This window comes from Dipodomys merriami, unplaced genomic scaffold, assembly GCF_024711535.1.
Source record: "Dipodomys merriami isolate MVZ:Mamm:240054 unplaced genomic scaffold, mDipMer1.0.p SCAF_26, whole genome shotgun sequence".
NCBI classification, from domain to species: domain Eukaryota; kingdom Metazoa; phylum Chordata; class Mammalia; order Rodentia; family Heteromyidae; genus Dipodomys; species Dipodomys merriami.
Window position 1 is genome coordinate 7257870 of NW_027204048.1, and position 71473 is coordinate 7329342.

At 42.3% G+C, this 71473-nt stretch overlaps 2 protein-coding genes, 1 long non-coding RNA gene and 1 pseudogene across 4 annotated transcripts; 2 read left to right on the forward strand and 2 right to left on the reverse strand.

Moving 5' to 3' along the window:
• Window positions 1-7222: 7222 nt before the first annotated feature.
• Window positions 7223-8292, reverse strand: Znf713 (zinc finger protein 713). Its single transcript, XM_070035430.1, is given in 7 exon segments — window positions 7223-7311; window positions 7314-7472; window positions 7475-7612; window positions 7615-7651; window positions 7653-7840; window positions 7843-7944; window positions 7947-8292. Coding segments are annotated over 7 exon segments (1059 nt in total).
• A 1889-nt stretch (window positions 8293-10181) lies between these two features.
• LOC138836940 (V-type proton ATPase subunit G 1 pseudogene) lies at window positions 10182-10618 on the reverse strand (annotated as a pseudogene).
• A 10931-nt stretch (window positions 10619-21549) lies between these two features.
• Window positions 21550-41115, forward strand: Septin14 (septin 14). Of its 2 annotated transcripts, XM_070035642.1 has the most exons (11): window positions 21550-21612; window positions 22229-22297; window positions 25542-25659; window positions 26709-26904; window positions 27820-28006; window positions 30755-30916; window positions 33298-33394; window positions 36199-36367; window positions 37346-37478; window positions 38541-38678; window positions 39364-41115. In XM_070035642.1, exons 2-11 carry the CDS (start codon window positions 22244-22246, stop codon window positions 39388-39390), a joined length of 1281 nt encoding a protein of 426 aa, XP_069891743.1. In that variant the 5' UTR covers window positions 21550-21612; window positions 22229-22243; the 3' UTR covers window positions 39391-41115. The 2 variants fall into 2 exon arrangements, with proteins under 2 accessions (XP_069891743.1, XP_069891742.1); XM_070035641.1 differs by lacking the exon at window positions 39364-41115 and having other exon boundaries at window positions 38541-38779.
• Window positions 41116-64745: 23630 nt separating this feature from the next.
• On the forward strand, window positions 64746-66911 carry LOC138836946 (uncharacterized). The gene is made up of 3 exons (XR_011375125.1): window positions 64746-64895; window positions 66446-66526; window positions 66765-66911. It is a non-coding gene; the product is annotated as an uncharacterized lncRNA (long non-coding RNA).
• The last annotated feature ends 4562 nt before the right edge of the window (window positions 66912-71473 follow it).

The following is a 71473-nucleotide window of genomic DNA, read 5'->3' on the forward strand; positions in this document are numbered from 1 at the left end:
TGATTCTCAGATCTCTGTCTCCTGAGTTGCAAGGATTACAGGTGTGAGCTACCAGAATGCAGCAAAATTTTTATTTTTCTAAATGCCCATATATATATATATATATTTTTTTTTTTTTGGGGGGTGTTAGCTTATTTTACTTAATGATTTCAAGGTTAGTGCATGGTGTAGAATGTATCAGAACTTTGTATGCTTGAACTGTGAATAACAAGGCACTGAATATGTAGCACTATGTTTACCGAAGAACAAGTATGTGGATTGTCTTACCTTTTAGCTGTTGTGACTAAAACCGCTATGAGATTTCTTTATGAATATCTGTTCAAGTCCCTGTTTTTAGTTCTGTAGGGAACACATCCAAGACTAGGATTTCTGAGTCATATGGTTGATTCTGTCTTTAACTTCTCTATAAACGAATTAAACTCTTTACCATAATGCCAACATTCTTAATATGGCTGAATCTTAGAAGTTTTACCCACAAGTATGCTGATTATTTCCCTTGGGAGTTAATAAAATCACAGAGAATACTTTATATAGGATATATACTATACAAAATACTTAGTGTGGCCTTATGAATAACAGATTTTCTGCTCTGAGGTAAATTAAAAGTTCTTTTGGCCAGACACCAGTGGCTCACACCTGCAATCCTAGCTACTCAGGAGGCTGAGATCTGAGGATTGCGGTTCAAAGCCAGCCTGGGCAGGAAAGTCCGTGAAATTCTTATTTCCAATAAACTACCAGAAAACTGGAAGTGATGCTGTGACTCAAGTGGTAGGGTGCTAGCCTTGAGCTGCAGAGCTGAGGGTCAGCGCCCAGCCCCAGAGTTCAAGCCCCATGACTGACCAAAAAAAAAAAAAAAATTCTTTTGAAAAGACAAAATTAAACAATGTATCTTCTAACATAGAACTTAAAAATATACAGCAGATTTCTAGGCATACTTGTATAACATGAAAGTATGTTTACTGGAAAGAAAAATCCTGAAAATTCGTAAACTCAGAATAAACCCTTTACTTCATTTGCTTTCCTACTTCCAAAATGCTGTAAGAGAACTTGGCATAGTTCTTAATGTAAGTTAGAAAAAATATTTTTCATACAGCAAATATAATGTTTCTCTTTGGCTCCTTCTTCCAAACTGTTCACTGTGTTGAAGAGATGCTGGGTTCTTCCAGGGTTTTGTTTAGGTGAGTGGTTTCTGAAATGAGTGGGCTCTCCAGGTAGGCAGTTCCTGCACAGGGTTTTCCTGACACTGGATCTATGACTTGGCCAACTTTGAAAACAATCTCGGCCAGTTCATGTTTCACATGCTTTGTTCTTGGAACAGGTAGAGCTCTGAGAAGCACAATGTCCCCAACAGTGCACTGCTGAAGGGCGTCATGAGCAAAGTAGGTTTTCCGCTTATTAAAATACTGTTGAGAAAAGGAGAGGAACAAATCAGTAGTTCCTACTGGTGACCTGGCAGTATAAAATAGAATGTAACAAGGTAATGCTCAGAAAAGAAGCCAGGTCTTGGGGAGAAGGGAAAAAACACCCTGAGCTCTTCAGGCCACTCCTCTGCTCTATTAGTTACCATCTCTCCACACACCAAACATTTTCCACTGAGTATGCAAATCTCTCAATTATCTATGTGAATCACATAATAACTCTAAGCTCATTTTTTTCCCTACCTAAAAGGAAGCTGTAATTATCAGGAGACTTAAACATTATAACATTTAACACATGTAGTTCTAAGCCTGCCCCAAAGTGTCACAAATAAAATAATTAGAATCAGTTGCTTTTCCTAACGTTGCTGCATGAAGCCATTTCCATTTCACAGATGAGAAACGCAGCTTAAGAAGGTTAGCACACACAGCATCAACAGGGTCAGTATTCAAGACCAGAACTCCCAAGGCCAATCACCAGGCCTTGTTTGGCTTGCTCCTATGCTTTTGCTCCTAGATCACGATCAGCATTCCTATTGCCCACAAGCCTAAACTCAGATACAGACACCACCCTCCCTCCCCTGTATATTTAACAAGCCAATGACCATGTGCTTTCTTCCTGAAATCTTTTTCTACTCCAGCTCCAGTGCTCCAACTTTATCGAGTTTCCTCATCCATTCTCTTTCCTCTAGCCCCCATCCTGTTTTCAAATGTTTTCCTTTAATTAAAGAATCAGGTCTAAAACATAAAAGACCATTCACAGTTAAGCCTGATTTATCTTTGCATTCGTTTGATAGGAGTGCTCGGTAAATGTCAACCTCCTGGGCTCAACATTGCCCAACTACTCCCAAGAATGTAGAATACGCCTGCACCTTCATAGCTAAATGAACTTCTTGCCACAAGCCACTCACAACAGTCGGAATGACTTCCATCTATGGTCCTCTGGATAACATCATACTTGAGGCTCGGCTTAAATATTTCTCTGAGAAACTCTTTATGGCAACCAAGGAGCAAATAAGTTAGCATACTGTTGTTCTCTGCTCTCACATTCTGTATGCCTGTCGACAGTACCTATCAGAATAAATTGAAATTAACTGTGTGAACCACATTATACACACAGATCAGCACGCTGGCTGCAGAGAGCAAACGCTCAACACCTCTCCTACTAATTGTGTTCTGCTCAAATCCAGAGAGTTCAATGTCTGGTGAAAATGGGGATGTTCCTCACCTTTAGTAAGTAGGGATCCAGGACAAGCCTAGTCACTCTCACTTTAGCAGTTCTTTGCATTGCTGTCCCAATTACCTTCCCCACGATCCATCTAGCGTGGACAGATGAACGAATCACTGACATTATGTGGCTCTGGTCACCTGAAAAACAAATTTCAAAGCTCAACATTCCAAGCTGGGGCTGAAGTTCAGGGTGGAATACCTGCCTAGCACAATGAGGCCCTGGGTTCATCTTCAGCTCTACAAACAAAAGATATCTCAAAACAAACCGAAGCCCTGAGGGTGACTATGACTGGTTCAATGAATTCAGTCCTGAGGACCGCCCAAGTTCAGAAACGGCTGTTATCTTTCTGGGGCCACCATTTCGCAGACGCGTAGGCCAGCCACCTCTTCACAGCCCAACCTCGAGTGCTCACCGGGCGGCAGGGATCGTTTGCCTAGCTTCAGGGCCTCCTCCCGCGCAGCGAGGGTCCCGACGCTCCCCGTCCGCCCTCCTGGCTGCTGATCTCAGGCCCGAGGCCTGCCACTCGGGGTTCGCGGGACTCGGAGGGATTTCTCCAGGGGACGGAGCCTCGCCGGGCAGTGCCTCTGGGGTCAGTCGCTCCCGAGGCCTCCCGCCAGGCCCGCGGGCGTCCGGGATGATCTCAGTCTCCGCCCCGATCCCCGTGAGGGTAGGCGACGCCTGGCCGCCGGTCTCGGAGCCGCGGCCCGCGCCCGTGCTCACCTCAGCGTCCAACGCCGCAAGCACCGGGCGGAAGCGTGATGGCGTCAAGACGCACGCAGGCCCCGCCCCTGCCGCTCCTTTCCCCTGGGTCTAGGGCGGTCGCGGGTGTCCGGGCTGTTTTCCTGTGGCGCCCTGCGCGCGGCGGCAGCGCTGGCAGTTCCGGCCGCAGTTGCGCCCCCTTCCCGTCTCCCTGTGGTGTGCCTGTGCCAAAGGGACGTTCATCACCAAGCAGTGCAACTTTGGGCTGCAAGCGGGAGGAATAGCTCCTAACGTTCTGTCCCGCGGCATGACAGCTGCGGTTGACGTTTAGTTGCATTATGGCAAACAGCAGTGGGATTTTGAACGTTAAGACAGTGAAATAATAAACGTTTAAGGTAATGGATGTACCAGTGACTCTGATCTAGTCCTTCGACGTTACAGACATGTATTGGAATGTCATTCCGTACCTCATACATATGTGCATTATATGTCAATTAAAAAAAGACTGCATAAAACCAACGAAGCATCTGATGTTTTTAAATCCAGAGACAGAGATGCCCAGTTATTCCCACTCACTCTCCCTGCTTCTGTGTTCAGTGCAGGAATTGAACCCATGGCCTTGTGCATGTTAGGGAAGGGCTCGATCAAGCTTCTCCATCCAGCCTGTGCTGCTCTTTAAGTTTTGTAGATTTTTATATCCATTATAATTCGTGTTACTTCTCAATGTCTGTTAAAGAGAGTCTGGATGAAGACCTACATTTCTGTGCCATTTATTAAGGAATTAAGACTGAGTAGGCCACCTGATTGTACCTTTTCAGACAGAGGAAAGACTAGGAATATATTAGGTTTTTGTTCAGAAGTTGCTGAGAGAAACAACAAGGGACTACTGAACAGTTTTTTGTTTTGTAGGTCATGGGGCTTGAACTCTGGGCCTGGGCGCTGTCCCTCAGCTCTTTAGCTCAAGGTGAGAGCTCTACCACGTGAGCCACCGCGCCACTTCCTGTGTTCTGGTGGTTTATTGATAATGAGTCCCACGGACTTTCCTGCTGGAGCTGGTTTTGAACCATGTTTCTCAGATCTCAGCCTCCTGAGTAGCTAGACGTGAGCCACCAGCGCCTGGCTATTAGAACAGTCTCAAGGGCGGGTGCTGGTGGCTCGCACCTGTAATCCTAGCTACTCAGGAGGCTGAGATCTGAGGATCCTGTTCAGCCCAGGCAGGAAAGTCCCTGAAACTCTTATCTCCAATAAACCACCAGAGAACTGGAAGTGGCGCTGTGGCTCAAGTGGTAGAGCGCTAGCCTTGAGCTGAAGAGCTGAGGGACAGCGCTCGGGCCCAGAGTTCAAACTCCACGACCTACAAAAAAAGAAAAAAAAAGAAAAAAAAAAGAACAGTTTGAAGGGCAAAATATAGACATGGTCAGTCTCAGAGAAAGACTTGGGAAATAAGTATCTGAATAAACACTAACTTGTCTTACTTATTATTATTATCATTTTTTAGCAAACTCTTATTGAACACTGAACTATGTACTAGGGCAAAAAGATAAAAAGAGACTCACCCTAAAAGGCCCACAGACTAATGGGCCCAATGAGAAACAATCAATCATGTTATATGCCTGTAAAGTATTTCCCACGTTAACCAACAACAGAATAAAATGATAATCTACATTTGCTATAGGTTAACTTAAAACTAGACTAACAAGACGGAAAAGCACTTCTATAAATAAGTTTCAAGGTTTGTCAGTGTGATCACCAGTGTCCTCCAATACTTTTTTTTTTTTGTCGGTCATGGGGCTCGAACTCTGGGCCTGGGCACTGCCCCTCAGCTCAAGGCTAACACACTACCACTTGAGCCACAGCACCACTTCTGGTTTTCTGAGTGGTTTTTGGAGAGTCTCACGACCTTCCCTGCCTGGGCTGGCTTTGAACCTCATTCCTCGGATCTCAGCCTCCTGAGTAGCTAGGATTACAGGTTTGAGCCACTGGTGCTTGGCCCTCCAATTCTTTTCTCAAAGTGATCCTAGTATTTTTTTGAAGAAAATGAAAGAATTGCTAAAAAGAATAGTATGTCCTATCACAGTTTCTCAACTGATGGCACACAGTATTTTTTTGTGGTATAACAATGAATATTTTAATTCCGAAAGCTGCATATTTATTTTGATGGGAGTAGAACAAAGATAATTAGTATAGGAAACCCATAATTTTTAGAGATATTTCCTAGGTCAAGCTACAATCTTATGCTCTTTAAAAATACTAAAACTAAAGAGAGGTGCTGGTGGCTCATGTGTGTAATATTAGCTACTCTGGTCGCTGAGATCTGAGGATCCCAGTTCAAAGCCAGGCCAGGCAGGAAAGTCCATGAGACTCATCTCCAATTAACCACCAAAAAAAGAGTGGAGCTGTGGCTCAAGTGCTAGAGCACTAGCCTTGAGCAAAAAGGCTCAAGGCCCCAAGTTCAAGCCTCATAATTATCGCGCGCGCGTGCACGCACGCACACACACACACACACAAATAAATAAAAATATGAAAACTATATATAGTAAAAATTGTAAATGAAATTCCAGAAATACTGTTATTTTGATTTGTGTAACTGGTTTTACTGTAGCATTGTATTGCTTAACCAATGTTTATGTAAAAACTTAAAAACTTTATGGCATAGGGGCTGGGAAGGTGGCTCAGTGGTAGAGCGCTTGCCTTGCATGCCTGAGGCCCTGGGTTCGATTCCTCAGCACCACATAAGCAAAAAGAAAAAAGCCGGAAGTGGCGCTGTGGCTCAAGTGGTAGAGTGCTAGCCTTGAGCTGAAGCGCTGAGGGACAGCGCCCAGGCCCCACAACCGGACCCCCCCCCAAAAAAAAAACCCCAACAAAAACAACAAGAAAACTTCATGGCATAAAATTTACAGATAAATAATTATATTATTGATTACACAACTCTCTTTCCTCTCTCTCTCTTTCTCTGTCTGTCTGTCTCTTTCTCTCCAGGGTTGAGCTGCATGGCCCAGCACTTGGTGTGGTCAGGCACACATTCTTTTTTTTTTGTTGGTCATAGGGCTTGAACTCTGAGCCTGGGCGCTGTGCCTGAGCTCTTCAGCTCAAGGCTGGTGCTCTACCACTTAGAGCCACAGTGTCACTTCTGGTTTTCTGGTGGTTAATAGTAAAGAGTCTCACAGGACTCGCTTGCCCAGGTTGGCTTATAACCATGATCCTCAGATATCAGCCTTCTGAGTACTTAGGGTTACAGACATGAGCCACCAGCACCCAGTGGAAGGTGTATTCTTTCTTTTCTTTGTCTCCTACCCTATCTTTCCTCTTGAGACAGAGTCAAACTATGCAGCCCAGGCTGCCTTTAAACTTGTTGTCATCCTTTTGCCTCAGCCTCCTGAATGCTGGGGTTACAGGTATGTACCCACACCTAGCAGTTTATTTTGGAAGTTTTATATCAGATTAAGAATACAGCTAAATATATTTTTGTTTATAAAACAATATTGACTATTTGTAATCTTCCTGGGAATGTGAAATGCTGCTAGTTTAAGGTATAAATTTATTTGGTTTCTACACATTAAAATTTACTTATAAGCTTTCTTTTCACTATAATTTGCTACTAGAAGGAACAAGAGTCTGATAAAAAAATTCCCACTTATTTTTTTTGGGTCCGGTCTTGGGGCCTGAACTCTGGGCCTGGGCACTGTCCCTCAGCTCTTCAGCTCAAGGCCAGTGCTCTACCACTTGAGCCACAGTGCCACTTCCGGCTTTATTCTTTTTGCTCATTGGTGCTGAGGAATCAAACCCAGAGCCTCATGCATGCAAGGCAAGCACTCTACCACTGAGCCACCTTTCCAGCCCCATATTCCCACATTTTTAAGTGCGTGATTTCCCTATCTTATGTGCCACTGAATGAAAGACTATGGCTTAGAACTGTCTCACATTTGTACTTATGCAATTTCTCATGCACATGGATTTTCCTGTGTTAAGGTGAGTAATCTGGCAAAAGGCTTTCCCACACTCCTGACACTTATAGGACTTCTCTCCTGTATGTGTTCTTTCATGTTGATTAAGATGTGTTCTCTGGCTGAAGGCTTTTCTGCAAAAATTACATTCATACTGTTTCTCTTCAGTATGACGTCTATTTGCTCAGTAAGAGATGTGATACAGCTGAAGGCTTTGCCACATTGATTACACTTATAGGACTTCTCTCCAGTATGGATTCTCAGAGGTTGCGTGAAGGAGGAATGTTGGCAAAAGGCTTTCCCACATTCATTACAAATAAAAGTTTTTTCCCTGTGTGAATTCTCTGATGTTGAATAAGATTGTATTCTCTGGCTGAATCTTTTCCCACACTCATCACACTTACAAGGTTTCTCCCTTGTAAGGACTATCTGTGGTTGGGTAAGAGACGGGTTGTGGGTTCCATGTTCAATGGGTTTCTCTCTGGTGTGAATATGATTAGAAAGAAGAGTATGTTCATTGAAGATTTTGCCACATTCATGGTATTTATAGGAACTTCTCTTGCATAGTTTCCCTGATAAATAAAATTTGAATTATGTTTGATGCTATTTGTTTGTGTGTCTTAGTCAAGAGGTATTTTAATTAAAGGAATTTTCTTGAGTTCAGATGGTATTTTTCCTCAAATTTATTTCCTTTAATGTTTCTCTCCTGTTCAGTTTTTTGGTGAGTAAAAGGTGTTTGTCTCTCCTGTTTTTCCTGGTTAAATTCTAGGTGATAATCAAAATCCCAGAGTACCAGAAATGGACCTCTTCTTAGTCTTTCCATTATTGCGTCCTGGGTTTGATTTTCATCAGACATATTTTGGTTTACAGTTGATTTTTTTATTTCAAGTGTTTTCTTTCCATCTAAAAGAAAGTCAGAACATACGAATTCTTTCCAACATTCTGTAGCTTTGAAAAGGAAATCAATGCATAATGAATTGTAAGTGAATCTGACTGTGTCCATGGGCTATATGACCTTGAGAGCTTTCATAGATGGCATGTAACGAGGTGAAAGACTACCAGAAGAGGAGAAAAAGTAGACAGTAAGGGGGAAAATGGAAGCAAGTGGCAGTCACAGAGGGAGTGGTCATTCAGAAGTATTCATGTTGGACAGGAGAATAGCAGCTATCAAAGGCCCATGCTCAGGGATGGGGTATTAGAGGAATGGCTTGGCTGAGTGCCAGGTCCGAGTCTGGGCCTTATGACCATTATCTACCAGCTACTTGCTTATTTAAAAATATTAAAGGGCTGGGAATGTGGTTTAGTGGTAGTGTGCTTGCCTAGCATGCATGAAGCCCTGGGTTCTATTCCTCAGTACCACGTAAACAGAAAAAGCCAAAAGTGGTGATGTGGCTCAAGTGGTAGAGCTCTAACCTTGAGCAAAAGAAGCTCAAGGACAATGCCCAGGCCCTGAGTTCAAGCTCCAGGACTGGCAAAATAAAAGATTAAAACTTTCTTGGGTTGGGGTAGAATGGTTACCTAACACACTCAAGGCCCTGGGCCAGAAAAAGTATTCTTATTTTCATCTTCTGTTGAGAATGCTAAAAGTAATACTTGCTTACAGTAACACATTCAAATAATAGGTGCATAAGGAAAGACTCTCCCTTAGAAATAATCATAATAACTTCTGCGGAGCCTAGTTTATCTAAAAGGCTCCCTACACTCACACAAGAAACCATGTTTTGAACAAGCATGACTTATGGAATACAATAAAATCAAAATTTCATTTTGGATTTTGATTTCTTAATTCAAATGATTGTATATCCCTCCTGTTTTTATATGAACATTTGAGCAGGGCTTCCTCGTAATTCTAGGTTAGAAGGAACTCCTACATACACAACAGTATAAACTTAGTAATTAAAATGTTTGGTCATATATAAAAGCCAAAACTTTAAAGCAGGGTTGGGAATGTGGCCGAGTGGTAGAGTGCTTGCCTAGCATGCATAAAGCCCTGGGTTCGATTCTTCAGTACCACATAAGCAGAAAAAGCCGGAAGTGTTGCTGTGGCTCAAGTGGTAGAGTGCTACCCTTAAGCAAAAGAAGCTCAAGGACAGGGTCCAGGCCCTGAGTTCAAGTCCCAGGACTGGTAACAAACAAACAAACTTTAAAGCAAATTAATCTCCTTTGGCTTGTTACTGAGAAGTTCTTCCCCCTGTTCCCTGGCTGCCTCTTTCTCTATTCTACTTTCTCTGTATCCCCTTCTTTTTTGCTATTTTTGTGCCTTTCTCTACTTAACTTTTTCCATGCTGACATCTTCTTTCATTCATTTTTTAGTTAGTTCTTGTCTAACAAGAGGGAAGGGAGGAGAGGTTACAGCCAGTTTTTGAGTGGCATGATAGCTTTGGGTTAAGCTTCATAGATGGTTAAAACGAACTCATTTTTTTTCACCCGACAAAGATTTTACTCTTAAATGATTATCAGTACACCAAGTAACGTGTAGTAAGTTCTTAAGTCCTATCATCTAGTCATTTTGATTAAAATAAACTAACAGCAGCCCCCAAAAAGTACATTAGTATTCAATGTTCTAACATTTAGCCAGAATGGACTGTTTTAAGGCTGGCTGCTGCTTTGTACAAGTTACAAATAACTACATACTACTTTTTCATAGATAAAGCCCCTGACCTTTAAGAAAGTATAAGGGAAAAAAATTACTTAATCCCTGTCTTTCTTCAAAGAATTATAATTTTTTTGATCCTGTTAAGATCTAAGGGAAAAAAGTGACACTAACACATTGCTTGAGCTGAAAGGCATAGGCAAACAGACAACATAGACTCATTAAATCCCTAAGAAATAAGAGGTATAAATATGAACCTTTGGATAAACACTAAATTTAGACACAGAAGCTAGACTGGCTACTCTGAATACAGAAATAATTTAATGTCTCTCACAGCACAGAACTGGAGCTTTGCTAAGCCTCACAGTCCACACCAACCCTTGTCCTAGCCATTTATGCGGTAGTTCTCGTGGGTTTCTGGCTGGATGTCACACACAAAGGCCAAGAGATTTTCTAGAACTGTCTCCTTGTTCTGCAGGAAGTAGTTCTGGAGGATGGTCATCTTCTCCTTAGTCTCCTTCTCCACCTCATTGCTGCAACTGCCGTGGGATCCCAGGGCTGCGGCTTCCTTGGCCTTGAACTCTTTCTCCCTCTGCAGGCGGTACTGTTCGATTTCAGCCTGCGCTTCTTCTTTGGCCTGCTTCAGCCTTCGGTTCTTGCGGCCTCGGCACGCTTCTCGGCCTGCAGCAGCTGCTGAATCCCCTGCGACTGACTAGCCATGGCGGCGGAGACGCAGAGGCCGAGCAGGCCGAGCCCGAGTCCCCGCGCCACAGCCGCTCTGGTCAACTGACCCGCCGCCCGCGCCATCTGCGCTTGCGCCTCAAAATGAACTCACTTTGGGGGAGCATTAGTAACTCTTGGGAGGTTCTTGGTAGACCCTCTTCTTTCCTGTTGCTTCTATGATCTAGATAGACACATTTCTATTTTGGGTATACATCTTATTTGATAAGATACAGGACCACAGGAGCCGGGCATGGTGGTATATACCTGTAATCCCAGCACTTGGAAGGCTGAGGCAGGAAGACCTCAAGTTCTAGGAGAATCTGGGATATGTAGTAAGACCTAGAATTTGAAAACAACTACAGCAGCAAAAACAAAGATCTAAGACGATGCTGGTTGAACCAATAGAAACACTCAGGATGTCTTGATTCAAATTCACTTGGACTTTCTGAGTGCATCTGACTTAGTTCACATGGGAGTCAGGCAACTACAGAGAACCTATATCAGAAACTGGGAGGTGGGAAGGGTAGCCATGTCACTGAGCCAGGATAGCCACGTTGTTACTGTACTAGTTGGGAGAGTTCACAATAAAAAGCAGGTGCCCGCTGGCACTGGTGGCTCACATGTGTCATCTTACCTACTTGGGAGGCTGAGATCTGAGGACCTGTTTGAAAGAAGTTGGGCAGGAAAGTCTGTGAGACTTTTACCTCTAGTTAACCACCAAAAAGCTAGAATTGGAGCTGTGGTTCAAGTGATAGAATGCCAGCCTGAGCATAAAAGCTCAGAGACAGTTCTCAGGCCCTGCGTTTGAGCTCTAGGACTGGCATGTGTGTGCATACACAGACACAGACACAGACACAGACACAGACACAGACACAGACACAGACACACACACACACACACACACACACACACACACACACACACACACACACACACACACACACACACACACACACACACACACAAAGCAGGTACTATTAATAATTAAGCCAGGGCCAGTCATGGGGAAAGTGGTGAGGGATGTCTGATTATTCTAAGCTGACTCTACACTTATGTCCTCCCTTCCCTTTTCCCCCAAAAGAAGGTTAGCAGCCTCCAGAATAGTTTTCTCCTAAGAGACCTCTTTACCAGTCCTCTTGCAAATGTCTCTTAGATCTCTCTTTCTCTGCAGTACTGTAGACTTAACCCATGGGCTCACTCATGCTTGGCAAGTGTTCTGCCGCTTGAGTCACATCATTAGCTCTCACTTAGATCTCTTTCTGTTTATTTGTTTTTGTTAGTCTTGGGGCTTAAACTCTGGGCCTGGGCACTGTCCCTCAGTTCTTCAACTTAAGGGAAGCACTTTACCACTTGAGCCACAGAGCCACTTCATGTTTTCTGGTGGTTTATTAGAGATAAGAGTTTCACGTACTTTCCTGTCCAGACTGGCTTTTTTTTTTTTTTTGTCTGGTCATGGGGCCTGAAATCTGGGCCTGAGCGCTGTCGCTCAGCTCTTCAGCTCAAGGCCAGCGCTCTACCACTTGAGCCACAGCACCACTTCTGGCTTTTTTCTTTTTGCTTATGTGGTGCTGAGGAATCGAACCCAGGGCCTCATGCATGCAAGGCAAGCACTCTACCACTGAGCCACCTTCCCAGCCCCCAGACTGGCTTTGAACCATTATCTGTAGATCTCAGCCTCCTGAGTAGCTAGGATTACAGGTATGAGCCACCTGTGCACAGCAAATCTTTTTTGTTGTTGTTGTTTGTGGGGCCTGAACTTTGGGCCTGGATGCTGTCTTAGATCTTTATAAAACCCCTGATTTGGCTGGCCAAAGAGGAACAGATTTATGAGGCCATTTTTTGTTCTCATGAAGGGTTAGAAAGATTACTGAAGTGTCTATTTTGGTATGCAGATACTTCTGTTGACGCCAAAAGGAGGAAGACTACTCTCTAACACACACAGATGCACACACACAAACAGGAACACTGCCCTCTAACACAGATGCACACGCAGATTACACACATGGATAAATATTTGGATGTAACTGCACATTAAACATTTTTTATTTTGCCAGGCACTGGTGGTTCACGCGTGTAATCCTAGCTACTCAGGAGGCTGAGAGCTGAGGATCATGGTTCAAAGCCAGCCAGGGCAGGAAAGTCCATGAAACTCTTATCTCTAATAAACCATCAGAAAACCGGAAGTAATGCTGTGGCTCAAGTGGTAGAGCGCTAGCCTTGAGTTGAAGAGCTGAGGGGCAGCGCCCAGGCCCAGAGTTCAAGCCCCATGACTGACAAAAAACAAAACAAAACACCCCCCTCCCAAATTTTATTTTGAAACTCAAGCAGAGCAGTGCTAGACATAGTACCTTGTAACTTTGCTTTTCACTGAGTAATATTCTTTCTAAATGAGACGATGTAGATGTACCTCATTCTTTTTGAAAAATATATCCTATATTTTGGGCTAGAGCTGTGTCTTAAACACTTGCATAGCAAGTGCAAAGTTCTGAGTTCAAATTTCAGGACTATCAAATAAGGGTATACCTGATTATTGTAAATCCATTTTCAGCCAGGCTGAGTGGATCAGTGAATGGCTCATACCTATAATCCTAGCTACTCAGGAGGCTGAGATCTGAGAATCAAGTTTCAAAGCCAGTCCAGGCAAGCAAATCTTTGATATTCTTAACTTCAACCAGTAAAAAGCCAAAAGTGGATCTTTGGCTTAAGTGGTTGAGCACCAGCCTAGAGAGAAAAAGCAGAGTGAGAGCACAAGGCCCTGAGTTCAAACCCCAGTTCTGGAAAAAAATATCCACTGTCCTGTTCTTAAGTTTTAGCTTTAGCTTTTATTTTATTAATTTTTTAAAATTTCACACAAAGATGCTAAGAAAAGTGCAATGCCAAGTCACAGTGTTTGCACATCAGCATTTTGATAGGTTCTGTCAAATAGTTTTCTTAAAAGGCACTTCTAATTAATATTTACATGGTATAACATATGATCATTTCACCTATACCATTCTAAATGCAAGATGTGATACATTCTGATTTTGTTACTGTGAGGAATGAAAAATGGCACCTCCTCAACATTTCAATTTTTGTTTCTTTATAAGTTAGTGTGAACATTTTCCCTTATATTTTTGGGCTACTGAATTTATTCTGTTGCTATTTGGGAGTTTTGGGGATCTGTGAACCTGCTGAAAGTAAACACAAGGTTTTTGGGAGTCAGTATATAGGTGTGAGAGAATATGTCTCATTAGACTCTCAAAGATATATAAAATTCAGAACATGTTTAAAGTATATCCTAACCAATTCTTTTTGCAGTAGTATTATAATTATTCTTCTGAAGTGACTATTCACAAAATTCCTGTGGTCTCTGCTTTGAAACTATCCTTAATAAAAATCAGATTATATATAACCAAAAGGCGGCTCCTATTCTTTGGGTTAATACAGCAAATTCACATGTTAACACTGTGGGTGATAATTTTTTTCTTATTTTGAAGTACTGGGGACTGAACTCAGGGCCTCATACATGATAGACAAGCACTTTGCCACTTGAGTGATACCTCTAGCCCTTTTGTTGTATATTTGTTTTTGAGACAGGGTCTCACTAACTTTGTCCAGGATAGGCATGCAGTACCATGCTTGGTAATATATCTTTCTAAAATACATTTCTTTTTTTTTTTTTTTTGGTCGGTCGTTGGGCTTGAACTCTGGGCCTGGGCGCTGTCCCTCAGCTCTTCAGCTCAAGGCGAGCGCTCTACCACTTGAGCTACAGCGCCACTTCCGGTTTTCTGGTGGTTTATTGGAGATAGGAGTCTCGCGGTCTTTCCTGCCCGGGCTGGCTTTGAACCGCGATCCTCAGATCTCAGCCTCCTGAGTAGCTAGGATTACAGGCGTGAGCCACCAGCGCCCGGCTAAAATACATTTCTATTCAACCACTTACGCGATTTAGTGATAAGTCACCAAGTCTAGAAGATATTAACTAATCAAGAACATAATATAGGATTTCATTTTGGATTTTTCTTTTCCTTTATTATTTTCCTTTTTTAAAAAAAAATACTTTGAGACAGGTTCTTTAGCTCAAGGCGAGCGCTCTACCACTTGAGCCACAGTGCCACTTCTGGTTTTCTAGTGGTTTATTGGAGATAGGAGTCTCGGGGTCTTTCCTGCCCGGGCTGGCTTTTGAACTGTGATCCTCAGATCTCAGCCTCCTGAGTAGCTAGGATTACAGCGTGAGCCACCGGCGCCCGGCTAATATTAATGTTCTTTAGACCAATATCAATTGCAAAGAATAACTCATGTCTTTTTTTTTTTTTTTTTGTCGGTTGTAGGACTTGAACTCTGGGCCTGGGCGCTGCCCCTCAGCTCTCCAGCTCAAGGCTAGCGCTCTACCACTTAAACCACAGCACCACTTCCGGCCTTTTCTGCTTATGTGGTGATGAGGAATTGAATCCAAGGCCTCATGCATGCAAGGCAAGCACTCTACCACTGAGCTACCTTCCCAGCCCCAAATAACTCATGTCTTAATGGTAGTTTAAGTGAGATTTTACATATTTCATCTCTTAAAAACCATTTCAGATTGACTTTGCCAAATACTGATGAGTAGACTATTTGACCAGAAAAGAGGACAGTCTCATTCACCATAGGTACAAAAATTACTCAGGAATAAATGATACATAGGAGAGGAAAGGTCTTTGCATTGAAAACTATTAAACACTAGAGGCAAGAAATAGAAGTAGGAAAAAAAAAAAAAGGCCTACCATGCCTGTGGACTGAAATAATTCTTTTTGTTTTTTTGTCAGTCCTGGGGCTTGGACTCAGGGCCTGGGCACTGTCCCTGAGCTTCATTTGCTCAAGGTTAGAGCTCTAACACTTGAGCCACAGCACTGCTTCTGGCCTTTTCTGTTTATGTGGTGCTGAGAATTGAACCCAGGGCTTCAAGCATGCTAGTAGGCAAGCACTCTACCACTAAGCCACATTTCCAGCCCAAGAATTAATATTTTTAAAGCATTCTCATGCCCCAAATGCTCTACACATTCAATGCACCCTGTCAAAACAGCAAAGTATTCACAAAACTACGGGGAAAACTCCAAAATTCACATGAAATAAAAAAAGCCCAACCAAACAACAAACAAACAAGTCCTGAGTAGTGAAAGAAGTCTGGAGCAAAAGGAAAAGCACTGGAAGCATCAGAGTACTTGAATGAAAGTGTACTCATGCTTATTATATTTTAATAAAGGTTTCCCTATAATTAAGTGAAGTAAGCCACACCCAAAGAAAGATAGGTCCGGGGCTGGGAAGGTGGACCCCCCTCCCCCCAAAAAAGAGAAAGATAGGTCCCATGGTTTCCCTTATTTGCAATAACTAGTATATGTCTGAGAACGGTCAGGTAAGTTGATGTTAGGCGAAATGAACCCCAAGATAAGGACTCAAATGTTTTTTCTTTCTTGCTATTGTTTCTAACATATTTATAAGATGATTTCTTTGTTGCTTTGTATGCCCCTCCCCCATGGTACCACAGTATAACCCCTGTTTTCTGTTTGTTTGTTTGGGTCCGGTTGTGCGGCCTGAACTCTGGACCTGGGTGCTGTTCCCTCAGCTTTTCAGCTCAAGGCTAGTGCTCTACCACTTGAGCCACAGCGCCACTTCTGGCTTTTTTCTTTTTGCTTATGTGGTGCTGAGGAATGGAACCCAGGGTCTTATGCATGCAAGACAAGCGCTCTACCACTGAGCCACCTTCCCAGCCCTATAACCCCTGTTTTCACTGTATTTGATGTTGGTATGATTTGGGGAGTGGAAGGGAAAAAACAAATTGTTTAAATAGGGATACAGGGGGACCCATTGCAACAATGAGGTGTACAAAACGTTATGTTGAAAAACGAACTTTACAACGTTGGCGGGTGGGCGGGGAGGAGGGTGGAGAGGGGGAGATGGGAGGGCAGGATGGTAAGGGGAAACAAAGGAGGAGGCAAAAATGCTTGATAGGAAATGTACTCATTACCTTGCTCATGTAATTGTAAATCCCTCTGTACAGTATTTTCACAAGAAAAAAACTTAATAATAAAAAAGAAAAATAAGGGCGAGGAGGATTGGGTGGGGGGGCCGGGTGAGAATGGCAAGGGATGGGAAGGGGAAACAAAGGAGGAGGCTATAATGCTTAATAAGAAATGTACTCATTATCTTGCCCATGTAATTGTAACCCCTCTGTACAGTATTTTCACACACACACAAAAGGAAACATGTGCTTATAAGAATGAACACTTAACGCCGGCAAGAATGGCAAATTTTATATTATGTATATCACAATAGAAAAGTAAAAAATAGAAAGACAGTTCAATTCTTATACCAGTTTCTCCAGTCTCTTGAACTACTTTGCTTTGATGGAAGATTCTGAAGAAAATATAGCTTTGTATAGATACACACAGATGACCCTGTCTTACAATAGGGTTATAGTTTAGCAAACTCAATGTAAGTAAAAAATACTAGTTAAAGCTGGGTGCTAGTGGCTCATGCCTGTAATTGTAGCAATTCAGGAGACTGAGATATGAGGATTACAGTTCAAAGCCAGCCTGGGCAGGAAAGTCTGTGAGACTCTTATCTCTAATAAACCACCAGAAAAAGTAGAAGTGGCATTGTGGCTCAAGTGGTTGAGCACTTGCCTTGAGCTGAAGAGCTGAGGGACAGCGCCCAGGCCCAGAGTTCAAGCCCCACAACTGACAAAAAAAAACAAAAGGAAAGAAAAGAAATGGATGAAATGCCTGGTACTGCTGATGCTAGTTTTGTGACAGGCAGGGGCCTCTGGCACTGGCAGCCATATCATTGATGTGAGTTCTGAAGTACTTTTGTCTAGATGCAGGTGGAGAGGTGGTGGTAGGCGTCACAAAACCCCTTCCTTGTGACTGCACTCACTTTTGACGGGAGTGCATTTTTCACTCAAGGCTGGGCAGTGCAATGGCAGCAACCCCGGGGGGTGGGAGGCAGGCACTGCCGTGGCCCTCTGTGGATGGTGGTGTGTGCCCAGGAACAGGACGGGTGTGGGTACAGGAATTGTTCCTCCTGGGGCCTCTTTGGCTATTGGCATTTAGGGCAGGGTGATGGCTGCATGCATGCCAGAGGTAAGGTGATGGCCTCAGCCGTGGAATTGTATAAGACACCCTCCCCAGTCTGCTTGTGTGGGAGCCACATGAGAGAGCCTCACTCTCCTCCAGCAGGCAGCTGAGCAGGGTATTGCAGGGAGTGCAGCAGGAGCTGTGTGAGCTTCTGCCCTGAGTCCTGGCACAGTGCTGGCCACACCCTCTGCCATGGAAGGAAAGCACTCCGAGCTCCTTGTTCTCTAGGTCAACAACCTCCATTTCTTTCTGTCTTGGTGCTCACCCTCTGTAGCGCACTTGGTGGGCTTTGTTCACAGTCACTCTTCTGGGTAAGTTGGGTGTGAGAGGCAGCTGGCTGCTGACCAGTACAATGAAATGTCTGTGTTCTCAGAGACAGGGCTATGCATGCAATTGCTAGTGCCAAACAAAATCCAACGGCTCCCTCCTCAAGACTGCTTCTGATTAAAAAAAGAAAAAAAAAAGACTGCTTCTGATGACAGCACCCCAAGGGTTGGTCAGGAGAGGATGCTGGTCCACTGTGCAGAACACAGTCTACTTATTTGTATGGCTGCCAGCCTGGGAGGGTTGAAAAGCTGCCTCCTCCTCCCTCCCTCCCTCTCTCCCTCTCTCCCTCGCTCCCTCCCTCCTCCTCCTCCTCCTCCTCCTCCTCCTCCTCCTCCTCCTCCTCCTCCTCCTCCTCTTCTTCATCTTTCTTCTTTTTTTGGCCAGTCCTGGGACTTCAACTCAGGGCCTGGGCACCAACCCTGAACTACTTTTGCTCAAGGCTAAGCCTCTACCACTGAGCCACATTCCCAGCCTTGAGAGGCTTTTTGACAGCTAAGATTGTCAGCATCTGTGGTAGAATTTTCTGGGACCTGCTCTGACCCTCACCCATGGAAAGGGAGATTTCCTCTCTCTTTTGAGGAGGCAAGGTGGCAGATATCAGGATATTTTGTTTCTCTTTCTAGGCGGCTTGTCCTAGTTCTGAGTCTTACCCATTTCCAATCAGTGTTTTCCCATGGTCGTTCACCTTGAAGGGCAGCTACACATTGTTACTTTGGTTCTTTGCAGAGGGGGAGGTGAGTGCTGGATGCCTGCAGTCCACCATCTTGGATTCATTTATTTTTCTTAATTAATTAATTAATTATTTGGGTCCGGTCGTGGGGCCTGAACTCTGGGCCTGGGCGCTGTCCCTCAGCTCTTCAACTCAAGGCTAGCGCTCTACCACTTGAGCCACAGCGCCACTTCCGGCTTTTTCTGCTTATGTGGTGCTGAGGAATCGAACTCAGGGCCTCAGGCATGCAAGGCCCTTCCTTCCCAGCCTTTTTCTTAATTTATAAACCCCACTTCATTTCCAAGAACTGTTGTGGTAGTACCTGAGCCTGAATGATTGCTGCTTTTCAATGGTCTTTTCAATTAACATACTTCATGAAAAAGAAGTTATTTCTTATCACTTGGTCAATTACTTACCTTGTTTTCTACAGACAGCTGTCACATCTCTCAGTATGCAAGTGCCTTGTTGGTTCTCTCTTTTTTTCTTGTTTTTGGTGAGTGTAGTGACTAGTAAGAGGGTGAGGAGTGAATATAGTCAAAGCATGTTATATATACATAGAACAATGACTTAATGAAACCAGTTTAAAAAAATAACCCCCTAGGTGAGGTGTACACATGTAATCTGAGCTCTCAGGAGGCTGGGACAAGAGGTTTGAGAGTTGAAGGCCAGCCTGGGCTGCAGAGCAAGACAATAACAAACAACAGAACAAACAACAATAACAAAAAACCCTCTATCACATATTTGCTTACTCTAGGGTGTGGTTTATGTGGTTCACGCAAGGAGGAGAGATGCTTTTCATTCACTACTTTTCAAATTAGTTCTTTACAATCTTCATATATAGTGTATATAAACATAGATTTGTATACCAATATGTGGATTTATAGATCAATATAATAGGTATTTTAGTTATGTAGTCCTGTGTACTGATAGCCCTTCAGAACAAAGCCTGTGTTGTGGAGGCTGTGGGTCAGGGAGGGTGTCTGTCTGGATCTATGGACAAAACTTTCTCTTAAGCCGGGCGCTGGTGGCTCACGCCTGTAATCCTAGCTACTCAGGAGGCTGAGATCTGAGGATCGCGGTTCAAAGCCAGCCCGGGCAAGAAAGACCATGAGACTCCTATCTCCAAAAAACCACCAGAAAACCGGAAGTGGCGCTGTAGCTCAAGTGGTAGAGCGCTCGCCTTGAGCTGAAGAGCTGAGGGACAGCGCCCAGGCCCAGAGTTCAAGCCCCACGACTGACAAAAAAAAACAAAAAACAAAAAAAAACAAACTTTCTCTTAGTGAAGACAAAGGTCCTGAGCAGAAAACAGACCCTGCTTCTCTGATTCATCCAGATAACTCAACTGCTTTCCCCAAATCAAAGGATATTGTATACCTGAGCTTAGTAATGCAGTATTGTATGTTTCTCATTCAGAGATTATATTTTAATTCTCAAAACCATGGGTGAAAATGGAAGCTGGTAACATGAAGGGATGGGTTGGGATGGGATGAGGGTGGTACATGGAGACACACTGCCCTCATAACTCTCATAAGCTGACATGTTGAACAGAAACCCTCTCTATAACTACTTAAGAGATTATCATTGCATTTGTCCCTGAAATAAGTGGTTCATAAAAAGAAATTAGTTTACTTATTTATTTTAGTTTTTCAATTTTTATTTGTGGTGGCTCCTGGAGCTTTGAACTCAGGGCCTGGGGACTGTCCTTGAGCTTTTTTTTGCTTAGGACTAGTGCTCTAACACTTGAGCCACAGCTCTCCTTTTAGCTTTTGTGTGTGTGTGTGTGTATGTGGTTAATTGAAGAGTCTGGAGGACTTTCTTGCTCAGGCTTCAAATGATGATATCCTCAGATCTCAGCCTCCTGAGCAGCTAAGATTACAGGTGTGTTCCAACAGAACCCACATTTTGAAACTTTTCAAATTTGCATTTGCAAATACAAGGTAATTTGTACCTCTATTTCTTAAACCATCTTCAACAAATTTACCCAAAATAGTAGTTTGACAGAGATACATCTCTTGAATTTGTAATTACCAACTTCAAATTCTGAGAGAAAGTAAGTATAAGAGATTAAGAAACAGCTAGTCACCAGTGGCTCATGTCTGTAATCCTAGCTACTCTGGAGATTGAGATCTGAGGATCGAGGTTCAAAGCCACCCAGGGCAAGAACTTCTGTGAGAATCTTATCTCCAAGTAACCACCAGGAAACCAGAAGTGGTGCTGTGGCTCAAGTGGTAGAGCACTTGACTTGAGTTGAAGAGCTCAGGGACGGTGCCCAGTCCCAGAGTTCCCAGAGTTCAAGCCCCATGACTGATTAAAAAAAAAAAAAGAAGCAAACTCTATTATTGGTGTTTATTGTTGATTGCAATTAAGGACTGCAATGCCCAGAGTGTGTTTTGTGTTAAGTAAGTAGTAAATATTTATAGATACTATACTATATTTATAGATACCATATGAAACCATACTACAGAATGGAGCACCATATTAGAAATATCATCAAGGAAAAATGAAGTGAAATAATGAAGTGAAAAAATGAAGTGGAATAATCCTCAGGATAGATCAAATGAAGGAGCCACTGAACAGAGCCATTCTCCACTCTGGTTTGCTTTTAGCGTATGTATAATACTTTCTTTAAAAGAAGCAGACTTTATTTTCTTTGTATCTTTGTGAGATACCCCAAAGTGGGGGCGGGGGGGGGGGGAAGCGCGGGAGACCTGGCCTGCTCTGGGAGGCTTGCATAGACATCGGCACAGCTCGCCCTTCTCTCCTCCTCCTCCTCCCAAATCCCAACTGTTGCAAATACAGTGAATCTTCATTTGCAGATAGTGGGAAGAACATCAGCTACAGGGTCAGTTCAGACCTGTGGGTGCTGCGTAGCTGAACTCTGAGCAAGTAAGTTTACAATTCCCCAGCTTGGATTTTTCATGGTATATGGCAATGAAGTAGTTCATGTGTATTATAGCTTCTGTAGGAGTAAAGTCTATGATCCCCCAGTATAACACTGGGTGTGTTAATGGTGCTTTGCAAACATGAACTGTTCATTTCCTAAGAAGCTTGTTCAGAATGTTGTAAACCCATTTTCCCAGTATTTCCCAGTCTCCCTGGTAAGTGATTCTGAAAATTTAAATAATTACATGAACAGCTTTCTTATGGTTGTCTTACATTTTAAGGTAAAACTTGGTATCTCTTTCTCATGAGGAGTTTTTTTAAAAGAAAGAATGATCCTTGCCCTCTTGATTTGAAAGGGAAATATACCATTCTTTAAAGGTTGCTGTTGATGTATTTATGGTAAAATGTATTACTCTGTAGTATGTGTTGTGTAGTATGTAATGTTTTTCATAGAAGATTGTCTCATAAAACAGCTACAACTTAAAACTGGTCAGTGGTGTGACTGAAAAGCTGAAACTTGTGATAATGTCTATGTTAGACTTCCTTATTGATCTCAAGTATGTGTGAGGGATATAACCTTTTCAATTACATTTGAAAGAGTCTTCTCTCTCTATTTCAGCCCTTTTGACTTACCATGGCAGAAAAAACAAAGAATGTGCCTTCACAAAAATCTAGTGATGAAGAAAAAGTTAAGTATATCTTTCAAATAGATCTGTATATTTTATATTTCACTAGGATTGTTTAAAATGGATGTTTTGAATAAACCATTTTTTCTTGTTCTCTTTATGAGTTCCGATTAAACCCTGTTGATGGTATAGTCTTTCTGTATATTTCAGCCACGTAGCTGTTTTTTAGAGATTTTGATAAATTTAGGGGCAGTAGAAATCTATATTTGAAGTCAATAAGCCTTTTTCATATTTAAGTAGATGTTGCTATTTCATACTAATTTTATTATCATTTCATTCTTTATATTGCCATAATACGCAAGTGTAGTTTTTAGAACCTGTGTTTTAATAGCAATTTTGACTGTGTAAGGTTGGCAGTTGCAGACATTGAACACTAGGGAGAACCAGTTGTCAGGAACATTGTAATAGTTAAGATTTTTTTTGGGGGGCAGAGCTTGAACTCAGGGCCTGGGCGCTGTCCCTGAGCCCTTTTGCTCAAGGTTAGGGCTTTATCACTTTGAGCCATGGCACCACTTCTGGTAGTTTCGTGGTTAATTGGAAATAAGAGTTTCACAGCCTTTCCTGTCTGGGCTGGCTTTGAACTGCAGATGTCAGTCTCCTGTGTAGTTAGGTTTACTTAAGATTTATTTATTTAGTTTTTACAATTATTGTGCATAGAAAATTTCCCAAATAAGAAAACATTTTTTAGATAGTGTGTGTGTAGGATTTTTTTTTTTACATAACAAGATTTTATCATCAGAAGTTATATTCATGGAAGCTATGATTTTAAGTGCTTTATACATAACTAAAATGTATATAAGCACATATTTAAATTTATAACAATGAAGCCCTTTTCATCTATGCCTAAGATAGGGAAAGAGCAGGAAATTATGAAGTTAATGAAGATATAGTGTCCAATTTCTGAATAGAAGATCTATAGCTGAGCAATATAACAAAATGCAATGTGGTGGAGTATATAATACCCTAAAAAAGAAACAAAACAATACTAAACTAGTCAAATAAAAAAAATGGGGAAATAAACTGGGTGCCGGTGACCTAGCTACTCAGGAGACTGAGATCTGAGGATTGTGGTTCAAAGCCAGTCCGGGTAGAAAAGTCCATGAGACTCTTATCTCCAACAAACCACCTAGAAAAAGCCAGAAGGGGTTCTGTGGTTCACGTAGTAGAGCTCTAACCTTGAGCATAAAGAGGCTCAGGGCCTGAGTTCAAGCCCCAGGACTGCCCCGACCCCCCTCAAAAAAGTGCAAATAAACAGAGCAGATACTAATCAAAATAAGAAATACAAGTGGTCAATAAATATGATAAAAGTGTCTTATATACATGTATGACATGTCATAATGAAACCTACTACTTTATACAATTAATATATTCTGATAAAATACCTATCAAGGCAATGCTTAACATCACCAGTCATAGGAAAAAGCAAATGGAAAGGGAATGAATTTATTACCTCACTCTGGTTAGAATGGTTGTTATAAAAAAGTTAAAAAGCAAAGCTAAGCATTGGTGGCTCACACCTGTAATCCTAGGTACTCAGGAGGCTGAGATCTGGGGATCACAGTTCAAAGCCAGCCTGGGCAGGAAAGTCTGTGAGACTCTTATCTCCAATAAACCACCAGAAAACTGCAAGTGGCACTGTAGCTCAAGTGGTAGAGTGCTTGCCTTGAGCTGAAGAACTGAGGGACAGAGCCTAGGCCCAGAGTTCAAGCCCCACGACTGACAAAAAAAAAAAAGTTAAAAAACAAATGCTAGTGAAGGATGTGTAGAAAAGGGAGCTCTCGGGGCTGGGAAGGTGGCTCAGTGGTAGAGCGCTTGCCTTGCATGCATGAGGCCCTGGGTTCAATTCCTCAGCACCACATAAGCAAAAAGAATAAAGCCAGAAGTGGCGCTGTGGCTCAAGTGGTGTTGCTGGTAATGTGAGTTATTAGGGTCATACTGTTGTATGGAAGATATTGAGAAGGATAAAAATATTTTGGGGCTGGGGACTGGTGGTTCACACCCATAATCCTAGCTACTCAGGGGGCTGAGATCTGAGGATTGTGGTTCAAAGCCAGCCTGGGCAGGAACATCCTTGATAATCTTATCTCCAATTAACTACCAGAAAACTGGAAGTGGTGCTGTGGAATCAGCTCTTCAGCTCAAGGCTATCACCCTACCCCTGAGCCACAGCACTACTTCCAGGTTTTTCTGCTTATGTGGTACTGAGGAATCAAACCCAGGGCCTCATGCATACAAGGCAAGCACCGTACCACTGAGCCACAGCACTACTTCCAGGTTTTTCTGCTTATGTGGAGGTTTTTCTGCTTATGTGGTACTGAGGGATCAAACTCAGGGCCTCATGCATACAAGGCAAGCACTCTACCACTGAGCCACCTTCCTAGCCCTGTGGCATTTCTTTATTTACCATTTTTAAATACATTTTTTTTGATTGGAGATAGATTGAATTTATTTGTAATAATGAGAGCAACATTTGTGTGTCTGCATACATATTTTTTGTTGTTGTTGTTGGTTGTGGGGTTTGAACTCCAGGCCTGGGCACTGTCCCTCAGCTCTTCAGCTCAAGGCAAGGGCTCTACCACTTGAGCCGCAGTGCCACTTCCAGTTTTCTGGTAGTTAACTGGAGATAAGAGTCTCAGATTTAGTGGGGCGCTGGTGGCTCACGCCGGTAATCCTAGCTACTCAGGAGGCTGAGATCTGAGGATTGCAGTTCAAAGCCAGCCTGGGCAGGAAAGACCGTGAGACTCTTGTCTCCAATAAACCCACCAAAAAAAAAAAAAAAAAAAGAGTCTCAGAGTTGCCTGCCAGGGCTGGCTTTGAGCTGTGATCCTCAGATCTCAGCCTCCTGAGTAGCTAGGATTACAGGCGTGAGCCTGGCACAGACTTTTTAAAAACACATTTATTCAATACACTTGTATCCTAATTTCTTTTCTTTTCTTTTCTTTTCTTTTCTTTTTTTTTGGGTCCGGTCATGGGGCCTGAACTCTGGGCCTGGGCGCTGGCCCTCAGCTCTTCAGCTCAAGGCTAGCACTCTACCACTTGAGCCACAGCACCACTTCTGGCTTTTTTCTTATGTGGTGCTGAGGAATCGAACCCAGGGCCTCATGCATGCAAGGCAAGCGCTCTACCACTGAGCCACCTTCCCAGCCCCTCCTAATTTATTTTCATAGTGTTGTTTTGTCCATTCAAAATGAGCTTGTTTTATGTTGCAATTAAAACGCTTTCCTTTTTCTCATTCTTTTATTTAAGCCAAATGAAAACGTCAGGTGCTTGAGCACTATTGGCCATTTTGGGTTTGAGTGTTTTCCCTACCAGCTGGTGAACAGGTCTCTGCAGCGAGGGTTCTCTTTTAACATTCTGTGTGTGGGTAAGTGCCAAACAACCCTGTGTGTTTACTTTTCTCCTGCTCTGTTCCTACTTGATATTGCAGCTTGATATTGGTAAGATGAATTCAAAACCATTTTTTATGTTTGTACAGATTTCCATCTCTTCATCCATATTATTGTAACATTCTTACTTGAAAACTTCAGAGTTCTTCAAAATCTTACATAGCTTAGTGTTTATTTTCTTTCTATACTGTATTAATGACTGGGGTGGCAGTCATTAGCATGTAAGTTTCAGGTCTTTTATTTATTTGCTTGAAGTTGTATGGTTTTCAATTGACTAATTATTACTGTATACACTTATAGAGTAAAATGTGAGGTTTGGTATTTGTATACAATGTCAAATGATTTAATCCTTGATCAGCATGCTTATAGCTCCATTTACCTCTTTTTTTTTTTTTGTACTGAGACATTTGAAATTCATTCTCTTAGTTTTTAAATTAAATTAGTTTTGTTCTGAACTTGAAAAGGCTGTTTAAGGGGTTACAGTCATACATGTACTTCCTGTTTGCATTCACCCCTTCCATCATTCTCCCTTATAACCTCCGATCCTCCCTCTCCCAGGCTTCTCTTACACTTCTCACTTCCTCTGCATTGCGTGTTCTCAGATATTTGTCCTGTTTCCTTTTTCATTCACACATCTCCTCCCACCACCCTGTTTTACAATCTTGAAATCATTTGGAATCACACACTTTATTGTTAACTGTAGTCTCCTTGAGATGTTCATGATCCCCAAACTTATTTGTCTTATTTACTTGAAACTTTGTACTTCTATGTGTGTGTATGTGTTTGTGTGTATGTATCGGTTGTGGGGCTTGAACTCTGAGCCCGGGCACAGTCCCTTAGCTTTTCAGCTCAAGGCTAGTGCTCTACCACTTGAGCCACAGCACCACTTCTGGCTTTTTTCTTTTTGCTCATGTGGTGCTGAGGAATCAAACCCAGGGCCTCATGCATGCAAGGCAAGCGCTCTACCACTGAGCCACCTTCCAGCCCATAACCCATGATCTTATGACGATCTCTCTGTTCATGACAGGGGAAACTGGAATTGGAAAAACAACACTCATAAATACATTGTTTAACACTAATCTGAAAGACAGCAAGTCCTCACATTTCCACTCCACTGTTGGACTTAAAGTGAAGATATATGAGCTCCAGGAAAGCAATGTGCACCTGAAGCTGACTGTGGTGAAAACTGTGGGGTTTGGGGACCAAATAAACAAAGAGGCCAGGTGGGTATCTCATGTTTCAAGGAATTTACTTCTTTTCCTAGACTAAATAGCAATGTCCTTCCAAGATGATTGCATGTTTCCTTCTAGATTTTAATTCTTTCCTCATCAAGTAATGTTCTTATTAAATTGATGCCTTTACATGCCCAGCTGTTTGATTTTCTTACAAGATTTAAAATGAGCAAATTACAACAAAAAGTTATTTATGTAGTTTCTAGTAGCTTTAGCTTATTTTCTTTTCTTCTTATGATATTATAAGGAAAATTAGTAGTTCCTATATCAGATTTACACTCTCTGTGGTAGAGGAAAATAAATGGAGGCAAAGAAATACGCATTTTTTGGGCCAGTCCTGGGGCTTGAACTCAGGGCCTGGACACTGTCCCTGACCTTCTTTTGGCTCAAGGCTAGCACTTACCACTTGAGCCACAGTGCTACTTAGCTTTTTCTGTTTATGTGGTACTAAGGAATTGAACCCAGGGCTTCATTCATGCTAGGCAAGCCCTCTACTGCTAAGCCACATTCCCGGCCAAGAAATGTTTTTAGATTCCTACTTTTTTTTTTTTTTTGTGCTGGACCTGGGGCTGCTCAGGGGCTGGGTGCTATTCCTGAGCTCTTCAAGACTATTGCTTTACTACTTTGAACCTCAGCACCATTTCTGGTTTTCTGGTGGTTAATTGGAGATAAGAGTCCCATGGACTTTCCTGCTTGGGCTGGCTTTGAACTGAGATCCTCAGATCTCAGCCTCCTGAGTAGTTATGATTATAGGCATTAGCCACTGGCACCCAGCTTGCCTAGTTTTTTTTTTTTAAGCCAATGTGAGAAACTGTTTAGTATACATATATATTAATTCTTATTAAATGTTGAAAAACAGATTTGTATGTTGTTAATCTGTTATGCTATTTTAAAACATAATTTTAGCTACCTACCAGTGGTTGAGTACATTGATGCTCAATTTGAGGCCTATCTTCAAGAAGAACTGAAGATTAAGCGTTCCTTCTTTGAGTATCATGATTCTCGAGTCCACGTGTGCCTATACTTCATTTCACCCACTGGACATTCTCTAAAGACCCTTGATCTGTTAACCATGAAGAGCATTGACAGTAAGGTATGTTTAGCAAATCTGCCAGCTTTACAAGACTTAATATGTGTTTTGAGATGATAATCTATTATAAAAGCATCTGCTACGCTTGTAATTTGTATACGTATTTCAATTTTTTCCTTTTAATCTTGACAGCAATTGTTTGAATTTCCTAGTATTTCCATAACAAAATGCCACATAACAAAAATTAAAAAAAAATCATTTTCTTGTAGTCCAATAGGCTAGAAGTCCAGGCTGGACGCTCAGGATGTCAACAGACTTTTTTTTCTGTCTGCCGGATGGCTGCCTCCTCGCCTCCTCACACTGGGGCTTTCTCTGTGTCTCCTTAAGGACACTGATCTGGGTTGATCATCACAGTGATGGCCTCATGTTGACTTAATTACCTCCTTATAGACTCTACCTACAACACCAGATGGAGGGGGTTAGTGAGAGTTTCAACAGAGGAGCTTGGAGGAGGGACCATGGACCCTGGATAGGACTCAACCTCAGGTTACTTTCTAGACAAATTTAATAAAGAATTAAACCTGTCCGCTAAGGGAGATGCTGTTAAGCACAACTAAAATAGAACTTAATTAATTTTTCTTCGATTAAATGCTAATTCAGTTCAAGCTTCATTGCATGTAGTATGGGCATTAATTTTATGAGGGTTGTAGGGTAAAGATAATACCATGAATCTCTGCATGGTGTGAACCATGCGGCTTTTCTGACTCTGGCTACAAGTCCTACCAGAGCTGACTCGAGACACAGGAACAGGCAGGCAGCTACTATCTGCTATGTGAAAACTCCTTTAACAAAAGCTTGGGAACTATGGGGACTTCCTTTTAATAGGCTGCGTATCTCAGACTAAACAAATGGACAACCTCTTTGTGGCAAAGTCTTGTAAAGGCTAGATCTTGGCGTGGGAGAACTGGATAAACACTAGTCTGTGAGGATAAGGGCACTAGACAGGGTTAAGGATATTTCTTCCCTGAAATTCTCTCTCCAAGATTAAGTGCTTGATTAATCATTTATTCTGTAGTCAGGGGCACAATTTTTTTTTCTTTTTTTTAATTAAAAAAATTGTGGCTGGTCCTGGGGCTTGAACTCAGAGGTGCTATCCCTAAGCCTCTTTATGCTCAAGGCTAGCACTCTGCCACTGGAGCCACAGCACCACTTCCAGCTTTCTTTGAGAAGTTTATTGGAAATAAGGGCCTCATGGACTTTTCTGCCCAGGCTGGCTTTGAATTGCGAGCTTCAGATCTCAGCCACCTAGTGTGTGAGCCACTGGCACCCAGCTTGGTTTATCTTAATCTTATGGCCATCTGTTGAAGTGTTCCTGAGTATTAAGCTGTCTTTACAGGAAGCGCATTTCTTTCTTTCTTTCTTTTTTTTTTGGGTCCGGTCATGGGGCCTGAACTCTGGACCTGGGCGCTGTCCCTCAGCTCCTCAGCTCAAGGCTAGCGCTCTACCACTTGAGCCACAGCACCACTTCCAGCTTTTTTCTTTTTGCTTATGTGGTGCTGAGGAATCAAACCCAGGGCCTCAGGCATGCAAGGCAAGTGCTCTACCACTGAGCCACCTTCCCAGCCCAAGGAAGCACATTTCCACCTCAGGTATGACATGCAGGACATGGAAAGCTCCTACTTCTTACTGTGAATCATTCATGATCACTAGAGCAAGACATTCCAAAAATTTACCTAAGTTTGAATCTACTTTAGAAGATCTGCTTATTTACTGTGGAAGTTTCTACTTGTATATACTGAAATTACATTTGTGTACATTGAACTTTAAATATCTATATTATAATATTTTGGATTTTTGTAAGGATTTAAAAAGTGTGTTTTGGGAAATCTAAAGAGCAATTCCCCAAATCTGATATTTATTTATTCCCACAATAATACTGATTTTTTAACATCTGTAGCTATGATCTAATTAGATAGTCTAACAGTAATATAGTATACTCTTTATGTTTTCATATTGTTATTTTCTTTTTCTTTTTGTTTTTTTTTTTGTTGGTTGTGGGGCTTGAACTCTGGGCCTGGGTGTTGTCCCTGAGCTCTTCAACTCTTGAGCCCTAGTGCCACTTCCAGTTTTCTGAGTGGTTTATTGGAGATAAGAGTTTCATGGACTTTTCCTGCCAAAGCTGGCTTTGAACCTCGATCCTCAGATCTCAACCTTCTGAGTAACTAGGATTACAGGTGTGAGCCACTGGCACCCAGCTTGTTCTGACTTTTATAACTAAAGATAATAATAAAAAATGGCAGTTAGACAAATAGTTAACTTCAAATCCCACTCCTTAAACTTTTCTAACTCTAAATGTGTTAGAAATGTGAGATTTTTAGAAGTACAAGATTGAGACTTCTAAATGTGAATTCTGGTAAAGATCAATCTTCTAAGGGAATGTTGATTTTGTACTAACAATTCTGTAAATAAGGCTTAACCATCACTAAGTAGCTATACATATTTATTTCCAAAGGCAATATGACTTAAACTGCAAAATATAGGGTGAACAATAAGCCCTTCACGGTGAGATTCTGTGTGCTTTCTTTCTTTCTTTTTTTTTTTTGTCAGTCATGGGCCTGAACTCTGGGCCTGGGCGTTGCCCCACAGCTCTTCAGCTCAAGGCTAGCGCTCAACCACTTGAGCTACAGCACCACTTCCAGCTTTTTCTGCTTATGTGGTGCTGAGGAATTGAACCCAGGGCTTCATGCATGCAAGGCAAGCTCTCTACCACTGAGCCACCTTCCCAGCCCCATGTGTTTTCTTTCTTTATAGGTCAACATTATACCGTTGATTGCCAAGGCCGACACAATTTCTAAAAGTGATTTGCAGAAGTTTAAGAGTAGGATAATGCATGAATTGAACAGCAGTGGCGTCCAATTATATCAGTTCCTGGAAGACGATGACGCAGCCGCTCAAGCAAACACCTCAACAAGTGTAAGCGCCTAACCTGGGGTATTAACAGAAGTGGCTAATGATATATGAGTTCTACTGCACTATTTGTGTTTGTCCCCTGTATCTGACAAACAGGCAGGAAACAACGTATTCCCCCACTCCCCCTCCAAAGACCACTATAGGAAACAATGTATTTTTCCTCCCAAAGTCCACTGTAAGGAAATAATTTTTAAAAATGTTTTCCAAGAATCAGTTAATCAAAAACAGATTTCTTTAGATTGAATTCACATACCAAAAGCTTCACTTATTTAAAGTATATAATTTATTCACTTTTAATACATCACAGTCACCTTGGCAATCAGTTTAAGAACATTTTCTTCATTCTGTAGAAGCAGGAAAAAGTATAGGTAAACATTTAAACTCAAATTAGCAAATATTTCTTTTTCTTTTTCTTTTTCTTTTTTTTGGTCAGTCGTGGGCCTTGAACTCTGGGCTTGGGCACTTTCCCTCAGCTCTTCAGCTCAAGGCAGGCATTCTACCACTTGAGCCACAGTGCCACTTACAGTTTTATGGTGGTTTCTTGGAGATAAGAGTCACCCAGACTTTCCTTGCCCGGGTTGGCTTTGAACCGTGTTCCTCAGATCTCAGCCTTCTGAGTAGCTAGGATTACAGGTGTAAGACACTGGTGCTTGGCTATCAAATTAGCAAATATTTCTGTAAAAGAAATCTCATCACAGAATCTTCTCCTTTCCCCTTCACCTCATGCTGTTTCCCCAGTGAGCTCCCCCTTTATTCACTATTATTATCACCATCCTCATTTTAGGTCTAGACTCTGGAAATAAGCAAAAGCAAGTGATATTTGGCTTTTGAGGCATGGTTTATCTTTCTTAACAGGATGACTTCTAGGTCCAGCTATTGTTCTGCAAATGACATAATTTTAGTTTTTTTTTATGGCTAAGAAATACTCCTTGGTATGCATCTCTATCTATATATCTACACACACACACACACACACACACACACACACACACACACACACACACACACACATTACCTTTATCCATTCATTGATTGGTGGGTACTTATGTACTCCTGACATTGCATCTAGAATATAATAGGTAATTGATAAATGTTAATTCCATTTTCTTCTCTTATTTCATATATTAACATACTTAAAACCAAATACATTTATTAGTTGAGAAACTGAGTAATATATTTTCTTTATTAAAAATCTTCTTTATGGGCTGGGAATGTGGCTTAGTGGTAGTGTGCTTGCCTAGCATGCATGAAGCCCTGGGTTTGATTCCTCAGTATCACATAAACAGAAAGTCAGAAGTGGTGCTATGGCTCAAGTGGTAGAGTGGTAGCCTTGAGTAAAAGAAGCTCAGGGACAGTGTCTAGGCCCTGAGTTCAAGCCCCCAGACTGGCAAAAATAAATCTTCTTTATGTCATATCATGAGTATTTTGGCCTCTCCTACATTGTATTTCTAGAAGCTGAACTATAGGGAATCCTAATATAGAATAATTTTCTTCTTGAGCAACTAATAAATAAATGTTATTCTGGCATTTGACATAATGCCAAAACTTAAACCTTAGCATTTCCCCTTTATTGATAAATTTATATTTTAGGCAATACTAAGTAGACACTCTTTGTGTTTACATCCTGGAACTGATCCATGCAAAAATCAACTAGCACAGAGGTTCTGTGAAGTATTAAAATCACATTCAGGGTAGATCCCTTACTTGATTAAATATATCATGATATTATTATTATTATTTTTTGGTCCGTTTGTGGCCTGAGCTCTGAGCCTGGGTGCTGTTCCTCAGCTCTTCAGCTCAAGGCTAACACTCTACTACTTGAGCCACAGCGCCACTTCTGGCTTTTTTTTCTGCTTATATGGTGCTGAGGAATCGAACCCAGGGCCTCATGTATGTAAGGCAAGCGCTCTCCCACTGAGCCACCTTCCCAGCCCCCCCATGATATTATTTTTTAAATATGTTTTTTTATTGTAGAAATAGTGTACAGAGGGGTTACAGTTACATGAGTAAGGTAATGAGTACATTTCTTATTGAGCATTGTTACCTCTTCCTTTGTTTTTCCCCTACCATCCCTTTCCTCCCTACTTCCCCAACTCCTTCCTCCCTCCCCCCACAAGTTGTAAAGTTCGTTTTCAACATAGTTCATGTATATCTCATTGTTGCAATGGGTCAACCTATTTAAGCATTTTGTTTTTTTCCCCTCCCCTCTCCAAATTAGAAAAGTGTATATACAAGATGCAGGGCACCAGAATTAAATATAGTGAAAACAGGGGTTATACCATATATCATGATATTTTTACCTGTGTCATTTTTATAACAAGAAAAAGAATGACAACTAATCCATATTATTTAAGGAACTCAGTTTATATTCTTTCTATTTCTAGGCCCTGTTGCCTTTTGCTGTGGTGGGCAGCATGGAGGAGGTGAAAGTCGGGAAGAGGATGGTCAGAGGTCGTCATTACCCTTGGGGAGTTTTGCAAGGCAAGTATGATGAGAGGGAGCATGCTCTGTAATGATTACACCAAATACACATTATATGCCTGTGTAGTCTCAAGAAGCTTTTCCATTTGAACTAGTATTGGTAATTCTTGGTAAGCTGTAAGCTAATAGTTATTAATGAGGAGTGTGAGGAAGGGTGGAAGAGAGGACAGATTGATCAATGCATGGTTCATACGTAGATGTAGACGTCACAGTGAAATATATTAGTTTGTACAAGTATTGAATATGAGTGAAGAAATAAATTAAGTACACACACATGCACACAGTAAATGCCCAATCCAAGCTTAACATAAAGTTGATAAAGTAAAATGAGGAATTAATTATTTGTGGCAACCTGGATGAAATGGGAGCTCATTCTGCTGAGTGGAGCAAGTCAGGCACAGACAGCAAGCATCATATGATCTCACTTCTACATGGAATCCCAAACCCTGGACTTTTGGATGGTGTTTACTGGAGGCCAAGGATAGTGGGTGGGGTGGGGAAAGGGTTGTAAGAAGCTCCTAAGTTGTACAGAATGCTGACTGCAGACAGATGGAATGTACTAAACATCTCAAAAAGTTTGAAAAAAAGATCTGAGAACTTTCACCATAGAGAAATAAAAATTTGGGGACTCTAGGCATTCACACACAGTGAGTCCAAAGGAGGATACTTTTAGGGAAGGAACACACAGGCACAATGCCTATGTGCCTCTGATCATATAAAATAATATGTATCAAAAATGAACTCTAGGAAATGGAAATAAGAATTTTTTTCATTTGTTTGTTTTACTTTTTTCTTTTTCTTTCTTTTCTTTTCTTTTTTGCCAGACCTAGGGCTTGAAGTCTGGGCTTGGGCACTGTCCTTGAGCTTTTGTGCTCAAGGCTAGTGCTGTACCACTTGAGCCATAGCTTCACTTCTGGCTTTTTGTGGTTAACTGGAGATGAGAGTTTCATGGACTTTACTGCTTGTTCTGGCTTCAAACCACGATCCTCAGATCTCAGATCCTGAGTAGCTAGGACAATAGGTGTGAGCTGTTGGCCTGGCATTCTTTTCTTTTCTGCCTTCTTTTGTTCATTTACCTGTCTTTAAGAGGACAAGTGGGGGCACAGAAATGGAGGGACAAAGGTTGAACAAATATAGCAGTGGGATTTACTAAATACTGTGAACTCTACAACTTGTGGGTGGGGACAAGAGGGAAAAACTGGGAGAGAGGTAAAGAAGAGGTAACATTGTCCAAAAGAAATGTGTTCATTACCTGACTTATTTATGAAATGGTAACTCCTCTGTGCCCCTCACATGTATGTATGTATGTATGTATGTATGTATGTATGTATGTATGTATGTATGTATGTATGTATGTATGTATGTAATATATGTATTTTTGTTGATCATAAGGCTTGAATTCAGGGCCTGGGTGCTGTCCCTGAGCTCCTTTTACTCAAGGCTGGTGCTCTACCACTTGAACCACAGTGGTATTTCTGGCTTTTTTGTTATTAATTGGAATAAGAGTCTCACGGACTTTCCTGCTCAGGCTGACTTTGAACTATAGTCCTTAGAGCTCAACTTCCTGAGTAACTAGGATTATAGGTGTGAGCCACTGGCACCAAGCTGTATATTACCTTTATAATAACAATAAAAATATTAAGAAAAGAAACAAATATTTGAATCTATATCTATCTATATATCCCAGCTTAAATATTAGAATTCAATAATTAAAGGTTGCATAGTTCTAAAGTAGTTTTGTTAGAAGAATGTATGTATGTTTGTATGTATGTATGTATGTAAATAAGTAAGTATTTGCTGTTGATGATGCTGGGGTTTGAACTCAGTGTCTTGAGCTTTTTAGGCTTGCTTCCTTGCTTGGATTGGCACCTTACCATTTAAGCCACTTCTTCAGCAGGGCTTTTGCTGGTCGTAATGGAGTCTTTCAGAATGGCTTTGAGCATTGATCCTCAGGATCTCAGACTCCTGAGTAGCTAGGATTGGAGTGAGCCAGTGAGACCCATTCAGATGAATTTATTTAAAAAATATTTAGTTTAGTGAAGCTACATTATATAGTCTCTTGGCTGTGGGAGATTTCAAGAATCATTACAGAACACTAATATAACTTGAAGGAAATTCATTGTATTTACTAAAATAATTTATTTTTCACTATTTCTTATGTATTCTATTTTTTTTTTTTGGGTCCGGTCGTGGGGCCTTGTACTCTGGGCCTGGGCACTGTCCCTCAGCTCTTCAGCTCAAGGCTAGCGCTCTACCACTTGAGCCACAGCACCACTTCCGGCTTTTTTCTTTTTGCTTATGTGGTGCTGAGGAATCGAACCCAAGGCCTCAGGCATGCAAGGCAAACACTCTACCACTGAGCCACCTACCCAGCCCTTCCTATGTATTCTAGTATAGTACATTTAGAGCAAAATGTCCTTTAACTTTTTTCAGTATTACTAATATTATAGGTCATGTAGTTCAAAGAATTATAGCTGTTTATTGTTTTAATTGTTTAACATCACGGGGGGGAGGTGCAGATAAATGGAGAAAGGAATGGTGGGTGAATACACTCACAATACTCAGTGTACCAATAAACCAGGCAACTTGAGGGGATGGGTGGGGTTGAGGTCGATGAGAGAAGAGAGAGTGAGGGAAGGGTGACACTGATCAAGATGCATTATAATCATAAATTGATATGTTGAATTAAACCCTTTGTCTAACTACTTAATATAAAACATGTGTATCATCCATTAATTTACTCAAGAATGTTTGCTGAGTTCCAGTAATTCATGTACTTGTGGTGGTTTTATTTCTTTGACTAGTGGAAAATGAAAATCACTGCGACTTCGTTAAGCTCCGGGATGTGCTTCTTTGTACCAACATGGAAGACCTGAAAGAGAAGACCCATAGCTATCACTATGAATGTTATAGGTACCGCAAATTGAAGACAATGGGCTTCACAGATGTGGGCCCCGACAACAAGCCAGTTAGGTGAGTTTAGAATCTGCTACCACACCTAAATAGATGAGTTAGAAAACGCCAAAACCCACATGGTGCAATGGTTTGTGAATGGAAATGATTGTACTTTTCTCATCTTGATCCAGCCTAATTTTAAAAATCATCTTCAGACTTGGATTGAGATGATAGGAGTAGCATAATGAAAGAGCTCATTTATATGCCGAAGTGTGTCTCCAGTGCAGACACAAATGGAAATGTGTGACTAAGATAAAAATATTATTTGTGTGGATATTTGTACTTATAACAACAACAACAACAGCAGCAACAACAACAACAAAAACAACAACAGAGGGTTGGGGAAAATAACCAAGCCTTAGCAAAGGATATTGAAGAGTTTGGAGGAGGGAAGTGTTTCAAAGCAGAAGTGCAATGTCTCTGAAGTCAGGTGGAGGAAGTGTGGGCGCTGTGCTGGAGAGGGGTGGTGGAGGTAGGGGAGGAAGTGTGGTTGCTGTGCTCAAGAGGGTGGGTGGTGGTGGTGGTGGTGGTGGTGCAGGAAGTGCTGAAGAAGAGTAGTGGCGGTATGGAAGGCATGTGAAGCACTACATATGTTCTTTGAACAGAGCCCAATTGAACGCTCTTAAGTAAACAATACTTTAAAATATGCTTTGCTGATTTAAAATGTTAAAAAAGCAATGTCATCCCTACAAGGTCGTTTTGAATTTTATTGCCCAAAGATGTGAACAAGTATGTTATAATGGACAGTGTTTGGAACCAAAAAGTCTCTGATATAAATGTTTCAAAATTCTTATTTTATGTAGACATACATATATTGATTTTATTTATTGGGCCCGAATTTTTACATTCCATGGTATAGCAATTTCTACTTTGTGTTTGTCCATGTAGCAGAATATCAGCTGCTGTCATTTTTAGGACCTAGCACACAAACACACACAGACTATATGTGATTTGGACTAGCATTTTAACAGGAGAGTAATGACATTTCCTTTTTAGTTTTCAAGAGACCTATGAGTTCAAAAGACAAGAGTTCCAGAATCAGTGCCAGCGGGAAGAGGAGGAGTTGAAGCAGAGGTTCATGCAACGCGTGAAGGAGAAGGAGACGGCGTTCAAGGACGCTGAGAGGGAGGCAAGTTCTGTTTGTGAGTTTGCATTGTGCCACCCCCTGGAGCTCAGTCTGCTGTTGAGTTTGTGCATTTGCAATGGCTGTGCAACTTTTTTTTCCCAGAGAGGCTTGCTATTATCTGCACTGGTAGATAGATATTGCAGAGACTGTGCTACCCCTCTGTCCTGGCCTGGAGCTGGAGGGCAGGTGGGGATATTTTGTTCCTGGGTTTCTGGATACTACAAGGCTCCTCTATTGTTGGCTTGTTCTTGCTTTGGCTCTTTGTGGAGGAGCTGGTTAGCACTAGTTGTCTTTATTTGGCTGCCTTGCCTGCCTCCAATGTGGTAAACTGTATAGGAAGAGATTTTTGTGGAAAAAACTGTTGAGAAAGCACACCTTTCTCTCTCTCTCTCTCTCTCTCTCTCTCTCTCTCTCGCTCTCTCTCTCTCTCTCTCTCTCTCTCTCCCTCTCTCTCTCTCTCTCTCTGTGTGTGTGTGTGTGTGTGTATGTTGGGGGGAAGCTTGATCAAGACCTGAGTGCTATTCCTGAGCTTCAAGGCTAGTGCTCTACCACTTGAGCTACAGCTGTAGTTCTGGCTTTTTTGGTGTTTCATTGGAGATTAGAGTCTCACAGACTTTCTTGCCTGGGGTTGGCTTCTAATCATGATCATGATCAGTAGATCTCAGCTTCCTGAGTAGCTAGGATTACAGATGTCAGCCACCAGTGCCCAGCCAGCTGATTTTTTTTGGTTGGTTGTGGGTCTTTAACTCTGGGCCTGGGCATTGTCCCTCAGCTTTTTAGCTCAAAGCAAACTCTCTACAACTTGAGCCACAGCACCACTTCTGGTTTTCTGGTAGTTTATTGGAGAAAGAATCTCATGGACTTAAAAAAAGAAAAAAAAAAAAGAATCTCATGGACTTTCCTGGCCTGGGCTGGCTGGCTTTGAACAGTGATCCTCAGATCTCAGCTTCCTGGGTAGCTAGGATTACAGACTTGAGCCAACAGTGCCCAGCCAGACTGACATTTTTAAAGAAAGACAAGCATCTTCTTTGAGATCACATCTGCACTTTTTTTTTCTTTTTACAGCTGCAGGACAAGTTTGAGCACCTTAAAAAGGTTCAACAAGAAGAAATAATGAAACTCGAAGAAGAGAGATCGAAATTGGAGGAAGAAATCATAAGTTTTTGTAAAATGAAAGCTGCTTCTGAAACGCCATACTCCCAGGTGACCAATATGAGGAAGGACAGAGATCGTAAGAAATAACCATTTCTTACCATTATCTCTGTTGTAGGGTTCTACCATTCTCTTTCTACCTGTGGGGTTGTCTTCATAGCATTTAGTTCTCATTGCAGTTCTAATTTTTAATATTTGCTTACATATTGCATATCTTTTTCAAATAGAATGTGAAATACTCAGGAAAATGTTCTGTGACCTAGATTAGTACAAAGATGACACCAGTAAGCATTTTACAAGATAACCAACCAAAGCATAGAATGTAGAATTACAGTCAGACATGGTTAGATGTATACATGGTTAGCATTGTGAGACTCCAGTAATAACTTTAAAAATTCACATTTCAGTAGAAGCTGTGGGCTTTTGTTGTGGCTCATACACCTAAAACATTGCTACGAAAAGAGAAATATGAGGCATATTTTCCTCATCAAATTCTGTTAGTTACAATTTCTTGATAATTTTCATTAACTTTGATTAGAACTCCTTGGCATATTAGAAAAGCTTAGGGTGGGACAGAATGCAATGGGCAGCATTTTGGTGTCAGTATTATGCCTCACAGAGTTTTGGCTATAATTAAAATCATTATCAAAATTATAGAGAGTAAGAGTATTTTTTTAAAAAACTTTTTTTTTGACTTTACATACTGAGCTTCCTTCATTTAAAATGCTTTTCTTAGCAGGATGCTGGTGGCTCACGCCTGTAATCCTAGCTACTCAGAAGGCTGAGATCTGAGGATTATGGTTCGAAGCCAGCCTGGGCAGACCCTTATCTCCAATTAACCTGTAAAAAGCTTGACGAGGAGCTGTGGTTCAAGTGGTAGAGCACTAGCCTTGAGCAAAAAAGGTAAGGGACAGCACCAAGTCCCTGAGTTCAAGCTCCAGTACACACACACACACACACACACACACACACACACACACACACACACACACACACACACACACACACACTTTTGTCCAGTTTTCCTATTTAAATACGGTTGAGTTTCTCTGTGACACATTCTTCTAAAATGCAGCCTCTCAGGGAAGTTTACTCCAGCTACATCTAGGTTATGATACAGAGACCTTCTCCTTTTCATAAAAGATGATATTTTGTTCTTTTTTCCCTTTTTTATTGTGAAAATTCTGTACAGAGGGGTTACAATTACATGGGCAAGATAATGAGTACATTTCTTATCAAGCATTGTAGCCTCCTCCTGTTTCCCCTTCCCATCCCTTCCCATCCTCCCCCCGCCTCCCCTACCCCCCCCCACCAAAGTTGTAAAGTTCGTTTTAGACATAATGACTTGTACATCTCATTGTTGCAATGGGTCCACCTGTATCCTTATTTAAACAATTTGTTTTTCCCCTTCCCCTCCACAAATTATACTGACATCAAATACAGTGAAAGCAGGGGTTATACTGTGGAGGAGGGACGTACATAGCAACAAAGAAATAATCTTATAAATGTTAGAAACAATCACATGAAAGAAAAGAAACATTTGAATACGTATCTTAGGGTTCATTTCTCTAACATCACCTTATCTGACCTTTTCTGCTTGACTCAGACATATACTAGATATTGCAAATAAGGGAAACCATGGGAAATATGTTTCTTTGGGCCTGGCTTACTTCACTTAATATAATTTTTTCCAAGCCTTTCCATTTCCTAACAAATGGGGCAATGTTATTCTTTCTGATGGAGGCATAGAATTCCATTGTGTATATATACCACATTTTCTTGATCCATTCATCTACTGAGGGGCATCTGGGTTGGTTCCATATCTTAGCTATAGTAAATAATGCTGCAATAAACATAGTCGTGCTGGTAGCTTTAGTGTGGTCTTGTTTGTAAACATTTGGGTAAATGCCCAAAAGTGGAGCTCTATGTGAAGTCCATACTGCTTTCCAAAGTGGTTGAACAAGTTTACACTCCCACCAACAATGCAGTAAGGTTCCCTTCTGTCCACATCCCCTCCAGCATCTGTTGTTATTAGAGTTCTTGATTTTAGCCATTCTAACTGGGGTGAGGTGGTATCTCAATGTTGTTTTGATTTGCATTTCTTTTATGGCTAGGGAGGTTGAGCATTTCTTCATGTGTCTGTTGGCCAAGGATGATATTTTGTTCTGTGGAACTTATCACTGCATACAATTTAAATATAACATTTTAAGAATATTACAATATAGCTTTACCATACTTAAAAATTTAATGTCCAGTGATAATGCCTTTACTTCACAGATGAATTTTACATGCAAAGTAGGAGGAAAGGGAGGAGAATCTACCCTTAACTTCATAGATGTTTATCATCTGACAGATGTTACAATTTTTGGAGAAAAAAATGTAATATATAATCTCTTAGTAGAAAAGGGCAATTGTTTTGCTCATTTGTGCATCCATTCTGGGGGCTAGAACAATCTTTGACACATAGTGGATATATTTAGATAAATAAATGAAAACATTAGCTATATTATATACATAGATAGTTGAAATTAAGTACTTAACTTTCTTTCAAAGGAAATGTAGCTTATTACTGCTTTTCAACATGGTTTTGAGTTGTATTGCTGTAAGACATCTTTTCTTTCTTTCATTCTAATCTCATATTGTTGAAATTGTCATCACAAATGTTATTTCATATATAATATCAATAAAATTTACCTTGTGAAAATTATCACTCTCTTGCATTTGCTAACAAACATTTTAGGTACCGGTTTCAGAATACATAGTTTTATCAGAGCTGGACATTTTACCTTAAAATAAACTATGCTATTGTTTTGTAACAAGAAGCATTCATGGTCTGATTTCAGTGGATCCAAACATGACTCACATGGATGATACTGTCTCCCCCGGAGCTTAGGAGGACTGGACCGGCCTCACAGCTCACTCTTCAATTTGCACCAAGATTCCATTTCTTTCCTATAGGTTAACTGAGCTCTTCTTTGCATGTTCAAATATTAGGACTATTACATAGTACAAGTCAAACATTTGAATGAGGTATTTGGCCTTATGTTTATGGGACATATTTGAAATAGACATAGAATAAACATTGAGCAAATATGCATGAGAGATTTGCTGAAATAAATTCAGAGCTGAGTGTTATGGTATAATTTAACTTGCCATGTTTAGCCCTTATTGTGATGGCCTGTGTTAACTAAGAAAAACTCTGGGGTTTCACTCTGCTCAAGATCACAAAATTCAGCTGGGCACTGGTGGCTCATACCTGTAATCCTAGTTACTCAGGAGGCTAAAATGTAAGGATAGTGCTTCAAAGCCAGACTGCGCAGGAAAAACCATGATGCTCTTATCTCCTATTAACCACCAAAAAGCTATAGTAAAGCTCTGTCTCACATGGTAGAGTGATAACCTTTAGCAAAAAAGCACAGGGACAGCACCTAGGACCTGAATTCACGCCCCAGAATACCCTCCCCCCCTTCTCACACACACACACACACACACACACACACACACACACACACACACACACACACACACACACACAAGATCAGAAAAATCCTAAGCATCACATTTGGCAAATATACACCACCTTTTACTTGGTCTATCCATCCATTTAATAATTCAACATTGTATATGAAGAGCTAGATCTCTCAAACTCTGCGGCCTTGTCATTTTTATCAAATGTGAGAGTGGTTCCATGCACTTCAGGGTATTCAGTAGTAACCTGGACTTTATACATTGGATTCCTGTAACAATTGTCCATCCTGCTCCCTCCAGTATTCTGATAGTCACAAATGCTTTCATTCATTGACAATTGCCCAGTGCAGTATAAACTTGCTGTTTACTACTAGTAAATGCCTACACTAGCATTGTCTTTGTGGTATGTTCAGGTTTTAGGGCTAAGATATCCTGAAATTCCCACTTTAATTCAGTTCAATACTGATCTCTCAAAGCTGGATCCATGGCTCAGAGAAGCCACACAAGTCCCTATCTTCAGACACCTCAGTAGGGTCCTGGGGTGAGGTGCTAGAGAAGAACCAGACTGACTTTTGGACTCAGCCTGGCGAAGCCCATTTTTCCATGCTTTCGTCATGATAGCTAACACAGCTCTAAAAGCCAAGCAATATGTAGATCTTTTCTTTTCTTTTTTCTTTTTTTTGGTCGGTTGTGGGGCTTGAACTCTGGGCCTGGGTGCTGTCCCTTATCTCTTCAGCTCAAGGCTAGCGCTCTACCACTTGAGGCACAGCACCACTTCCGGCTTTTTTTTCCTGCTTATGTGGTGCTGAGGAACTGAACCCAGGGCCTCATGCATGCAAGGCAAGTGCTCTACCACTGAGCCACCTTCTCAGCCCCGCATAACAGCATATTATGTGATACACCTTACGTTATAAAAATTTAATGCAAAACTCAAGAGTATGAGAACGAAAGACATAATCACATGAACCTTGGTCTCTGCAAATGCTGCCCAAATTTATTATTGTAATTAGTTCTTAGGGCATTTTCTTTTCTTTTCTTTTCTTTTTTTGTTGGTCTTGGGGCTTGAACTCTGGGCTTGAGCACTATCCCTCAGCTCTTCAGCTCAAGGTGAGCGCTCTACCACTTGAGCTATAACACCACTTCTGGTTTTCTGGTGGCTTATTGGAGATAAGAATTTCATGGACTTTCCTGCCTGGGCTGGCTTTGAACCGTGATCTTCAGATCTCAGCCTCCTGAGTAGCTAGGAGCTGGAGGTCTTTCTGCCTTTGGCTCTCATGCTGTCTCTGGTTCAAACACCAGCTCTGGCTCTCTGTGTTGGAGGAGCACTAGCACTGGGCACCAGCATCCCAAAAACCAGTCTGGAGTGCTGAGACGGGTTCCACCAAGGTACTAGAGCTCAGACTTGAAGACAGTAGCCTCTCGGGCTGAGAGGGAGTCATGTTCCAGTGTTCAGCCTCTAAACCCCAACAGCGCCCAGTGCTGAGATGGAGGCTTCTTGCTGCTTGGCTCCGCCGCTCCATATGGAGAAAGTACCAGTTGCTAGTGTGCCACAGAGCTGCCAGCCACCATGGCTCTGCTGCCAAGTGCCAAAAGCACACTGGCTTCCAGGACTGAGACCGAGCCATGTCCCACCTTGGCTCTGGGGCTAAGTCTGTAGAGAGCTCCGGCCTGCATTCCTCAGCGGGAGCCCGATTCCACCTTGGCCTTAGTGATGGAGCAGGCTCCGTCCACTTCTTGGGAATCTGAGCTGCCCTGCAGGGACTCCCTCCATGCTTTGAGTGTCCTCTGCTGATATCTATTTTTTTTTTGTGTGTGAAAATACTGTACAGAGGGGTTACAATTACATGGACGAGGTAATTAGTACATTTCTTACCAAGCATTGTAGCCTCCTCCTTTGTTTCCCCTTCCCACCCCATCCTCCCCCCCAATCCTCCCCCCTCCTCTACCCAATCCTCCCCCCCACCAAAGTTGTAAAGTTCGTTTTCGACATAACGACTTGTACATCTCACTGTTGCAATGGGGCCACCTGTATCCCTATTTAAATGATTTGTTTTCCCCTTCCCTTCCACAAATTATACTGACATCAAATACAGGGGTTATACTGTGGGGGAGGGACATACAAAGCAACAAAGAAATCATCTTATAAATGTGTTAGAAACAATCGCATGAAAGAAAGAAAACATTTGAATACATATCTTAGGGTTCATTTCCCTAACATCACCTTATCTGACCTTTTCTGCTTGACTCAGACATATACTAGATATTGCAAATAAGGAAAACCATGAGATCTATGTTTCTTTGGGCCTGGCTTACTTCACTTAATATAATTTTTTCCAAGCCTTTCCATTTCCTAACAAATGGGGCAATGTCATTCTTTCTGATGGAGGCATAGAATTCCATTGTGTATATATACCACATTTTCTTTTTTTTTTTTTTTAAATTGTATTTTATTTTATTTGAGAACATACTGTACAGAGGGGCTACAATTACATGGGCAGGATAATGCATACATTTCTTACCAAGCATTGCAGCCTCCTCCTTTGTTTACCCTTCACTTCCCTTCCCCGCCTCCCCCCTCCCCCCACCCAATTTTACCCCCTTCCCCCCACCCAATTATACCCCCCTCCCCCCCCACACCGATATTGTAAAGCTGGTTTTGACATGACATTTTGTACTTCTCATTGTTGCAACAGGTCCACCTGAATCCTTAAACGACTTGTTTGTCCCCATCTCCTCCACATATACCACATTTTCTTGATCCCTTCATCTACTGAGGGGCATCTGGGTTGGTTCCATATCTTAGCTATGGTAAATAATACAGCTGATATCTTGATAGAGCCTTGGGCATGGCACTCTCACCTGCCCCTGGCTCTGCCCTCTCTATTATGATCTGACTTTTTTCACTGTGATGCAGGTCTCTGCGCCCTTTCCTGTGAGTTCCTTCTCTCCTCTCTAGGTTGTCTTCCTGTTGAGAGAATTTGAGCTCTGATCTTCCCTTCCCTACTCTTCAGCTATTCCAGCCTTTGTCAGGGTGCACCAGAGTTGAGGGTTGATGGAGAGGCAGTGTGTGATGCCCACCCAAAATCCCAGGGCTCCAAAGGTCCTAGAGGAAAAAGCCTCTGCTAAGCCTCACTCCTCAACCCTTGACCAAGTGCAAACAGCCATAGGCTCAATGCTGTGACAGATGATTCAACATTCTACTCAGAGACACCATCCTGGGCACTGGAGACCATAGGAGATTTCACTTATTTCAAGTGTGGGTTATTTACATGTTTACATTGTATTTAAATGCACATTGGAAAGGAAAATATTTACTCAGAAGGATGTAGATGATTTTAAGACACACATATCAGCCTTGACTGTTGATATGATAGGAAAATTCTGTTCCTACTGGAGTCTGGTCATTGTGGTTTTCTTCCGGGATCTCAAGTGTGAATGAGACACTCTCATTTTCACACGGTATGAAAGAGGAACTTGTGGACTTTAGGCAGAAGCAGTGAATGAATATCATCACACACTACAGGCTTAGGGGAGCTCCTTAAACAGAGACTACTTCCCCCAACTGGATCTCAAGGGCAAAGGGCACCACACAGACCGAAGAGTAAAGTTTTTCCTTCATATACAAAAATCAAAGATGAGGGCTGGGAAGGTGGCTCAGTGGTAGAGCACTTGCCTTGCATGCCTGAGGCCTTGGGTTCAATTCCTCAGCACCACATAAGCAAAAAAAAAAGCCGGAAGTGGCGCTGTGGCTCAAGTGGTAGAACTTGCTTTGATGAACCCAAGGATCTACCCTCAGCTCTAAATCTGCACTGAGCTCTCCTCTAAGCTTTCACCCATGTACTCTACTGGCCTTCAGCAGTTGTGAAGTTGGCTTGCTCAGAGTTCTTCCAAACCCTGCTTGGTGATGAGGGCTCGGCCATGCCTTGTGTTGGGCTACATAGGTATTCTACATTCACTCTGGAAACTGGAATGAATGGTCAGCTGTGCTTTCTCTCTATTCACATGCCTGCCATGGGTGCTTGTGTGAGGTTATGGAAAGAGGCTTGAGTGCTATGTGACTCTGTTTGGAAACTTGAACCCACCTTAAGCAGGCTTGACAAAAGAAGGCCATTTACCTCCAAGGATGCAGCACACCGCCTGGTAAGTATCAGGGTGTGGGTTGGGGCTGAGGTTGGGATTAAGGCTAAGGAATAGGGTTGTTAGGTGTCCAGGGTGGTGGTAGAAGTCAGAGTCGTTAGGGCTACTGTTGCTAAGGTTGGTATGATTTGGGTCAGGGTTCAGATGTAAGATTGTTGATGTTAAGGGTAGGGTGAAAGTTGAGTGTTGTTTGAGCTACTCAGGGTGAGAGGTAGAATTAAGTTTTTGTTTATGGTTCAGAAACAGGTTAGAGCAGGTGTTGGGTTTTCCATTAGCTTCACAGAGCATGTTAGTGTTAAGGAATAAGTTAGGGCTAGAGTCAGTGTTACAGAAAGATAGTGAAGTGTGGTAAGGGAATGAATTAGGATTAGGATTATGGAATGGGTCAGGCTCAGGGAGTGGGTTCGGGAAGATGTTAGGGACTGTGGTAGACAAAGAATGAGGTTGGAGATCCTGTTAGGGAGAGATTTTAAGATAAGGGTTTAGGAAATGTTGAGGGCTAGGGAACAGGTGAGTGAGAACTTTATGGGATGGGTTAGGGTTATGGGAATGGTTTATGAAACAGGTTACAGAGCAGGTAAGAGTTAGGGAACTTGTTAGGGAAGGGGTTAGGGCAAGGGTTAAGCAATGTGTTAGGCACACAATTATCATATGGTTTGGGTTAGTGAATAGTTTAGGGTGAAGCATAACATTGGTGATTGGCTTATATGTGTTAGGGTATGGTTTGGGTTAGGATACATGTTATGTTGTGAGTAAGGCTTACAGTTAGGGTGCATAATAGGAGTCCATGTTAAGGTATGGGATAGGGTTAGAGTATGAGCCATGTTAAGGCTGTATTAGGATAGGCTACATGCTAGGGTACATGTGAGTGTATGTGTTAGTGTAGGGTTTGAGTTATGGTTAGGGTTATGTTTGGCTTAGAGTTAGGGCATGTGTTTTGGTATGAGGTAGGACTTAGGGTAGGGGTTAGGGTTTGTGAGTGGCAGGAAACTTGATGACACTCTTATCTCCAATAAACCATCAGAAAACCAGAAGTGGGGATGTGGCTCAAGTGGTAGATCCCTAGCCTTGAGCTGAAGAGCTGAGGGACAGCGCCCAGGCCCAGAGTTCAAGTCCCATGGCTGACAAAAAAAAAAAAGACAAGGGTTCTAGCTTTGGACAAAGTCCATCTCTACTCTCAAGGTAGCAGTTGTACCTCCAAAGAAGCTAGATAGATGAGGATTGGATTGAGATTGACCTAGACTGTGTCATCCTGTTTAAAGGCCCTGTACTCTTCCCTTCAGAAACAGTTACAGCAGAGTAAGTCCTGAGCATGCTGCCTGAGCCCTTATCTCTACCCTGTGATCTGTTTCAGGCCTGGGCAGGGGTAGATAGAGCCTGTCTACAGCCATCACAGGACTGTGCTAACACCTGGCCAAGAACCTGGGGGGCCGTCACGCTGCTCACCTGTAGCCAGTGCACCCCTGGAAGTCCTCAGGCCTCGATGAGGAGGAAGGCGCTGGGCTTGGCTGCCAGAGTTCCCGAGCTCAGAGCTACGCATTCTAATACTAAATTGAAGAGAAGTGGAGATTGTCTTGTTCCTGAGTTAAGAGGAAATGGCTTTAGTTTTTCATCATTAAGTATAATGCTGGCTGTAGGTTTGTCATATACAGGCTTTATTGTATTGAGGAATGTTTCCTGGATTTCTGTTTTTTTTCCAGAACCTTCATCATAAAGGGGTGTTGGATCTTGTCCAATGCTTTTTCTGCATCTATTGAGATAACCATGTGGTTCTTATCCTTGCTCTTGTTGATGTGATGAATTATATTTCTTTCTTTTTTTTTTTTTTTGCCGGTCATGGGGCCTGGACTCTGGGTCTGGTCCCTGTCCCTCAGCTCTTCAGCTCAAGGCTAGCGCTCTACCACTGGAGCCACAGTGCCACTTCCGGCTTTTTCTGTTTATGTGGTGCTGAGGAATCGAATACAGGGCCTCATGCTTGCAAGGCATGCACTCTACCGCTGAGCCACCTTCCCAGCCCATGAATTATATTTCTTATCCTTGATCTTGTTGATGTGATGAATTATATTAATTGATTTGCATATATTGAACCAGCTTTGCATCCCTGAAATGAATCCTGTTTGATTGTGGTGTATGATTTCTTGAAGTCGATTGGCCAAATTTTTTTGGAAAAGTTTTGCATCAATGTTCATCAAGGAAATGGGTCTATAGTTCTCTTTCTTTGATGAGTTCCTGCCTGGTTTTAGAATGAGGGTTATGATGGCTTCATAGGATGAGATTGGTAGTGAACTTTCTCTATCAATTTCATTGAGGAGTTGGAGGAGTATTGGTGTGAACTCTGCTTTGAATGCCTTGTAGAATTCTGCTGTAAAACCATCTTTTTCTGGGCTTTTCTTAGATGGGAGGTCTCTTATTGCTCTTTCTATTTCAATGCTTGATATGGGCCTGTTAAGATAGTTTGACTCATCTTGGTTTAGTTTCGGCATGTCGATATTTGCTAGGAAAAAGTCCATTTCTGCCAAGTTCTCAAACGTATTAGCATAAAGGTTTGAGAATTCCCTTATAATGTTCTGAATCTTGGTTGTTTCTGTGCTGATGTTTCCATTCTCATCTCTGAGTTTTTTTATTTGGGTGTGTTCTCTTCTTTTTCTGATAAGATTTGCTAAGGGTCTGTCAATTTTGTCATTTTTTTCGAAGAACCAATTATTTGTTTTGTTGATTCTTTTTATGTTTTTTTTTTACATTCTAATTCGTTTAATTCTGATTTAATTTTAATTAGTTCTTTCTGTCTACTGGATTGGGGTTTATCTTGCTGCTCCTTTTCGAGGAGGTTCAGATGTCTCATTAAATTGTTGGTTTCAGATCTCTCCAATGTGTTGATATAGGAACTCTCTGAGTATTGCCTTTGTTGTGTCCCAGAGGAGCTGGTAATTTGTGTGTTCATTTTTGTTGAATAGCATGAACATTTGAATTTCCTTTCTAATCTCTTCCATGACCCACTTGTGATTCAGCAGTGTGTTGTTCAGCCTCCATGTGTTACAGGACTTTCTTTGGTGGCTTTTGGTGTTGAGTTCTAATTTTATTCGCTTGTGGTCTGAGAAAATACAAGGTATAACTTCAATGTTTCTGAATTTGGACGAGTTTGCTTTGTGACCTAAAATGTGGTCTATTTTGGAAAATGTTCCTTGTGCTGCTGAGAAAACATGTATTGTGATGCTCCTGGGTGAAATATTCGGTAGATGCCTGTTAAATCTAGTTGATCTATGCAGTTGTTTAGATCTGAGGTTTCTCTGTTGTGTTTTTGCTAGGTTGACCTATCTAGTGGGGATAGTGGTGCGTTAAATTTCCCAACAATTAATGTCTTTGGATCTATGTGAGCTTTGAGGGAAAGTAGTGTTTCTTGGATAAATTTGGGTGCTCCATTGTTTGGCGAATAGATATTTAGAATTGTAATATCCTCCTGAAGGAGAGATCCTTTAATTAGTATGTAGCGACCTTCTTTATCTCTTCTCACGAATTTTAATTTGAAGTCTATTTTATCTGATATTAGGATTGCAACTCCCGCCTGTTTATGGGGGCCATTTACGTGTTAGATTTTGTTCCAGCCTTTCACATTGAAAATGTGTTTGTTTTTATGGGGACTCAAACTCAGGACCTGATCCTTTGGTTCATTGGCTATCAGTCTACCAACTTGGCCACACCTCCATCACCACATTCAGATGGTCTCAGCCTTCATGCTTCTGTTCAGCAGCACATGCATTCTTTCAAGTGCCCACTGGGTTTGCATGTGACTTTCCAAGGATGGCTCCAGCTGCAGCCTCTTGAAGAGGTAGGGGTAATTAGGGGCCCACTGCAAAATCTCTTCTAAACTGAGTGGGGTGCCTCTTGCCTATGCTCTTGCTATAGAGGAAGTGAGGTGTGTGCACGATGGTGGGAAGGCAGCTTAGACAGTGGGAATAGAAACAAAAAGTTTTCCTTGACAAATAACCCCAGGGCTTAAGTCACCACTATATGGACCCACCTTCCAGCCACTGGGCCTCTGGACTAACCACCCTCAGTTGTCAATCTTCAGTTTGCAGGGCTGCAGCTGTCCAGAGGTTGGCCTCAGGATACCCCACTTTTCCCTGCTCTGTGCATTTCCATGGAGCTCCCCATGAGTAGATGAGTTCCAAAGGTTGCAATGACCATGCTGCAGCCCCTCGGGTTTCAAGCTGTGACTGTAGCCACTGCTGGAGATTTCCTTTGCAACTACTGCCTCCTTTTTGGCTCCTCACCCTCATCCCTCACCTGTCAGTGCCAAAACGTTCCTCCAGGAGAACCCCTCCACCCATGCACCAAATATACCCCAGACTTCCAGTGACTTCTGGTGGTCAGTATGACCTACATGACCACTAGAAGAGCCTGAGGATAAATGTTACACACAGACATGAAGAACTAGTATGAGGGCTTGACCTTCAAGGCCTCTGAAAATGGAGGTTTGATCCCCATACATTTTGCTTGACTATTAATTTTCTATTTTCACACTGAACACCATATACTTTCCTTTTGCTTCCTTTATCGGGTTTTGTCTTACTCTCTCCAAAGAATTATTCTAGTGCGGGCTGATACCATGTCTCTGGTAATGGCACCAGAAGACCCAAGAGGAAAAGGAAGTGAGACATAGAGTACCCATCCTTTCCAGAAGAGTCCACCACAGGTCAGAAGAGCAAGTATTAGGACAGTGGGCACAGCTGCTGCCTCCCTCTCTGAAGCATGGCTCAAGTTTGGAGGATTTCAAGACATCTGAAATATAGAATTATTGAAATATTGAATTATCCAAGACCAAAGAAATAACCACAACTAGTACATTTAGTTCACAAATATACCATGGAGTTCCAGTCAAAATAATCACTCAGATGAAGGTAGGACACTTTAAAATACAGAGAAACAATGAGAATGGCACTGGAATAGGCAGGAATACTTTGTAAGCAGAAGATAAGGACAAGGGAGATGAATTGCATTTGAGTAACTGGGAAATGGATAGTGACAGAAAAGAAACTACTAAAGGCAATGAATGTGAAGATGGAGAGGGTGCCATGGAAATCCCAGATGGTGCTTCTCATGCAAGTAGTTATTCTTTGGCAAGGGTTGGTAGGAAACCTGAACTTCCTAAAGCAAGACCTGGCTTTATTGCCTAGTTGGACTAAAAGTGAAGATCCTCCTGCCTCAGGTTCCTGAGTTCTGGGATTACAGTCATGCACTACCACATTCCTGTTTGAAACATTTAACTTTCATGGTAGATTATTGCTTTTTCACCTTTGACCTTTATAAGCCTTACTTCGACATTTCTGGACCTTGCCATGAACATGTCTGTTTGGATTATGAGGAAAGGATCATTCTAACAGCTTCCCATACTGAAACACCTAACTTGGGTACTTGTCAAATCACTGTGCTCATCTGGCCTGTGTGGAGACTGTCCATTCTGCTCTGCTCCTTAAGAGGTCTGCCAGATTCTCAGCTGCGTACCAGAAGAGCACAGAGGTGGAGGGTTTAAGATGGCAATAAGAAAGAAGAAATTTACTTCACTGAAACTTCTGTTATTTGCCTTATTTTTGTTTGTCATGTTTACCTTGTTCACACATTACATTCTTTTTTATGGTATGATGAAGTAATGCATTTATTTTCCTCAGCAAAAAAAGAAAAAGAAATAAAAAAAGAGAAAAAATGAAAAGAAGAAAAAAGGACAAAAAGTCAGAAGAGATTAAAGAAAAAAGCACACACACACACACACACACACACACACACACACACACACACACACACCTATACAACTAAAATAAAAATTATGAGGGGGAAAAAAGATGACTAGAAAACAATGTTTAAAAAATTTTAAAAAAGTACAAAAAAGAGTTCTTTGATTTTTTTTGGGGGAAGGGAGGAATTGGAGGATCCTCCCTGTGTCCATAACTAGTCTCTTGGTGGAGTCTCTGGTCTGCTTGTAGTGTCTGGTTTTCCTGTGGCTTGATTGGTTTCTTCAGTCAGTTTGTTTGAGCAGGCAGAAAAATGTTCTGCATTACCTAGGATTTTGTGATCCTCCTCCCAGGTTAGTTCAGTGTGAGGGAGATCTGCTTTGAGTATCACAAAAAAGGGAGATAGCTGTTTCCTCTAGTTTGGAGATTCTGTGATGAGGTTAGGTTCTGGGTAGGGTTGAGGCCTTTCAGCAAACAGTAGCTTTTCCATGATGGGATAACTCCAGAGACACTCACAGAGCCCAGCCTGGAGCCATTTTCAGGGTATATGTTTACTGAATTTCAATTGATTTTCTAGGCTGCTATAGAGAGGGGCAGGCTCTGGCTCTGTTTACCCAGTGAAAAAAGTCACTCCTCCAGGGGTGGAGCTTTCTCTGCCTGAGCTGGGTGGTTTTCCCCTGGGTGGAGCTGAGACAGGCAGGTCAAGTCAGGTTCCTGTGACCTGCTAAATGACTCTTGTTTTCTTCCAAGGCCTGAGTTGGAGCTAGCTGCTCAGCTGGGCCTTTGTCAGTATCAAAGATGGAGATCTCCGGTGGTGTATACCCCTGTTTCTTGTCCTAATTTCCCCACTGGTCCCAGGAGGTTGAGAGCTGAGGCTAGGAATGATAGACAGATGGAGCAACCACCTGGCAGTAGCCATGACATGTGACCACAATATGGGAAGGGCGCTGCTTTCCACAAAACCTTGTTGGATGACCTTGAGGGAGGCACTGTAGTCTGGAGAGCATGTAGAAAGAGCAGAATATTTATTTATTATTTCCTTTGGGTTGCTATGACAAAGCACTGCACACTGGTGGTTTGGAGCTATAGAGATCTGCTTTCATGGCTCTGAAGTCCTGAAGTGTGGAATTAAGGTGTATTATGGGCTACATTACCTTGGGAGGTGCAAGCGCATGATGTGTTCCAGGTCTCGTCCTAGTTTTTAAACCTGTGAGGGCAGAGTACAGTCTCTAGAGTAACTTCCCTGTGTGCAGGGACTTGAAAGATATGTTGAGGTAGAGCTATGGTGTCACCAAGCTTTGGCTTCTCAAACCATGGGAGTTATCCCTTGTGGTAGCTAATGCTTTGTTTCAGACAAGATCCCCATCTAGGTAGTCACACAGCCATCTGAGGCCTCAGTTGCTGCCATGAGGCAGGATGCAGAGGACACTTGACAACAAACATTTTAGACATAAAGGATGCCATGAAAAAAATTATGAATCTTACGCATTATGTTCATGGGCCTTGAACTCAGGGCCTGGGCACTGACCCTGAGCTTTTATGCTCAAGGCTAGTGTTCTACCACTTTTAGCCACAGCATCACTTCTGGTTTTCTGGTGGTTAATTGGGCTAAGAGACTCATGGCTTTCCTCTCTGGGCTGGCTTTGAACCACAATCCTCAGATCTCAGCCCCTGGAGTAGCTAAGGTTACAGACTTGTGCCACCAGTGTCCAGAATGCCTTCAATTCTTTTCAGGGCATACACAGAAGTAGAATACCTATCAGTCTACCTGTCTGTCTGTCTGGTCATCTGCCTTTATGTAGCTCTATCTAACATCATTCACTGCACTGTATGGGATCATGTGCCCATCTTAAGTACATAAGGCTTCCCAGTTTCCCACATTTGTGCCAACACTTTTTTTAATGCCCATATTGGGGCTTGAACTCAGGGCCTGGATGTTATCCCTGAGTTTTTTTTTTTTTTGGGTCCGGTACTAGGCCTGAACTCTGGGCCTGGGCACTGTCCCTCAGCTCTTCAGCTCAAGACTAGCACTCTACCACCTGAGCCACAGCACCACTTGTGGCTTTTTTCTTTTTGCTTATGTGGTGCTGGGGAATCGAACCCAGGGCCTCAAGCATGCAAGGCAAGCGCTCTACCACTGAGCCACCTTCCCAGCCCCATCCCTGAGCTTTTATGCTCAAGGCTAGTGCTCTAGCAATTGAGTCACATATATACTTCTGGCTTGGAGGTCAATTGATGATAAAATTCTCAGGAATTTTGTGGCTGAGTTGGCTTTTAACTGTGATCCTCAAGAGGTGCTAGGATTACATGATAGCAAAGAGAATTTGTGATTTGAAATCTGCTTATAGCCTAACTCAAAATTGCTTGCAGGTGGTCCTTTGCTCTTGCTCTTTCAATCTTTTGTTAATTTTTTAGTGTGATTTTCTGTTTATAGGTTGTTTCTTGGATGCTTCTTTTATTGTCCTACATTCACTCAAACTTTTGTCCCATTATTTACTTTAGTTTTTCTTGACCCTTTTCTTCTCCTCTCCCAGTATTCCTGCATTGCTACATTGCCACATTGTCCTGGTTGATGGTGTCCCACAGATCATCACAACAGATTATTTTTCTGAAACATGTGTGTCTGTTCTTCAACTTTGTGATTTCTATTGGTCCATGTTTGTTTACTTATTGTTTCTATAGTTTGCTGAAATGTGTCTTTGAATTTCTGCAGTGTTTGCTTGTTACTATTTCAGTTATTGTCCCTTTTTATTTCTACAATTTTCATTTTTATGTTTTGTCTCTTTACTGATACTTAGAATTTACTCATATATAAGTTTCCCCTCATCCATGATTTTTTTCCACAATTTCTTTTCTCTGCTCTCTACTGCAGTGCTGATGTAGTACATGGAATATTCTAGAAATATGCAACTCATAAAATTTACATAATTGTTATGATTGAATCCTATTATGGTTGTCTTTGAAAAATTATTGGAGGCTGTTGCTATTCCCTTACTGTAGCTAATTTCCATGTTGAATTCTGTAACAGATATATTTGTTTAGAGGAGAACATAGGTAGGTACATTTACACTAAATAGTACCAAGTCAATGGAAAGAAAAGCTTCTGTAGGAGGAAACTTGAATTACTGGAGAAAAAAGTTATCTCTGATCACAAAAGAGGAAACAAATCCATTTATTCTTTTATAATGTTTTCAAAACATATTAAGCTTAGGGAGAGTTTAAATCTATGGAGAAAATATTTAAGACTATGTTTCAGTTTCATAATACATAAATGTAGGAGTAATTGAAAAGGAAGAAAGCCACTTAAAAAAAGACAAATTCAGGGGTGGTAGAAGAAAAAAAATAGGAAAAAGAAAAAGAAGAGCCTGAAAATTAGAAATGAAATGATTCAATAAACAGTGACAAACTATTAAAATATATGGTCTATTAGAATTACATTCTCAGGCCCTATGGTTATGTGAGAGGGTCAGATGTTTGGGATAGAGGATTTTTGAGGTTCTCAAATCTTTCAAATACTTTCTGCTTAGCTACTAATTGTGTAAGTTTAAGATGCTCTGAGCAAATAATACACATGCCTAATGTTCTTGCATAGATGGTGATTGCCACATCTTCAGATCTTCCCTACCTGCAGAGCCTCCAGATCCTTGCCAGAAGTCTTCTGAGATCTCCCTTCACATCTTTATTCCTCAGGGTATATATGAATGGATTTAGGGTAGGGGTGACTATGGAATAGAAGAGAGAGAGAGTATCTGGAGGGGGGCTTCAGGTACATATATAAATGGAAGATATGTAGAAGAGAGAGACCACCACTAGGTGGGAAGAACAAGTCCCAAAGGCCTTGTGCCCTCCTTGGAGGACTGGATCCTGAGCACAGGCCGGACCATGAAGCCATAGGAGAGAAGGATGAGAGCTAGGGGGACAAGCACAAAGAAGGCCACCAGCACCACTAGTATTGTATCAGGACAATTTGATCATGGCTGGCAACTCACAAAAGAAGTTATTACCTGCCACTCACAGAAGGGCAATTGTACAGTCAGAACCACTTGAATGAGAGAGGTGCCAAAGCCATGGATCCAGGCCACAGCCACCAGCTGCTGGCAGGAGAGTGGTGCATGATAATGGCATACTAGAGGGGCCCACAGATGGCCACATAGCGATCCAATGCCATGGTGGACAAGATAATGCATTCAATGTCTCCCAACCAGTGGAAAATTGCATATAGCACTGTGCAGCCTGCATAGCTGATGGTCTTCTTGGAGCTACCCATGTTGAACAGTATCTGGGGAGACTGTGGTGGTGGTATAGCAGTGGTTTAGAAAGGACAGGTGGCTGAGGAAGATGTACATAAAGCTCTGGAGTTGGGAATCCAGGCGGGACACCAGCATGATGGAAATGTTTCCCAACGTTGGCAGAATGTAGGACATCAGGAGGACCATAAAGAGAGGGAGCTCCTGCCATGGTTGGTCAGAAACACCCACAAGGATGAAGTCTGTCAGGGGATCCCCCAAGGAGCTGAGGTTGTCACTTCTCATGCTGAGGCATTTGCTGGTAGCTGTCAAGAGGTTCAAATAAATAACTTCTGAGATAAATAGATAAATAAATCATTTTCTGATGCCAGTGTCTTCTCTTTCGTTGTCACAACCCTGTCTTACCCTGCTTACCTGTGTGAAGATACTGGGGTGTGGAGGAGTCAGAGGCAAAGTCAGAACAGCAGCATACAATTCTTAGTTTCTCCTTTCTCTTAATGAACTAAACTAAACTGTGTAGTCTCTCAAAACTTCACTTCTGCATCTGTTAAAATCTGCTTCAATGTCAGAATCTTGAAGATGGTAAAAGTCTTTATGTGATGCGTATTGTATAAATGAAAATTTTCAGCTCTTTAAAAATTTTATTGTTATTGTAGAGTTGATATACAGAGGGATTATAGTTGCATTAATCAGGTGCATGCACACTTGCCCCCTCAAGACACAGGGTGCAGTGAACACTGCTTCCTGCTGGAGGGCACTCTAGGCATGTGTGCTGTCCTTCTCAGGACCCGGGGTGCGGTAAGTGCTGCTTCTCGCTAGAGGGTATGGCTAGGCACATGCGCACCATGCTCCTCTCCTCAGGACCTGGGGTCCAGTGAGTGTTGTTTTCCGCCAGATGGTGCTCTAGGTGTGCTCACCCGTCCTTCTCTCCTAAAGTCCAGGGGGGCAGTGACTACTGATTCCCACCAGACGTGGCACTAGGCTTACACACCATCCTCCTCAGGACGTGGGTGCAGTGAGCGCTGTTTCTCGCCAGAGAGTACTCTAGGCATGTGCATCTCTCCTCTCCTCAGGACTCAAGGTGTATTGAACACTGATTCCCACCACAGGGTGCTCTCAGTGTGCTTTCCTCCTCAGGATATGGGGTGCAGTGAGCTCTGATTCCTACCAGAGGGTGCGCTAGGTGTGCACACTGTCCTCCTCAGGACCCAGGGGTGCAGTGAGTGCTGCTCCCCACCTGAGGGCGCTCTAGGCATGCAATCCTCCTCAGGACCTGGAGTGCAGTGAGTGCTGCTCCCCACCTGAGGGCGCTCTAGGCATGCAATCCTCCTCAGGACCTGGAGTGCAGTTAGTGCTACTTCCCACCTGAGGGCGCTCTAGGCATGCACATCCTCCTCCTCAGGACCTGGAGTGCAGTGAGTGCTTCTTCCCACCTGAGGGCACTCTAGGCATGCACATCCTCCTCTTCAGGACCTGGAGTGCAGTGAGTGCTGCTTCCCACCTGAGGGCGCTCTCACCTGAGGCAAGCTCACCGTCCTCCTCTCCTTAGGACAGGCATGGGGTGCAGAGAGTGCCGCTTTCCACCAGAGGGCACTCTAGGCATGTGCACTGTCCTCCTCATGACATGGGGTACAGTGAGTGCTACTTGCTGCCAAAGGGCATTCTAGGTATGCACATCACCCTCCTCTCTTCAGGTGCAGTAAGTGCTGATTCCCACCAGAGGGTGCTCTAGGCATGCACACTGTCCTCAGGACACAGAGTGCAGTGAGCACTGCTTTCCACCAGAGGGCACTCTAGGCATGGGCACCGTCCTCCTCTCCTCAGGACAAGTTTTGTGTGCAGTGAACGCCACTCCAGTGGGTGCTCTAGGTGTGCACACTGTATTCATCTCCTCAGGACCCTGGATACAGTGAGTGCTGCTTCCCACCAGAGGGTGCGCTAGGTGCATGCACACAATATCCCTCTCCTCAGGACCAGGGTGCAGTGACCACTGATTGCCCCCAGATGGCGCTCTAGGTGTGCACTCCATCCTTCTCAGGACCTGGGGTGTTGTGAGTGCTGATTTCCACCAGAAGGCAATCTAGGTATGCACACCTTCCCCCTCAGGACCCGGGTGCAGTGAGCTCTGTTTCCCGCCAGAGGGCAGTCTAGGTGTGCTCACCCATCTTCCTCTCCTCAAAACTGGAGGTGCAGTGAATGCTGATTCCCACCAGAGGGCGCTTTAGGTGCATGCACCATCCTCCTCGGGTGCAGTGAGCACTGCTGCCAGCCAGAGGGCGGGCTAGGCACCCACCATCCTCTTCTCCTCAGGACAGGGGGCTCAGTGAGGGATGCTTCTCACCAGAAGGTGTTCTAGGTGTGCACACCATGCTCCTTAATCTGCCGTGAGGAGGAGCAACACAATAACAGAGACCCAACTGTGCAACTGAGCTTTGGGTTACTAGAGGACATGTAGCCTTCCGCCAGCAACAGACCCAAAGGTTCCATTAACCAAGGTTTTTATTGGTCTTGTGCAAGGAAGCAGGTGACACTATTTTGTATACAAATGGTAGATGACCTTCTTATTCTGGGAAGAAGAGCTAAAGAGTAAACAGCCTACAACTTGCATACACCTAAGTACAGAGTACAATGTAAGTACAACAGTTTACCCAGCATAGGAAACCCCCAAACAGAGGCTTGTACGGAGCAAGAGGTGCCGGCCGTATGAATAAGCAATCTCATCATCACAAAGACATTGCTTTAATTTCCTGTCCATTGTCCTTAAGCACCTCTCAGCTTCTTGGTTCATCTTCTTCAGCTGTACCCAGGTGAGAATGGTTGCAGACCTGGCTCCTGCTGTTCTCCCCTGGCCTTTAGCTATCTCATCTTCTTGAGGGACTCCTCCAGATACCTCAATGTTGGATGATTTTCTCTTCATTTCTGGGTTTTAATTTCCGGGCTGGTAGCCAGATGCCCACTGAACCTGTGGACACACAAGCAAAACCACAGCCCCATACTTTGATGGTTTGGGTTTCCAGTTATTATCAGTGTCATCCTTCTACCATATAGGTTGATGTGAAAATGGAGTTTTTCCAGGTCTTTCCAATGTTTATCTGCTGCTTAAGTGTTGGATAGAAAATTTAAATTTTTAAAATTAAGGGTATACAATGCCATTGTTATCTGTTCTTTGGGGGTCCAGTGACATACCTATCCCCCTTTTTGTTTATTTTACTGGGACTTTAGTGTAAAATTACTGCATTCCACACTGGCTTGACCTTGTGGATTATAAGGGATTCCTGTAATATGTTTAATTGGCCATTTATTTAGGAAAGTTTGCAATTTAGCACTAGTATAGGCAGAGGCCTTGTCTGTTTTAATAGTAGAGGGAATGTGGGGTAGGAACAATCAACAATTGTACTAGAGATTCTGGATCTACTCTTTTTAACTGGATATTTTGAATGTTCTAGCCATTGTCGTTTCCCTTGAGCTTGTGGGATCAATGCTCCAGGGCTATTTAAGTCACTATCTCCCTGCAAAATATTAAAAAAGTGCTGCAGTTTGTAAGTTGGAATTCCCAGGGAAGGATGTAACCAGGTAATATCTCCCAGCAACTTTTGAAAATCATTAAGGCTCCTCAAAGCATCTGTTCTGATTTGAGAACCCTTTTTTTTTTTTTACGTCAGTCGTGGGGCCTGAACTCTGGGCCTGGGCGCTGTCCCTCAGCTCTTCAGCTCAAGGCTAGCGCTCTACCACTTGAGCCACTGTGCCACTTCTGGCTTTTTCTGCTTATGTGGAGCTGAGGAATCGAACCCAGAGCCTCATGCATGCAGGGCAAGCACTCTACCACTGAGCCACTTTCCCAGCCCCTCTGTTCAGATTTGAATCTTCTGTGGAGTAATTACATTACCAGTTATTCTGGTTCCCAGATAAGAGTAGGGGGAGGCTTTTTGGACTTTTTCGTGTGCTATTAACAGTGCTGACACTGATAGCCTCTCCTCACCATTGTGAAAAGTTTGTCTAACATGATCTCATCAGGTAAAGCTAACAATATGTCATCCATACAATGGATAATATACGCATCTGGAAAAGATTACTGCACAGGTTGTAGAACAGCCTGTATGTAATACTGACACATAGTAGGGCTATGAAGTATTTCTTGGGGTAGGGCTTTTCATTGGTAAAGCTTTGCAGGTTCTTTCATATTTATGCTTGGGACAGTAAAGGCACATTTGTTTTCCTTATCCTGTTCTGTTAAAGGAATGGAGAAAAAAAAACCCAGTCTTTTAAATCTATGATTTCAAGTTTCCAATCTCTAGGAATCATTGCAGGAGAAGGCAGCTGTAAAATGCCCATGGGCTGAATAACAGCATTTATCTTGGTGCATCCTCCATTTTCCTGATATTTTTTCTTTATTATAAATACTGGAGTATTCCAAGGACTGACTGAGGGCTCTATATGTCCAGCTTTGAGCTGCTCTTGAGACCGACAGTGTAAAGCGTCCAGATTTTCTTTGGCTAATGGCCATTGAGTGACACAAATGGGGGCGGTGGTGAGCCATTTACAAAGCAAGGGCTGTGGATGCCGATCAATGGTCGGCAGGAAAAATCCAGCGGGAGAGAGAAAGAAGTTTGAATATCCCATTGTGCCATGAGATCCCTTCCCCAGAGGTTGATGTCTACATGAACGATTAAAGGCCCTGTATAGGTCAGTATGGAGGTACTCTGCCACACCTCTCGTACACTCCCTACTCCTGACATCTGAATGTCCTTTTTCTCCTTTTTCCAATTAGCAGGCCAGTGTTTTTGAGCAATTACAGTTACATCTAGGTCCTCCAAGCCTTTTATGAGTTATGATGAGATTGCACTCAGGGTAACCAGGCCCAATGACAGCATTGTACCAACTTTGTTTGTTGGTGCTGCCAAATCCTTCTCAAGCTGCTGTTTCATGGTGTGTGTGTGGGGATCCTTATGGGGGCAGCAGAATCTGGGCAATTCTGTCTCCTGCTTTGATATGCAGCTGAGACAATGCTGAGGCCATAATCTGAATATGTCCATTGTAACCCTTGAGAACCACACTTACATGAACTTTTAGGCCCTTCTTCCTATAATGAATCCTACTGTAGATTTAGGCATAGGCCCATAAACCTGTGGGGATATTTTAACAATACCTCTATCAGGAGTTAAAAGCATAGGAGCTGCAGTTTTAAGTTCTACTGCTGTGCTGCCTGCGGTGGTGGCAGCCAAGTTCTAGAAATTTGTAGAGGGGAAACTCCATGACTGGCATCTGCTGGGCTTCTGGTATTGTTTCCAGGGCAGCCTGCTTGCTCGTTTCTTGAGGGGGAAAGAGGCTTGCCACATTTATTATGTTTAGAGTGGCATTGATTTGCCCAATGCCTTCCTTTACCACATCTGGAGTATGTCCCAGGTGGATTGGGATCATTATCCGAGAAGTCTTTGTTTTACGACATTCCCTTTTTATATGCCCTAACTTTCCACATCCAAAGCATCTTGTATCTCTTACTTTAAGCCTTGTTATGGCTAATGCCAGTAGGTTAGCATTATAAGCAGAGGTGCTGACGTCATTACAGGCCTTAATATAATCCATAATGATGCCATTTGGTGGCCTTAACAGAGTGTAGGACCTTCTGGCATTCTGAATTGGCATTATCAAAAGTGAGCATTTGGAGAAGTAAGTTTCTTAGCTTGGCTTGTGGCACAGTCTTACGAAGATTGTCCTCCAGCTGGGCTATAAAATTCACATAAGGCTCAGTGCCTCCATGCTTAATTTTCACGTAAAGAGTAGCTGTCTGGCCTGGCTGTGCTATTTTTTCCTAAGCTCTCAAACAAGAAGCATGCACTTGGTAAATTGGTTATCATCATAATCTAGCAGTTCATTCACTCCCAGTCACACCCCCATCTGGTAAGCTGGTCTCCCTCAATTTCTATGGGAGGCTGGGCATGTCGATTTTTCAGAGCCTGGTTACAAGCTTCCTCATTCCACTACATTTCACATTGTAGATATTGACTGGGGTCTAGGCAGGTTTTGGCCAGGTTTTCCCAGTCATGGGGAATTAGATGCTCAGCCTCTGCTAGTCCCCCGAGAATGCCCATAGTGTAAGGGGAGGTGGTTATGGCCTGTTTAAAGTCCCGAAGGGTCTTTACTTTCTTGTAAAAAGAGGACTTCTGGGAGAATTTTGCCCTCTTCTCAGTTAAGTGGTTGTAATTTTATGGGTGCCACCAAAGGCAAGCTTCCAATTCCCTTTGTTGTGGAGTCTGCCAGATTCCTCAAGAAATAAGGGAGCCCTAAAAATTCATATGGAACAATAAAAGACCCCGAATAGCAAAAATGATCCTCAACAGAAAGAACAGTGCTGGAGGATTATCAATACCAAATTTCAAACTCTACTACAAAGCCATTGTAATCAAAACAGCTTGGTACTGGCACAAGAACAGACCTCAGGACCAGTGGAATAGAACTGAAAACCCAGAAATGAACCTACAGACCTATCGCCATCTAATCTTTGATAAGGGAGATAAAAAAATAGAATGGAAGAAAGACAGCCTCTTTAGTAAATGGTGCTGGCAAAATTGGTTAACTACTTGTAGAAAACTAAAGCTAGATCCTTATATATCACCCTGCACCAGAATCAACTCCAAATGGATCAAAGACTTTGGAGTCAAAGCAGACACTCTGAAAACATTACAGGATGGAATAGGAGAAACCCTGGGTTTCCTTGGCACAGGCCAAAATTTTCTTAATATAGACCCAGAAACACAACAAATCAAAGACAGGTTGGACAAATGGGATTGCATGAAATTGCAGAGCTTCTGCCTGGCAAAGGACATAGCTAGCAAGATCAATAGAAAGCCCACGGAGTGGGAGAAGATCTTCACTAGCCATACAACGGACAAGGGTCTCATATCTAAAATATACCTGGAACTCAAAAAATTAAAATCCCAACAACAAATCTTCAAAGAAACAACTGCCCAATAAATAAGTGGGCTAAAGACTTAAGACAAACTTCTCTGAAGAGGAAAGAAGGATGGCCAATAGACACATGAAGAAATACTTAACCTCTCTAGCCATAAAAGAAATGCAAATCCAAACAACATTGAGATACCACCTCACCCCAGTTAGAATGGCTAGAATCAAGAACTCTAATAACAACAGATGCTGGAGGGGATGTGGAAAGAAGTGAATGCTCTTGCATTGTTGGTGGATTTATAAACTTGTTCAACCACTTTGGAAAGCAATATGGAGGTTCCTCAAAAGACTCCGCATAGAGCTCCCCTATGACCCAAAAATCCCACTTTTGGGCATTTACCCAAATGATCTCCAAGAAGACCACACTAAAGCTATCAGCACGACTATGTTTATTGCAGCATTATTTACCATAGCTAAAATATGGAACCAACCCAGATACACCTCAGTACATGAATGGATCAAGAAAATGTGGTATATATACTCAATGGAATTCTATGCCTCCATCAGAAAGAATGACATTGCCCCAATTGTTAGGAAATAGAAAGACTTGGAAACAATAATATTAAGTGAAGTAAGCCAGGCCCAAAGAAACATAGGCCCCATGGTTTCCCTTATTTGCAATAACTAGTATATGTCTGAGTCAAGCAGAAAAGCTCAGAAAAGTTGATGTTAGGGAAATGAACCCTAAGATATGTATTCAAATGTTTTTTTTCTTTCATGCGATTGTTTCTAACACATTTATAAGATTATTTCTTTGTTGCTTTATATGTCCCTCAGCAACGGTATAACCCCTGCTTTCACTGTATTTGATGTTGCTATAATTTGTGGAGGGGAAGGGAAAAAACAAATTGTTTAAATAGGGATATAGGTGGACCCATTGCATCAATGAGATGTACAATTCGTTATGTCGAAAATGGACTTTACAACTGTGGTAGGGGGAGGAAAGGGGGAGGAGGATTGCGTGGGGGGTCGGGGGGAGGATGGGAAGAGATGGGAAGGGGAAACAAAGGAGGAGGCTACAATGCTTGATAAGAAATGTACTCATTATCTTGCCCATGTAATTGTAACCCTTCTGTACGGTATTTTCACACACACCAAAATAGAAAACAGCCACACAGAGGTAGATGTAGGAGGATTTTTATCTGAGACCAGTTTGGACAAAATCCAATAAAAATAGAGAAAGCTGGCAATATAGCTCAAGTCATAGAGTGCTTGCCTAGGAAGCTTGCCGACCAGTCTTCAGTTCAGTCATCAGTACCATAAAAGAAAATAAAAAGAACCTAATTGTTGAGTTTGGCTTAAAAAAAAAAAAGCAATAGAGAAGCTGGCTCATATAGAGAAAGCTTCTACCCAGATTTCCACTGAATAATTTACATAAATTAGTGGGCCATCCCTATTGGGTATGTTTTCTATAAGCAAGGGAGTGATGTCCCTATGCTACACTGTGATTGGTTAACATTTTGTACCTGAGGACGCTCAGTTTGCATGTCAGTTTAAGACTTCCGGGGACCGTTTATTCTGGCGGTTGGGACAGGAAGAGGCCTGGAGGAGGGCTGGGAAGTGCAGCTTGTGGTCCTTGAGGAGAACTGTGTGATACATCCAATGATGGCTGTCACCATTGGTTCAGACGTGAAGGCCAGGTGGCCTTGGGCCCTTCTTGGGATGTGCCTGGCCTGAGGCTCCTGAGGGCTCACGCGAGTTTGCCTTCGAATCCTGGGAGGTGCCAGGTGAGAACTTCTGCGAGACAAGCAGAGGCCCAGGCCGATGACGCTGCAATCCAGGACTTGGAGGGGGACTGATTTAATTGGAATCTCAGAGAGGCTTTTCTGCTTAGTCTGGCTTCGAACTGTGATCCTCAGATCTCAGCCTCCTGAATAGCTAGCATAACGCGCATGCACCAACAAATTGCTTTCTTAGATACTTTTTATGTTTTGTTGTCATTTTACATTCTCACATCTGTTTTCTGTATGGATAATATTTTAAAATATACTCAAATTTATTTGCATGTTTATTAGCATCAATTAGTTGTTGATCATTACAAGGTATTTTCATTTTTATATGTCCATATATACATACAATGTACCTTGAACAAATTCACCCAGTCACCTTCCTGTTTCCCCTGTGTCCCTTCTCAAAAGTTTGTACTAGCTCATTATTCCATTTTCAAACATATACATGAAGTATTTCAAGCATATTCACCATCTTTCATCCTGTCTGTTCAACTTCCCCATTTCTGTGAGTACCCATCCCCTGCACTGAAGGACCCATTTTATAATCCTGTCATTTATTTCTAAAGCACATGCTAATTGTTCAAAGGGAGTCTCACATTGTTAAATTGTTCAAAGGGAGTCTCACATTCATGTTTCAGAACATACTATAACCTGACTGATCATGTCCTATCTATGTCCTATCATTCAACAGCTTTTGGTGAGTTTGATTTTACCATTCTTATTTACAGATGTAATATATTTAATTTTTAATTAAAATGTAATACATTTCAGTATTGTTTATCATCTAGCATTCTGTTTTTGCACATCATGAATATATATATATATATATATATATATATATTTTTTTTTTTTGGTGGGTCATGGGGCTTGGACTCTGGGCTGGGCACTGTCCCTCAGATCTTCAGCTCAAGGAGACTGCTCTATTGCTTGAGCCACAGCACCACTTCTGGTTTTCTAGTGGTTTATTGGAGATAAGAGTCTCTCGGACTTTCCTGCCCTGGCTGGCTTTGAACCGTGATCTTCAGATCTCAGCCTCCTGAGTAGCTAGGATTACAGGCATGAACCACTGGCACCCGGCTCATCATGAATATTTTCGTGTGTACATATTATTCTGTATTAGTTGAAAGTTTACATCTAGGTAGAAAATAGTGCCAATAGTTGACCAAATATTCTGGATTTTCTAGCTTTATAATGACATCATCTAGAAATGTTGGTGGTTGCATATTTTCCCTCAATTCTGTGCTCTGAATTTTTTAATGCTCCCTGTGTACTGATAGGTTTTTTTTGGGTACTGTTTAAAAGAAGCAATGATTCCTATTGAAGCCTTCTTTCTGATTTTAAAGTAAATAATTTTAATATTTTTTACTTATAAGTCAGGTATTGATTCCAATTTTCATTAGTTAGGATGAGCCAATCATTACCTTTCATTAATTTTTCACTCCAGTCATTATTTAAAATAGAATAATATAATAGTATAAATAATGTAAGGTAAATTCTCAAACTTTACCACTGGTTCCTTATTTAGTGATAACTGCCTATGCTTTCAGCTCTACAGATGTTCACCTCTCTTCTGTTTGGAGGAAAAGTCATACAATTTGTGAAACTGAGCATCACTTTCTAACCTTGAGGTCAGTAAGGACCAGATTCAATTTTGGGTGAAGGTGTGAAAGCATACAAAAAATAAACGGTATTCTCCTTGAGAGCTTGTTATTATAGATTTACTAGCACACCTTGGTCAAGACTGATGTTTCTTACAAGTTCAGTTATTTTCCTGTTAACTAACATGGAGAGAAGGAAGGAGGAAAAGAAAGGAGAGCATCTATCAGTGTGTCTATTAATCTGTGCATGATGATTTTTTGTCTTTAGCTATGGAGGTGCTTTGCTGGCCTCTCCCTTGAGAATGCATATATGTTCCTTGCCATTGTGTGTGAAGTGAGGCTCTTCCCCGTGCTACTATTTCTCTGCTTCCAGAGAAATCCATCCTCACCAACACCTGAGAGAAAGAACACATTGAGGAAGGTAAGAACCATAGGGACAGACCCCCCCAAAATGGGGATATATATATATATATATATATATATATATATATATATAGTGCATATATATATGCACAATGGAATTTCACTCATTCATTAGAATGAATGATATTGCATAATTTCCAAATAATGAGAAAACTGGAAAAAATTAGATTAAGTGAATGAAGTTAGGCCCAGAGAGATAAAGGATCCCTGGTTTCCTTTATATGTGGAAGGTAGATTTAGCTTCATAAGTAAATATGTTGGGTGGTATGTAAGTGTATATAAATGTATTAAGGGAATACAGTATATTCCAGGGAGATCTCAAAGTGTAAATTCTTTAAAACCCATAATCAAACTTCACCAAAATAAAACACCAGGAAGTAGGTCTTGAAAGAGGTAGAGTGGGGTCAGTGGGGAAGGGGTAGTCAATGAAGAAGAGAAGAGGGGAAACACAGAAAGATTCCAATGTATGTCCTATTTGATGTTGGTGCCCTGCATCTTGTATGCACACTTCTCTAATTTCGGGAGGGGAAGGGAAAAAACAAAATGCTTAAATAGGGATATAGGTTGGCCCACTGTAACAAGACACTATGTTGAAAACGAACTTTACAATTTAGGCGGGAGTGGAGGGGAGTGTAGTTGTGGAGGGGGGAGGGAAGGGATGGTAGGGAAAAAATAAAGAAAGAGGCAAAAATGCTTGATAGACAATATACTCATTACCTTGCTCATGTAACTGTAACCCTCTATACAGTATTTTTACAATGAAAACATATTAAGAAAGAATTAAGAAGAATGAGGGAAGGAGTGAGTGGGACAGGGATGGGTACAGATGTTGAAAGAGTTATCATTGATCAAGAAAATATTGTATTCATAAACTGTTTGTTAAATATACCTCCTTTTACAGCTAATTAAAGTTACGAAAAATTGGATATTTTCTCCATGATGTTTCCACTTCTCCAAATCAAGTAGCAAGACCATGGAGAGTGACATTCTCCTAGGCACTGTCAGAAGAGGGCAGGGTGAGAGTGGCACAAAGTAATATACTGAACTCTCAAAACATCTGTGCAGTGTGCAGCAAGTGCTAGGATTAAATCAAACTCTGAAACTCAGCAACTAATGACTGGGGTCTTGAGAGCTGAGGACTTGAACTCTCCATGACTTGAACCCCATGTCACACCAGGACCCTGAATACCACACTTTCCCCAGGGTTATGTTTCTTGGGTCTGGTCATGGGCCTGAACTCTGGGCCTGGGCGCTGTCCCTCAGCTCTTCACATTAAGGCTAGCACTCTACCACTTGAGCCACAGCTCCACTTCTGGCTTTTTTTCTGCTTATGTGGTGCTGGAATCGAACCCAGGGCCTCATGCATGCACTACCACTGAGCCATCTTCCCAGCCCTCCCCAGGGTTATGTTGATTAAAGGGCTGCTCAAAGCCCATGTCAACTTCCCATCAGAGGCTAAGGTCACCTTTGGACTCATGAAACAAAAGACAACCTGGGAGTTGAGAGGCACCTGGAAATCAGGGTCTATGATCCTGAGAACAGAAAAAGTACTGAGGTGATCTGTGTTGTTTCATATAGAAACCCAATATATTTTTAATAAAAACAGACAAATCATTTTCAGCCACACTAATTATGAGGAAACAAAATGCAAGGACACAGATGAAAATACCATTTTATCCAGGTGCACCAGATAGCTGAACTTGTCTAGGGGAAAGAGAAGAGTAAATAGGTCCAAGACCTGCTTTTCTCATCTTTCTGCATCATTTGGAGAGACCAGATCAAGAGCAGGAAGAAACAAAGTGCTCTGAAAGGTAGGCTCTGTACTTTCTCCCAAGGGGATTTGATCTCTGTGTCTGAGGACCAGAGCCAGGGCACCAAGGATTTCAGTTTGTATAGCCCTTAGAAGGAGTCTGCTGGGAAAGAAATCAGGACTGGAGACACTTCTCAGGTTCTTAAATGAGCTTAAATGTGCTTAAAATGAGGCTGTGATTTCAGCACAAAGCAGGAAGGGTTTAAGAGACTGCCCTCCAGACCCAATTGTAGACCAAATCACTTCTCCAAGAAGCCTGAATAGGAGAGATAACATGTCCTTTCTCTCTCATCCACAAGGGAGGTACTGCAAGTTATAGAGGTTCGCAGAGCAGGAGGTACCTTGTAAATAAAGAAGCACTACATTCCCTTTTGCCTTTCCAGCTCTGGCACCAGTCTTGTAACCATGAACTAAGATTTGCGATCCAGTTTAATCTTTCATGTTTTCTAACAAAAGATGTCTCATTCAGCCTCCTGTAAGATCCAGAGGCCTCCCTCATCTGCCATAACAACAGTCTCGTTTCTCACTTGTGGAAAGACATAGGAGCAGGAGATTCATGATCTAGTTTCCCTTTGACTACTAGGTAAGGATTTTCAACATGTCCTTGTGCTTGCATTTGTATTCCAGGTAATGGAGTTATCTTGGGGTTGAGGAAGACTTCAGGTTGGCTGGGATGTGGCTGAAGCCACAGGATGTAGAGAAGCAAGGGCTGTGTAAATACCTGGGTGTGGTTCAGTGGGTGTCATTGATAGCAGGTAATCACCCTTGTCCAGCTTTGAATGAAGTTTGTCTCCTGTCTCCTACAGCCACCTAGGGGAGCTCAGTGACACCAGCAGCTTTCAGCACTTGTTTAAAGGCGATGCCCTAAGTGAAGTTTTCAACTCAGAATCTCCTACAGCCCTCCATCAATGAGGAACTCTGAGGAGCACATGTTCTCTAGCATTTTGTCCCTGAAGACTTCCCCAACCCCTCCACCTGATTTCTCTCAGCCTCTGGCCTCTACCTTGTCTCAAGTGCAGATGTGTTCCTCAGTTTCTGTTGGGTCATGCTCATCCCAGGATGTGTCTCAAACTCTAGAACCTTTAATTGCTCTAGAGAACATTATTGTGCTCACCACACATTCTTCTCCCCCTTCTCATTCTCCTCAACCTGTGGCCTGCACTGCACTCAACCTGACTCAAACTGGGTCTTCCTCCATGGAACTTCAGGGAAGTCCCGCCAGAAACCACCACACAGAGATCTCCAACCAACAACTCTAGGGTGCCTTCTCCTATCCCAGCCCTTAACCCTGATATCCTGGAACTGCCAGAGATAGTGATTTGAAAGAACAAAGCTGAAAGCTTGTCAGGAGAGATTAAACCTTCTGAATCCTCTGGGGAACAGGATGCAATCATTGGGCAGTGAAAAAGGCATTGCCTTCCCTCAGCCCTTCTGGAACACAAAGGAAAACACAGATGCTTCCTGATTCTCAGGAGGTATTTTTCCCCACAGTGTTGGGGGGGCCTTCCCTTTCTGAACAGTGAGTCCCTGGTGGCTCCTGTCAAAATGTCTGGTCATCCATTAGACTTACCCTCTATTTTGTTCAACAGATTCTCTAAATACATGCAGGTTCAGAGTAAAGTTCCTCCACAATTCTTTTCACCCCAGCCTTGCTGCCTCATTTGGTCTAGTCTCAACACTTCACGCCAGCTTTGCCCTGGCCCCAGCCTCCACCAATGACTGAGTCTGAGGCCCTTGCCCATGTTACATCTTGTGCACCATTCCTAGCATGCCATTCACCTCCAATGAGGACCTGTACATTTTCTGGCCTTACAGCCCAGAAAAAGATCAAATGTCCTAGTCTACCTGCTGTTGAACAGGTAGGAAATGTCCTTGTAATGAAGCACTTGGAAAGTTACGGTATTTTACCCTCTGTAGTCCAACAGTTTCACAAAGCTTTCACTAAAGAGCAGGGTCCCTGGCAAAAGAGAGGCTTTATCAGTCTTCCAGGTGATTTCATCAGCTTTGGGTTGAAGAACAAGTTCGAACATCATCTCCAAGAGAGGCTCCTGAAGTACCTCTATAGAACAGAATTCAAGATCCAGCTGTCTCTTCATGGGAAATTCCCATTAACAGACCAGGCAGAGTTCAAGCATAGGTGTTTACAGAACTCCATCTTTGTAGATGATAGTTGCCACAATATACAAAAGGTAACCTCAGAGTGCTCAGAAGTTTCATGGATGGGAGAACTCCATAAAGGACCTGGAACATTGTAAGAGCAGGATAGTTAAAAATCTGGATAAGGACACAGCTCTTTGTGAATTTTCCACGTATCAAAACTGAGAGAGAATTAGAAATGGGCCATGAAGTCAGGGTTCAGAATACACTTAAATGTATTCTGATTCATTCAAACAAGAACTGCTTATGAAAAAAACATAAAATCACATCTCATCACAAAATGGGAGCAAGGTCCCTATGCTTATTATCCATTCCAGGGTCATGACAGATCATGTGTTGGCCACCCCCCTTGAAAACTCCAAGTCTAGCATGGAAACTGGATCCACCCTTAGAGACCAGAGAAACCTGCAAGGACTCCCCCCCCCCCCCCGAGGTTTTCCACTTTGATGCTGCCATTCAACAGCTACAGGAGGCTCATATTAAGAATCTTTGGCTGAAACCGGGAGCTGGTGGCTCATGCCTATAATTCTAGTTACTCAGAAGGCTGAGATCTGAGGATCGCAGTTCAAAGCCAGCCTGGGCAGGAA

What these genes read in the sequence shown, in the direction of transcription:
- Septin14 (XM_070035641.1), top strand. Translation starts at nt 22,244, where the DNA reads ATGGCAGAAAAAACAAAGAATGTGCCTTCACAAAAATCTAGTGATGAA. An exon ending in TTTTAACATTCTGTGTGTGG is followed by an intron (nt 25,660 to 26,708) that starts GTAAGTGCCAAA and finishes TGTTCATGACAG; the next exon opens with GGGAAACTGGAATTGGAAAA. An exon ending in TCAAGGACGCTGAGAGGGAG is followed by an intron (nt 37,479 to 38,540) that starts GCAAGTTCTGTT and finishes TTCTTTTTACAG; the next exon opens with CTGCAGGACAAGTTTGAGCA.